The sequence below is a fragment of the Nicotiana tomentosiformis genome, chromosome 1 (assembly GCF_000390325.3).
Source record: "Nicotiana tomentosiformis chromosome 1, ASM39032v3, whole genome shotgun sequence".
Taxonomy (NCBI): domain Eukaryota; kingdom Viridiplantae; phylum Streptophyta; class Magnoliopsida; order Solanales; family Solanaceae; genus Nicotiana; species Nicotiana tomentosiformis.
Window position 1 is genome coordinate 153,084,772 of NC_090812.1, and position 72,089 is coordinate 153,156,860.

The 72,089-nt window shown below is 40.0% G+C and overlaps 1 protein-coding gene across 4 annotated transcripts; it reads left to right on the plus strand.

Moving 5' to 3' along the window:
• The first annotated feature begins 7,420 nt into the window (after positions 1 to 7,420).
• On the plus strand, positions 7,421 to 57,125 carry LOC104105736 (lysine histidine transporter-like 5). 4 transcript variants are annotated; one of them, XM_070192520.1, is made up of 8 exons: positions 7,421 to 7,583; positions 7,665 to 7,849; positions 8,186 to 8,569; positions 9,204 to 9,603; positions 10,337 to 10,442; positions 10,537 to 10,628; positions 10,720 to 10,788; positions 56,878 to 57,125. In XM_070192520.1, the coding sequence occupies exons 1-8, from the start codon at positions 7,560 to 7,562 to the stop codon at positions 56,974 to 56,976; spliced, it is 1,359 nt and encodes a 452-aa protein (XP_070048621.1). In that variant the 5' UTR covers positions 7,421 to 7,559; the 3' UTR covers positions 56,977 to 57,125. The 4 variants fall into 4 exon arrangements, with proteins under 4 accessions (XP_070048621.1, XP_009612421.1, XP_033514456.1 ...); XM_009614126.4 differs by lacking the exon at positions 56,878 to 57,125 and adding an exon at positions 11,040 to 11,288; XM_033658565.2 differs by lacking the exon at positions 56,878 to 57,125 and adding an exon at positions 11,040 to 11,288 and having other exon boundaries at positions 9,321 to 9,603.
• The last annotated feature ends 14,964 nt before the right edge of the window (positions 57,126 to 72,089 follow it).

Genomic DNA, 72,089 nt, shown 5'->3' on the forward strand with positions numbered 1-72,089 from the left:
TACATTTATCGAAATTGTCTGCAGATCGGGTTTCACGCTGCAACGATTGTAATATGGTGGAATAAGGAAGGATTATGACATTGATTCTGATGATACGGTGGGATCGAGTTACGCGCCACAATAGTTGTGTATGTAATACTTGACATTGATAAATGATAATATGGTATAAAAGGGAGAATTATGACATTGATTACGATGATTTGGTGAGATCGGGTATCGCGCCGCAACTGATTGTATACGTGATTCTTGATATTGATAAATGATGATATGATGAAATAAGGGAGGATTGTGTATGTACGGTAGGATCGGGTTGCGCGCGGCAACAAATTGTGTGTTTCGTACTCGATGTTGTTATTGTGTTAGTTTTCAGCATTTTTATATAAGATTATGAGGTCTGATATTCTGGATTCTTTGATTGTGAGGTTGGGTTCATTTTCATAAATTAACTACTTTACTTTCATTCTTATTTTCTTTCCCTGTTATTATTATCATTCTGCATACAGGTTATTGTAAGTGGTCATCTTAGCCTCGTCTCTACTTCGTCGAGGTTAGACTCGATACTTACAGAGTACATGGGGTCGGTTGTACTCATACTACACTCTGCACTTCTTGTGCAGATTTCGGAGTGGGTCCTAGCGGCGTTTAGTTGATTTGCTCGTATCCAGTTCTTTATGGAGACTTGAGGTACAGATGCACAACGTTCGCAGCCTTGAAGTTGCCTTCTACATCACCTTAATTATTTATTTCGATTCATGCGTCTATGCTTTTATTCAGACTATTATTTGTAGTACTCTAAATGCTCGTATATTCGTGACACCAGTTCTGGGATTCTATTTGGATATCACCGTTTATTAGTTCATTTACTCTATCTCAGTTTATTCATCTTGTTGGTTTTCATTTGATTTGAATTGTTAAAAATGATTAATAACTATATCTAACTTTAGCTTGCCTAGCAAGTGAAATGTTAGGTGCCATCATGGTCCCGATGGTAGGAATTTCGGGTCGTGACAAGTTGGTATTAGAGAACTAGGTTGCCTAGGTCTCACGAGTCATGAGTAAGTTTAGTTGAGTCTGGAAGATCGATACATAGACATCTGTACTTATCTTCCAAATGATATGGAGTTTTAGGAAAAAATCCACTTCTTTCTTTCTCTATCGTGCAATTTAATTCTATAATTGATGATTGAACCATTATGTTCTTGTTTTCTGGAAGATGTCAAGAACACGCATAACATCTGCAGCTGGACAGGAGCCAGAGCCCCCTGTGGCAACTACAAACAGGGGCGGAGGCCGAGGTCAAGGTCGAGCCAGTGGCCGAGGTAGAGCTCTGTCTAGAGCTCGAGCAACATGAGGGGTATTTCGAGTGTGGGGGTACTGGTCACATCAAGCGGTACTGCTAATAAATTTTAGCAGCATGCCACATCAGAGTTCTCGTGCCATGGTTCCGGCACCAATTGCTTTACCACCCGCTCAGCCAACTAGAGGTAGGGGTCAGGATACCAGAGATGGATTTCAGGCCGTTAGAGGCGGAGGTCAGGCAATTACAGGTGGAGGCCAGCCAGCTAGAGGCCATCCGAGAGACGGAGGTAAGGGTGGTGGGTCCAGCCCCAATTTTGTGCATTCTCAGCTAGACCCGAGGCCGAGTCATCCGACGCCTTTATCACAGGTATTGTTCCAGTTTTCCATAGAGATACTTCACTTATATTTGATCCGGGCTCTACTTATTCCTATGTGTCATCCTATTTTGTTTCATATCTGGTTATGCCTCGCGATTCTTATGAGTGCTCTTGTATATGTGTCCACGCCGGTGGGAGATTCTATAATTGTAGACCGTTTGTATCACTCATGTGTAATTACTATTGGGATTCTTGAGACTAGTGTAGATCTCCTAATTCTTGATATGGTAGCCTTTGATGTTATTTTGGGCATGGATTGGCTGTCACCTTATCATGCTATATTGGATTGTCACGCAAAGACATTGACCTTAGCCATGCCAGGGTTGCCTCGATTAGAGTGGAGAGGGACTCTTGGCCATTCTACCAGCATGGTTATTTATTATGTCAAGGCTCGACGTATGGTCGAGAAGGGATGTCTAGCTTGTTTGCCCTATATTCGTGATTCTAGTGCGGAGGTTCTTTCAATAGATTCGGTACCTATTGTGCGTGAGTTTCCAGAGGTGTTTCCTGCAGATCTGCTGGGGATGCCTCCCGATGGAGATATTGACTTCTGTATTGATTTGGCTCCGGAAACTCAACCCATTTCTATTCCACCATACCATATGGCCCCGCCTGAGTTGAAGGAACTGAAGGAGCAATTGCAAGATTTACTTGATAAGGGATTCATTAGACCTAGTGTCTTGCCTTGGGTGCACCTGTGTTGTTCATGAAGAATAAAGATGGTTCGATGAGGATATGTAAAGACTATCGGAAGTTTAACAAGGTCACTATCAAGAACAAGTATCTGTTGCCGATGATTGATGACATTTGATCAGCTTCAGGATACCAAGGTGTTTTCGAAGATTGATTTGAGGTCTGCTACCATCAGTTGAAGATTAGGGCATCGGATGTCCCTAAGACAGCTTTTCAGACTCGGTATGGGCATTATGAGTTCCTAGTGATGTCATTTGGGTTGGGTTGACAAATGACCCTGCAACATTTATGAATTTGATGAACTGGGTATTAAAGACCTATTTGGATTCTTTTATGATCGTATTCATTGATGATATCTTGATCTACTCTGGCAGTCGAGAGGAGCATGAGAAACATCTTCGAGTTATGCTTCAGACTCTGAGAGATAGCAATTATATGCCAAATTTTCAAAGTGTGAGTTTTGATTAGACTCAATCGATTTTTTGGGGCATATTGTATTGTTCGAGGGCATAAAAGTGGATCCTTAGAAGATTGAGGCAGTTCAGAACTGGCCTAGACTTACTTCAGCTACGGAGATTCGGAGTTTCCTGGGTTTGGCAGGTTATTATCGCCGGTTTGTGGAGGAGTTTTCATCCAGAGCAGTCCCATTGACTAGATTGACCCAGAAGGGTGCTTCATTCAGGTGGTCAAATGAGTGTGAGTTGAGCTTTGAGAATCTCATGACTGTTTTGACTACAACGCCAGTGTTGGTGTTTCCCACAGGTTCAAGATCCTACACGGTGTATTGTGATACATTACGTATTAGGCTTGGTGCAGTATTGATGCAGGATGACAAGGTGATTGCATACGCGTCACGGTAGTTAAATGTTCATGAGAAGATTTACCTTGTTCATGACCTAAAGTTGGCAGCCATTATTCATGAACTTAAGATTTGGAGGCATTACCTCTACGGCGTGTCATGTGAGGTGTTCACGGATCATCGGAGTCTACAGTATTTGTTCAAGCAAAAGGATATCAACTTAAGACAGCAGAGGTGGTTGGAGCTGTTGAAAGACTATGATATCACCATGTTGTATCATCCCGGGAAGGCCAATGTGGTGAGAGACCTCTAGCATCAGATGTTCAGGCTTTGGCCAGTCAGTTCATGAGGTTAGATTTTCGGAGCCTAGTTGTGTTCTAGCTTGCACGGTCTCTCGATCATTTTTGTATGAGCATATCAGAGAGTATCAGTATGATGACCCCCATTTACTTGTCCTTAAGGACACACTATGACATAATGGTTCCAAGCAGGTTACTATTGGAGACGATGGGGTATTGCGGATGCAATGTCGGATTTGTGTGCCCAATGTGGATGGGCTTAGTGAGTTGATTCTTGAGGAGGCCCACAATTCGTGTATTCCATTCATTCGGGTGCTGCCAAGATGTATCAGGATTTGCGGCAGCATTATTGGTGGAGAAGAATGAAGAAAGATATAGTTATATATATGGCTCGGTGTCTGAATTGTCAGCAAGTAAAGTACGAGCATCAGAGGCCCGAAGGTTTGCTTCAGAAGATTGAGATTCCCAAGTGGCAGTGGGAGCGTATTACCATGGAGTTTGTTGTTGGGCTCCCACGGACATGGAAGAAATTCGATGCGGTATGGGTTATTGTGGACATGTTGACCAAGTCGGCACATTTTATTCCAGTAGCAGTTACCTATTCTTTAGAGTGGTTGGCTGAGATCTTTATCCGCGAGATCATTCGTCTTCACGGTGTTCCCGTGTCCATCATTTCTGATCGAGGTATGCAGTTCACCTCGCACTACTGGAGGGCCCAGTGTGAGTTAAGTACAAGGGTTGAGTTGAGTAAAATATTTCACCCCAGATGTGTGCCACAACGGTTGTGTATGTAATACTTGATATTGATAAATGATAATATGGTGTAATAAGGGAGGATTATGACATTGATTACGATGATATGGTGGGATCGCGATGCGCACCGTAACAGATTGTGTGTTTTGTACTCGTTGTAATTGTGTTAGTTTTCAACATTTTTATATGAGATTACGAGGTCCGATATTCTTGATTCTTTGATTGGGTTCATTTTCATAAATTAATTGCTTTACTTTCATTCATGCCTTTCCCTGTTATTATTATCATTACTGTGTACAAGTTATTGTAAGTGGGTGTCTTAGCCTCATCACTACTTCGTCGAGGTTAGGCTCGGCACTTACACAGTACATGAGGTCGATTGTACTCATACTACACTCTGCACTTCTTGTGCAGATTTCGGAGTGGATCCTAGCGGCGTTCAATATATTTGCTCGAATCGAGTTCTTGACGGAGACTTGAGGTACAACTGCACAACGTTCACTGCCCTAAAGTCCCCTTCTACATCACCATAGCTGTTTATTTAGATTCAAATAGTTGTGCTTTTATTCCGACATTCTAGACGCTCGTGTATTCGTGACACCAATTCTGGATTGTATTTGGATATCGTCGTTTATTAGTTCATTTACTCTATCTTAGTTTATTCAGCTTATTGGTTTTCATTTGATTTGAATTATTAAAAATAGTTAATAACTATATCTAACGTTGGCTTGCCTAGCAAGTGAAATGTTAGGCGCCACCGTGGTCTCGACTGTGGGAATTCCGGATCGTGACATTTTCAAGGGTAAAAAAGGCAAACGGTATTTCGCTAAGGATCTTCGTAATTTTAATATAGTATAAATGGATAGATATTGATAAATATAAATAGATTCAATCCTCTTAAGCATTAATTCACTCTCGTATGATTTTATTTACCCTTCTTATGATAATATATATGTAATTCTATTGGCCAACCAAAACCATAGTATACAAGAAAATTGGACGGTAAGCCATTTTATAAAGTACCATAGATCAAAGTATGGATGGGCATTCAGGCAGTTTGAATATGAAAATTTTGGTTTGGATTTTCAATTTTTGGATTGAAGAAATAGAAATTCAAATCCAATCCAAATAAGCTCGGATTGGATTAGATTTTTTAAATTTGGTTCTGGATTAGTCGGTTTGGATATTTTTAATTTTGAATTTTGAGCTTTATAAGTTGAGATATTTCTTCTTTTTACAAAAATGAATATCCAAATGAAGTACTCATGTTAAATTGCTTGAAAAGTTCCTCATTCTCACTGCAATCATCCAAATATATATTCAAGTAATGAAATTATTATCAAAAAAATGTAATAGAGACATTAATACAGACGATACGAAGTAGCAATAGTAAAATCATGTCCAAATAGAAAGTATTCTAACAATAACTTAGTAATTAATGTTGAATATATGAGATAATATATATTGGGTATGGTATTTGAACTTATTATTGTTGGCATATGTATAATTGACTAAATATAAAGTATAAATTTTCGCATTTTCGAACATCCAAAAATCCGAAGTATCAAATCCAATATCCAATCCGAAATTCAAAAATTGTAAAAACTAAATCCAAAATCCAAACAAATAATTCAAAATTTTCGGATTTTGATTTGGATTTGGATTTTGGGTTTGCCCAAACTATGCCCACTCCCAGCTCAAAGAGTAAAGAGCAAAATAATCATTATAGTGAGAGTAAAATTCACTTTACCCCCTTAACCTTTAAGGGCGAAAACAATACCCCCTTACATTTTAAATGGGAAAGGGAACCCTCCTTATGCAATATTTTTTTGTTGGTGAGAGTCTTTTTTAAAATAAAGATTATTTTTCTCTCTATCCTTTTAAAAGATGAAGCATAATATTTTTCATCCAAACCCGTACTTGAATTTTGTCTTTTTTGCTTGCAAAATTTAAGATATTTTATATTATATTGAGGTTATATTGAGACCATTGTTATAATTTTTGTAATAGAAAAATATTTGCATACGAAATTCAAGAAATATTGAACGCACACACATTCACCACGGATGCTTTAGCATTTCATGAAGGGAAAAAGATACATTGAAATAGTCAATTCTCTTACATTTATTAGATGAAAGAATTATTGCTATGCGTATAAATTTATTTATGTGTTTTTTTTGTATATTAAAATTATTATACTAAAGCAATTATTAAACTTTACTTATGTTGAAAATATCGTCATTGAACAGAAATTACTGTTGATAATGTCATATTTGAAAATTTATTATGGAGGCGTTTTTACGTTACATCATATCTTAAATTATGTCGGAAGAAGGATAACGTGAAACTCCATAAATTATAAAGATCCTAATTGTTTGTCATATGTTGAGCTTTTGACTATAATCAAAGAAATTGGTTATTCTAAAAATTATCTATTCAAGAGGGTTCTCTTTCCCATTCAAAATGTGAGGAGGATATTATTTTTCTAACCCTTAAAAGGTTAAGGGGTAAAGTAGAAGCTTTATCCTTAGAATAATCCAACAATTTCAACCACTCCACTCATTACGCCATTTTATGCGTTGTAGTTAGTTTGGTTCTTTTTTGTTACATATTACTTGGATCCTTTCCATAATTTTTACGCCATTTTACTATAATTGTGGGTAGAACCTTTTTTTATATATATAGAGAACAATAATTATAATTTTCTCCTTTTTTATAATCACTTTTTAAATAGCTATATACTTCCATTAAGTGGCTGGCAAAAACTTTTGGGTAAAGATTATATAGCACTTATGACTTTAAAATTTTAAATTTGTCGCATAAGACTTCATTATTATCATTGTCATTTTTATATGTAGTAAACATATTCATATTCGCATATTTGACGTTATGAAGCGTGTGTAATAGACTTGTAGCTAAACTTATTGTAATATTAAGAAACAAAAAACAAAAAAAGCATTGAACAATTAGTTAGATTGCGTATAGTTCAATTAAAATTCTTCTGACGCCTCTATTCACGGCAATATTAAATTTGACTTGTTTTTGTATTTCTAGTTAATTGGTAAAATAGTCAAATGCACAAAAATAGGAAAATCAATCGTTTATCACATGGCTTAGGTAGTAAGTAAGTGGATAACTTTATCTGGATATCCTTAATTTTCTAAACTGTTTACGATCCATAGTTCCCCTAAATTAGGAAAGTAAGAGATACCCCAAAATAAAAAGCATAAAAACCCTTTTTCCCACACTCAACACTTTACTTACTTATCTATTGAGTAATTGCTAACAAGAGTTTTTAAACTGCTATTTACTCTGACACAAAACCAGTAAACACTGACGATGCATGACAAAGAAGTTTCAAGGGTATGTTCTATCTAAAAATGAATTTGTACCTAGTAGTCTTGATCATATTCTTATTCATGTAAGTTTATTTTTTAATTCAAGGTTGAGAGTGGGAATAATTCCAACGATGCAACGGCAAACGAACAAATCGATGACGATCTGAATAGATGGTTGCCTATAACAGCTTCCCGAAAAGCCAAATGGTGGTATTCAACATTCCATAATGTAACAGCCGTTGTAGGAGCTGGTGTTCTTGGCTTACCATATGCTGTGTCACAACTCGGCTGGTAAATCCTATGATACTCCCTCCCTCCGTTCACATTTACTTGCCGTTTTGCTTTTCGGGAGTCAAACTACATAAATTTTGATCAGCGTTTTAATGTGTTTCCTTTCACCATATTGATATGAAACGAATTATAAATTATAGTACTTTTCGTATAATTTCTGAATATTTAATTTAAAATTTTAAGAAAATATAATCCAATTTCACTTCCAAGATTAGTCAAACTGACTCTCGAAAAGTAAAATATGACGTAAAAGTGAACGGAAGGAGTACATCTCATGTAAGTCATTCATTTGCGAATTCTTACCCTTTTTTTGTTTGGTATTTTTAAATTATGTAGGATTCCAGGAATCGGGATGATAATAATATCATGGTTTGTGACATTATACTCACTTTGGCAATTGGTTAATTTGCACGAACATGTCCCGGGGAAGAGATTTGACCGATATCCTGAGTTAGGAAAACATGTATTTGGCCTAAAGAGAGGTTATTGGATAGTAATGCCTCAACAGATGATTGTTCAAGTTGCCAGTGACATAGTTTATATGGTTACAGGGGGGAAATCTCTAAAAGAAAGTATGCATACGATGTTCCATTGGTCTAGAGGGATTAAGCAAACTTACTTTATTTTATTTTTTGGAGTTCTTCAGTTGATACTATCTCAAGCTCCTAATTTTAATTCCTTGAAAGTGGTCTCTTTTACAGCAGCTGTTATGTCTTTGAGGTACGTAAATGAATACAAAATGCTAAACATAATATTTTTTACCTGTCGTTACATGTTGTATTGTATCATATTGTTTGGATGTTTGTTACCTATTGTATTGTATCGTATTGTTTGGATGATTGTTATATGTTGTATTGTATCGTATTGTTACTTTAAATACAATGTTTATTTTTTGATTATTACTTAAATTTTATTGTATCGTATAGTTAAATCTGTCGTTACGTAACAACGAAAAATGTCATTTTTATGAAACCACCGATTTGGTGTGGTTGCGTTGTTTCTTTATTTATTTTTTTCCTCTCATCTTGTTTTTCCATATTATTAAATAATCATATTTTATCCTTTATCCTATCTTTTTCATATAATAATTCTACCACGTACATTACTTTTTCTTTATAATATTGCAAGTTTATTCTTCATATTGTTGGTACATGACATCATGAAAACGATAAAAAATAATACAATATATCCAAACATTGTATACATTAAAACAATACAACGATACAATACAATACTGTATGAAATGATACTTAACAACCATCCAAACAAGAACACAAAATGCAAAACGCAAGTCTATTATTATGTTATTTTTATGACATATTGAATTCATTTTTGTGTTTATATATACATGCAGTTACTCAACAATTTCGTCAATAGCATCAATTATCAAGGGAGTTGAACATCCACAACCAGTTAATTATGGTCTACGATCTCATACTCCAGTTGGAATAACATTTGATATTTTCAACAGTTTAGGAACAATTGCATTTGCATTTGCTGGACATAGTGTTGCATTAGAAATTCAAGCAACAATACCTTCAACCCCAGAAAAACCATCTAAAGGGCCAATGTGGCGAGGTGTTACCGTAGCTTATGCAATTGTTGCATTTTGCTATTTAGCTGTTGCTGCCTCTGGATTCTGGGCTTTTGGAAATCTTGTGGATGATGATGTCCTTGTTACACTAAAACATCCACATTGGCTAATTGCTCTTGCAAATTTTATGGTATTTTTGCATGTTCTTGGAAGCTATCAGGTGATGGTCTGAAACTATATACTCTCTCCGTTTCAATTTAGATGATGTAGTTTGACTTAACACAAAGTAATTTTTTTTTTCAAGTGAAAATGCTATTTGAAAATTAGAGTTGTGTTTGGACATGAATATAATTTTGGTTGTTTTTGAATTTTTGTGAGTGATCTAAGTGAAAATTTTGAAACAACAACTTTTTGGAGTTTTTTAAATTTTTGAAAAATTCCAAAATTCATCTTCAAGTGAAAATTGGAAATTTTATGGCCAAACACTGATTTCGAAAAAAAGTAAAAATTTTTTGAAAAAAAGTGAAATATGTTTCATGGCCAAACAGAATCTTAGATGATTTAGTTTGACTTGGCACAAAGTTTAAGGAGAAAAAAAAATAATTTTGAAACATGTGGTCCTATAGCTTACGGGACAAAAGTTATGTGAGACCATGGTATTTGTATGGTAATAAAAGCTTATCATTAAAGATATAGCGAATAAAATAAAAAATTTAAAGTTAAATTATTTCTAAATATAAAAATATGTTATTCTTGAGTCACCAAAGGAGCAATAGTTCCAATAAAAAGGATCAAAGGGGAATAAAAAAAAGTGTCATTCTTTTTTAAATAGACTAATAAGAAAAACGTGCTATTTAAATTGAAACAGATAGAATACATTATTATATATCTTGAATATTGGATCAAATGTTGGATCAAATGTTTATTACCATTTGTGTTTTTTTTAATCTCAGGTTTTTGCAATGCCTGTTTTTGACATGATTGAGTGTTACTTGGTTAAAAAGCGTCGTTTCACTCCTGGACGACCTCTTCGCCTTATTGCCCGAAGTATTTACGTTGGTAAATAAAATTAATCTTTCACTACTTGTATGGAATTAATACTAACATAACAAAATGAACTAATTCCTGTTTGTATACCAATTTTGTTAAACAGTTGTGACGATGTTCGTTGGAATGTGCTTTCCCTTTTTCGGAGGGTTGCTGGGCTTTTTTGGAGGATTGGCATTTTCATCCACATCATTTTTTGTACGATCTCTATATATCCTAATCTTTCTTTAGAATTTAGTACTAACCAATATATATGCTTAATTGTGTATATTTATTTATTATATGACAGCTCCCATGCATAATGTGGCTTGTCAGCCAAAAACCTAAAAGATGGAGCTTTCATTGGATCGCTTCTTGGGTAAGTTTGTTGTGATATATAAGGTTTTTTTCACTTTTACGGTCAGAAACTATTTACCGTCAGTAGAAAAAAAACTAATTTTTTAAAATAATTTTAGTATATAACATACAATATATATATATATATATTTCGGTTATTATTTTGAGAGCGACTATGCAATTTACGATATATAATAACCGATCATGTGTAAAGGAAACTTACACCATTTAACTGTATAATACTTACTTTTATTTCTTTGACTTTGTTTTCAGCTTTCAATTATTATTGGTGTGAGCATAACCGTCTTGGCGCCAATTGGAGGAGCACGCACCATTATCATCTCAGCAAAGAATTACAAATTCTTCAATTAGATAGTTTTCTCATTTTCTGTCACTAGCTAGGAATTTCTTTAGAATCATTTATTCTAGTGATTTTGTTTCACATCAAGCTAAGTCAGCTCAATCTCAATGTGTTTCTCATTTTTATCAACATTGATTCTATAGAGAAAGTGATTCCTCTCATTTCTAGCTATTGATTACTCTATAATATTTGACCACTAACCAAACTATCGTTTAACTCTTCGCAAGAAATGTAAATGAATAACCAAACTAAATTTATTCATTTAAAATTATATTTTAGTGTTCTGATGCTATTATATACCATACGCCTGTGTAATGTGATCTATCAACATTCTGCCTATTACATTGAGGGGAAGTAACTGGAGATACACTATATATTACCCCCCAAAGTAAGAAAATGACAATAAACTGTAAGCTATTTTCATTTAATAAATTAAATCTAAAGAGGAAATTAAAATGTGAAACATATTTTAGAAAAGATGTATGGTGCAGCAAACATGAATGGGGATCACAATATAATGCCAAACCTTATTGTATTCCAGCCAACTGTATTCCTCTCGCATGTAACCAACCACTTCTTCACCTTTTAAAGAATGCATCTCCGACTAATTAAAAGCTTCCAAGAGCTTTTTAATATTAAAATAAAATATGCCACGATCTTCACGAATCATGGCATATTTTATTAGACTCAACAACTTGTCCGAAGTTTGTTCAAGTCATACGACGTGATCAGACTGTTGTATATTGGGGAAGACAAGTCAAGAGAATTACTGCTGGACCAGTGAAGATCTTGCTGCAGTGTCACGACCTAGTTTTCCTCCGTAGGATGTCGTGACGGCACCTATTCTCTAAGACTAGGTAAACCTAACACTTACTAGATTAATAGAAAAAATCAACCATCAACGAAGAATATGGGATAAAAATCTTATACACAATTACGATTTCCAAAATCGGTAGTACAAGTTATAAGCTCTAATTTCTAAATACAACTGTTTCAAAATAGAGATAAAATAGTGCAAGCACAATAACAGAAGGTGACTCCGAGGCCTGTGACCGCAGTGGCAGATTTACCTTGAGTCTCCACAGCAAGATCCGTACAGCTAGCTAGCGATTGACTGACTCCGAATTATCTGGATTTGCACAAAAATAAGCAAAAACGTAGTATGAGTACACCACAACGGTACGCAGTAAGTATCAAGACAAACCTCAGTGGAGTAGTGATGAAGGATAATCAAGATACATATTGGACCAAATAATATGGACAAGTATAGGTGAAGAAATAGCAGGGTACGATATCTCTATAAAGCTAGGCATAATAACAACAATAATATGATGCTTGCAACAGGAACTAAAAGCAATAATTAGCAACAATACACAACAAGTAATAGCACTGTAGAGTAGTTGGACACAGTTTAAATCCGGTGGAACCAAATAGGGTGAAACAAGTAGCAACTCAATAAGAATAACTGCTTTCACCTTAAGTTTATCCAATAATCTTCACGAGGTACCAAACCTCCAAACTCACACAATTCACGGGTCCCAATTCATGAACCCTAATCACTTGGCATCTTGTGCCCTCATTACAACTGATAACTTCTTGGACGACGCACGTGCCGATAGAACAATTCTCACATATAAGACAATTAGACGGAGTACGTACAAATGATCAGTAGCATAAGTGTTCATCTTCTTAAACCGATAGGGTGATAAAGTACGTGTATGCTTGTGCAAGTGTTCTATCATAGTTAGGGCTAACGAATAAGAGTAGAGAAAATGAACGACACATAAGAAGCGATCCCCACAATTTGCACCAGGTAAAACTCACACAGGTTAAGCACGCCACTTCACAAATATCAACAACAACAATGCCCCCAGGCCATCCAAGTCAACTCAAATCATTCCCCGACATAGCCCACCTTATCTCGCCACGTGCGCAATAATAAAGTAAATGCCCGCCTTGTCTCACCGCACACGCATAATAATATTCTCACTTTGTCTCGCCACATGCGCAAACCCACATATATAGCCCGCCTTGTCACGCCACATATACAATATCATGTGCCAAAAACACAACATCACAATAGAATGACTTTCACAATATGTGCCCATATTCTACAATATTTCGTCTAAACAATGTCAATACCACAACCCGCACAGCCCTTGGTTCAACAAACTGAGTACAACAGCAACAATAACAACAACAACAACAACAACAACAATAACACGAGAATACGATAAGTAAATCAATTCAAGATCTTTGGATCACAAAGAAGAGGTAGAACGAGCTCACAAAGAACAAACACAATAGGGAATACTAGTCTTACTAAGAATAGCTCAATAAGGGAGAAATAATATGTAACAAATGATTCCACAAAAGTATAATTCATAACAAAGGGAGATAACATGAGTCAATAATTTCAAATAAGGATGAGGCAACTACGATAAAGGATAACTAAACTTTATTTAGAATTGAGCAATTACGAAATAGATACAACAAATTCAATTAAGAATAAGCAACGGAGAAGATAATCATAACCTCAATTAAGGATAGACAATTACAGAAGAGATAATAATAATTTTAATTAAGGATAAGCAATTAGGAAAGGATAGCATGGCAATCGAAGAGGCAATAACTTCAGTTAAGGTACACAAGAGTGAAATAGGCAATAAGAGTAGAACATGAAAGCAATTAATTCCAATTAAGACATGTAAGGGTAAATTTAGTAAATGGGGGATTTAACATAACAAAAAAACTTCACATCTATGGAACATAAGAACATAGGAGCCCTAAATGGTCAAATTTTCACAAATAAGCCCGAGCACATACTCGTCACCTCGCGTACACGGCCTTCACATGACACAATTAGCACCAAAGACTCAAATCCTAGGGGTAGTTTTCCCACACAAAGTTAGGCAAGATACTTACCTCAAAGAAGCTAGACCGTTAGTCTAAATGACCTTCTCGAGTGAATTAATATCCGGTCGGCTCAAATCTAGCCAAAATAATTTTAATTCATAAATAAAAACTCATAGAAATCAAATTCCGGATAATAAAGCTTCAATTTTTAACAAGAACTAAAAGTCAACCCAAAAGTCAAACCCCGAGCCCGCACCTCGGAACCCAATAAAATTTATAAAACCCGAACACCCATTCCGATACAAGTTCAACCATACCGAAATTATGAATTTCCGACATCAATTTGTCCTTCAAATCATCATTTTTCATTTTGAAAGATTTCTTCAAAAATTCTCATTTTCCTCAACTCAAAACACTAATTATAAGATAAAAATAAAGATGGGATACACTTACCCCAATGATTGGCTTGAAAAACCTACGAAAAATCTCTCAAAACCGAAGTCTACAACTCAAAATATGGTGAAAATAGCCAAACCCTCGACTTATATGATTCTACCAAGAACTTCCGCATTTGCGAACAAGGAAGCGCATCTGCGCTCTCGCATTTGCGAGAAAATGTTTGCATATGCGAACTCAACTAGCCAGCCCAGTGGTCGCACCTGCGAAAAAGAAAGCCGCACCTACGACTCCGCAGAAGCACACAAGAAGCCGCAGAAGCGGACATCTTCGCATTTTCGATCTCTGGGCCGGAAAAGCATGGCAAAGGAAAGCGAAACCTTACCTTTTTTTCCAGGCCTGTTCGAACAGCACCTGCGTGCCCAAACTCCGCAGAAGCGAGCTACCCCCAGGTCACATTGATCACAAAAGCGACCATGCTCACATAGAAGCGGAGCCGCACTTGCACTCCAAAATGTCGTAGGCACGAAGCACCATAACTAGACCTGATCACAAGCACGAAAATCATCCGAAAATCGTCTGAAACACACCTGGCCCCCCCGAAACCCCGTCCAAGCATACCAAAAAGTTCCATAACATAACACATACCCTATCGAGGTCTCAAATCACATCAAACAATGTCGAAACTACGAATCGCACCATGAATCGAACTTATGAACTTTCAAATCTTCCAACTTCTAGAACTCATGCCGAAACATATCAAATCAACCCGAAATGGCGTCAAATTTTGCATGCAAGTCCCAAATAACTTAACGGAGCTAATCCAACTCTCAAAATAGAAATCTGACCCCGATATCACCAAAGTCAACTCTCGGTCAAACCTCTCAACCTTCTAAAAACTTTAACTTTTCAATTTTTGCCGAAATGCTTCAAATTACTCTACGGACCTCCAAATCAAAATTCGGACGCACGCCTAAGTCCAAAATCACAATACAAAGCTATTGGAGTCATCAAAACACTATTTCAGAGTCGTCTACACAAAAGTCAAATTCCTGTCAACTCTTACCGCTTAAGCTTCTAAAACACGAATCCTTCTTCCACATCAATCCCGAATCATCTGAAGTTCGAACTCGACTATGTACGCACGTCATAACACATAATACGGAGCTTCTCAAGACCTTAAACCACTGAACGGAGTGCTAATACTCAAAACGACCGGTCGAGTCATTACATCCCCCCTTCTTAAACAAACGTTCGTCCTCGAACGTGTCAGGAACCATTCCGAAGTCATCAAATCCCTAAGTGAACTTACCATACATAAACTCGCAGGTGATCCTACGTCACCCCAATCCACATAAGCCCGACGACACCAACCCAACTAAAATTTATCCCTTCCACCAATTCCAATAAGCCTTAGAATTGAGATTCTCACCATCTGATCATCTCCAAAAAACCTGATTCCTACATCCACACCCGGTATCAGCCTCAATCAGCTCCAACAACTTATGCCTATACCCAATAGGTACAACCACACGACACAACACATCACATATATGCCCATAACCACACCTCTAGCCACAGTAGTTGCCCATAATCATATCCAACACCGGCAATTAGCCTTATACCCGTTAGGACCCTGTTTCAATTTTCATAACACTGACAACTATGCAATAAACATGAAGACCTCGTAACTAATCACTCGAATCAACAAGTCACATATAACTCCACCGGGGCACACACCTCGCAAGCTAGAACTCAATAAGCACAACACGAACATAACTGAATATATAAGGGAACACATGAAGGAACTATCAAACAAGCCTAACAGGCACCATGTAACGACACAATTTGTCATGTTAAGAATTAGCATCTTATTCAGTGACTTAAGGTCTCGAGCAGCTTCATAATATGTATTATGATCCGCGGGTGTGTCGAGTTTGATTTTCGGAAGATTTGAGATTAAATTGAAAGAACAATTCTCATTTTTGAAGCTTAACTGAAAAGAATTGACTAGAGTTGGACTTTTGAGTAAACGACCACGGAATAGAGTTTTGATTATTCCAATAGCTTCGTATGGTGATTTTGGACTTAGGAGTATGTCCGAAAAATTATTTGGAAGCCCGTAGTTAAATTAGGCTTGAAATGGCAAAAATATGAAGTTTAAGTTGGAAGTTTGACCGGGGAGTTGACTTTTTGATATTGGGGTCGGAATCCAGTTCTGAAAATTTTCATAGGTCTGTTATGTAATTTATGACTTGTGTGCAAAATTTGAGGTCAATTGGACTTGATTTGATAGGTTTCGGCGCCGAATGTAGAAGTTGAAATTTCTTAGTTTCATTTAACTTGAATTGGGATGTGATTCATGGTTTTGATGCTGTTTAATGTGATTTGAGGCCTCAAGTAGGTTTGTGTTATGCATTGGGACTGGTTGGTACGATTGGACGGGGTCCCGGGGGCCTCGGGTTTGATGCGGGATGGTTCCTGATCAAGTTTGAGTGTTTTGATGCTGCTGGTGCTGGTTATGGTGTTGTTATTCGCATTTGCGAAGAAGGATTTTGCTGTTGGGACTTTGTTCATCGCGTTCGCGAAGAGGCTCTCGCGTTCGCGAAGAAGTAATTTTTGATGTCCGTCGTCTGACTTTGGAGGCTCATATCTCGCAATCTATAAGAAATTTGGAGATCATCCAAATATGAAAGTTGTAGCCCTTTGTGTATAGGTTTTAGAAAAATAAACCATTTGTCATTTGTGTTTGTGTACAAAAGGTTATAGTGGATAAACTACAGGCTGTCTGGGAAGAGTTTGGAAATCTCTGTTGCACAGGGCTGACTTTGGAAGCTTATATCTCGCAATATATAAATAAATGGGAGATGAGAAACAAATGAAAGTTATAGTCTTGGAGTCTAGTTTTCAGAAAGTTAATCCATTCATCATTTGGAGTTTTGTACAAAACGTTATGACCATTATATTAGTGACTATCTGAGAAGAGTTTAAAAATGGTTGTTGGAGAATTTGTTCATCGCGAACGCAAGGGGAGGGTCGCGAACGCGAAGAACAAACCCCTGGGAAGCAGAATAAAGTACACATTCATCTCATTCTTCCATTTTTGGAACAAGGAAGCTCGGATGAGGCGATGTTTTGAGAGTTTTCCAAGGAAAACATTGGGGTAAGAATTCCTAACTTGATTTTGGTTAAATTACATGAATCTATTGTTGTTTTTATCACTAAATTAGTAAATTGGGTTGAAAATGGTAGAAATCCTCTAGACATTAATTTAAGATTTGAAGAGAGATACGTTATCGAAATTTGATAATTTTTATATGGTTGAACTCATATCGAAACGGGTGTTCGGAGTTCGTGACTTTTTCCAGGATTCGAAACGTGGGTCCCATTGTCGATTTTTAAAATGAATTTTAGATTTTAATCCGGAAAATTAGTAATTTCATATGAAATTAATTCCTATGATTTGTATTGAGTATATTGAAATGTTTGTGACTAGAAGCTTCCGGACACAAATTCACGAGGGAAAGATTTATTGGAATCTTAAAATTGGTAGTGAAGCGAGGTAAGTGTCTTGTCTAACTTTGTGTGGGGGAAACCACCTATGACGACCCGACTTATCGTTTTAAGAATTTAAGCCCCATTTGGCAGCATAAGGCCCTGAGCAACTTCGTATTATGTGTATTGACTTGCATGCGTGGTTGAATTCAGCTATCGGATGATTCAGAGTGATTTGGGACACTTGGTCCCTAACACGGAAGCTTAAATCTTAGGATTTTGACCGTAGTCGGAACTGCATGAAGACGACTATGGAATAGAGTTCCGTCGGTTCCGTTAGCTCCGTTGGGTGATTTATGACTTGGGAGTGTGTCCGGATTGTGAATCTGAGGTCTGTAGCTGATTTAGGTTTGAAATGACGAAAGTCAAATTTTTAGAGATTTGGACCGGAAGTGGACTTTTTGATATTGGGGTCAGAATGCGATTCCGAGAGTTGGAACAACTCCTTTATGTCATTTGGTACTTGCCTGCAAAATTTAACGTCATTCCGGGTTAGTTTGATATGTTTCAGCACGCGGTTTCGAAGTTGAAAGTTTTGGAAGTTCATAAGTTTGATTCATGGTGCGATTCGTAGTTTCGACGTTGTTTGATGTGATTTGAGATCTCGAGCGAGTCCATGGTAGGTTATGGAACTTGTTGGTATGTTTGGACGGGGTCCCGGGGGCCTTAGGTGAATTTCGGATGGGCTACGGGTCATTTCCCTCGTATTCTGAGCTGTTGTTTCTGTCTTTTGGTGTTCTTCTTCGCGAACGCGAACAGTATCTTACGTTCGCGAAGTGTTACTGCTAACCACCCCATATTTCTTCTGCGCGTTTGCGTTCAACCTCTCGCGTTCGCAAAGGTTTGCCTTTTCCTCCATCGTGTCTGCGATTAGCCACTCGCGTTCGCGAAGCTCTTTATGGCAGCCTCATATTTCTTCTTCGCGTTCGCGTTCAATATCTCGCGTTCGCGAAGTTTTGCCTTTTCCTCCATCGCGTTCGCGATTAGCCACTCACGTACGCGAAGTTCTTCATGGAATCCTCATATTTCTTCTTCGCGTTTGTGTTCGCGTTCAACGTCTCTCGTTCGCGTAGGTTCCGTCCCTTGTTCTTCGCGTTCACACTCCTTCCCTCGTGTTCGCGAAGGGTTTTTCGGGACAGCCTTATCTTCCTTGTTTGCGAACGCGAGCCTTTTTCCGCGTTCGCGATGCTTTCAGACCTGGGCAGATTCTAAGTTTTCCAAATCGAGGGTTAGGCCACTTTTATCACATTTTGACTTGTAGAGCTCAGTTTTGAGCGATTCCTTGTGAGTCTTTCAAGCAAATCGATTGGGTAAGTTTCCTTCACCTAGAATCTATTTATTTCCATGATTCTATCTTTATTTTTATCATTTAAATTGTATTTTGAGTTGAGGAAAAGGGTGGTTTTTGAAGAAAAGTTTCAAAATAAAAAATCACGATTGGAGGGACGAAATGGTATCAGAATTTGATAAAATTAGTATGGTTGAACTTGTATCGGAATGGGTGTTCGAATTTCATGAAAATTATATCGGGTTTCGAGAGGCGGGTCCCGCATTGATTTTTGTTGACTTTTTGGAATAAATATTTAAGTCGACGTATTATTATCTCGAATTATTTCCGATGAATTTTAATGAAATTATACAATTGAATTGGATAGATTTGAGCTGTCTGGAGGTTAAATTCAAGCAAGAAGGCGATTTTGGAATATCGACATAACTTCAGTAATGTAAGTGTCTTGCTTAACCTCGAGTGGGGGAATTACCCCTTAGGCATCGAGTCTTATGTGCTATTTATAAAATGTGAAAAGCCGTGTACGCGAGGTGACGAGTACGTACTCAGGCTTATATGTGCAACTTTTATTGGTTAACATTTTAGGCATTCTTATGTATTAAATTAGATAATTGTTGGCAATAGTAAATCCTTGAATTATTATGCCTCGTTCCTCATTTGTCAAGTTTGTATTTTATATAATAATTTGGTGTTATTGTCACTTGGATTTTATGTGAATTTCGTGTGTTTGTTGATTTGATATTTATCATAGAATTATATTCATGATGGAATCCTTAACTGCAATATTTATTAAATAAGCTTAAATTGAGGAGTTAATATAATTATCAAGAATTCTGATTAATGAAGGTGTTGCCCTATATTGAGTTTTTTTCATCTCTGTTGATTGTTTTGAGGTTTATTATACGTTGTGTGGAGCCTTGGGCTATTTGTTGAGAAAATTATTGATTCTGCTACATACTTGGAATTTGGTTGTGGTCAGTGAAAAATTGTGATAGGAATTATTGTATTTTGTTGTGGTTTTAACACTCTCCTTGATGTTATTTATGCTTCTTACCTTGCTTGTTAATGATATACATGTGCTTGGTAAGGAAGAGTGTAAAGCACGAAGGGTGATGCCGTGCCATTTGAGAGTGTAAAGCACGAAGGGTGATGCCGTACCATTTGAGAGTGTAAAGCACGAAGGGTGATGCCGTGCCATTGAGAGTGTAAAGCACGAAGGGTGATGCCGTGCTATTTTATTTATATTATCAGGTGAGGATGAGAGTAAAAGCACGAAGGGTGATGCCGTGCAGCTATTTTTATATTATCATATATTCATGGCACGAAGGGTGTTTCCGTGTAGGCGATGACGAGGGATATACATTATATTGTAATCTCATTTTGTTGTGTATACATTCATGCCTTTATCTTGAGATGTTATTGTGCACCTATGCTTTCTATGTGACTTGTAGTCGTTGTTGCTTTCCATGTGCCTCCACTTTATTTCTTTTATTGTTATTGGCATTTCTCCCACCTAGTTGGTACTGTTATATGTATGCACGGTGAGAAAGATGTAAATGCACGAAGGGTGTTGCCGTGCCAATTGAGTTGATCTACGTGTGCATATATATATATATATATATATATATATATATATATATATATATATAGGTATAGCTATATATATATAGGGTGAGAATGAGACACATGCACGAAGGTAATTCGTGCCATTTGAGGTGATATGTTGAAGATATTTCTCACGCCAGGAAAGCTAAATGAAGTGTCACATGGTGACTTTTATTTGAAAGAATTATATTAGAAGAGTATTTATTTGAAAGAATTATATTAGAAGGATATTTATTTGAAAGAATTATATTAGAAGCATATTTATTTGAAAGAATTATATTAGAAGAATATTTATTTGACATAAATATTATTAGAGAGATATTTACTGGAAGAAGTATATTTGAAAGATATTTACTTGAAAGAAGTATATTTGAAAGATATTTACCTGAAAGAATTATATTCGAAAGATATTTATTTGAATGAATTTTAATGGAAGGATATTTATTTGAAGGAAATATATTCTAAATATATTTATTGAAAAGGATTATATTCTAGAGACTTTTATTGAAAAACTTATAGATAAAAGATGTATATTGAAAGGACTTGGTTAATTGGTTGTACGTGTGTTTATTATTCGTTTGAATAATATTTATAGTGTTCCTGTTGCCTTGATGTTTAAATAACTAGTTGATTGGTGTTGCTATCACTGCTATTTGTTTTCTATCATTTTGTAAATCATATTGCACAGGTTATTAGACCAGTGAGTGTCTTGACTGTACCTCGTCTCTACTCCACTGAGGTTAGTCTTGATACTTATTGGGTACCGACCGTGGTGTACTCATACTACACTTCTGCATATTTTTATGCAGAGACAGGTATTGGAGATATCGGACTCGGACAGAGTTAGAGTGAGATTGCAAGGATTTAAGGTAGAGCTGCTTGGTCATCGCAGTTTCTTTGAGTCTTTCCACTTTATTTTACTGTTATTTATTCAAACATTATTGATTATTCGATCCTTGAGGTCATTCCATGTATTCAGTTAGAGTTCGTGACTCAGTACTACCAGTCTTGGAAGGTTGTTATATTCATATTTGTTCCGCTGTTGGTTTTGATTACCTATTTAATTCATATTTTTTTTAAAAAGGCTTCGAAATGTAATGAAAATTAGCTTACCTAGTCTTGGAGACTAGGTGCCATCACGACGCCTGTGATGGGATTTCGGGTCGTGACACCACCCTTTAGGATTTGAGATGATTGTGTCACTAGTGTTATGTGAAGGTCGTGCACGCGAGGTGACGAGTGGGTACATGACCTATATGTGGTATTTGACCGGTGAGAACCGTTAGGCTCCTTTTATACAATTGTTTATAAATATTGTGTCATGATTATATCTTTTGTTGTTAGAATTGTTTGTACGTGCTTTACTTGAAATTGTTAGCACATGTTCCATCCTTGTTGTTAAGTTCACTCTTATATTCTAATTGTTGATTGTAGTCACTTGTTGAATTACTGCTTGTCTGCTATATGCCTTGATTGTTAATTGATGCTCATAAAATGTGCCTTGATTATGGATTGTTATTACCTTGTTATTTGGCTTCGTGAGCTATCGCGTAGCTTTTTCATTAATTATGACTTCTTTGTGTAGACTCGTTATTCGTTTTGATTTTGTGGTACACCGTAGTTGGTTGTAAATTAGTTGTTTAATTTGTGTTGCTTGAGGAGCGGGTTGCATGCCACAACAGAAATGAAAGTGAATATATTGGAGAAGCGGGTTGCACGCTGTAACAGAATTGATTGAAATGAAAATATTGGAGGAGCGGGTTGCACGCCGCAACATAATTGATTAAAATAATATATTGAGGATCGGGTTGCACGCCGCAACGGAATTGAATATAAATATATTGATGGATCGGGTTGCACACCGCAACTGAACTAAATGAAAATTGATTATATTGGTGGATCGGGTTGCAAGCCGCAACGGAATTAAATAAAAATTGATTATATTGGTGGATCGGGTTGCAGGCCGCAACGGAATTTAAATATGAAATTATTATGATATTAAAGTGAATTCTGATTGTAATTCTCACGATGCATTCCCTGTTGGGATGATTATTGTGGTTTCTTAAATCACTTCATTATATTTTGAACATAATTTATTAACTGCCAATATATTAAAAATGGGATAATATGGACTTCTTGTATGAGTCATGCATCCTATGCGATATGATAAGTTGTTGAAACTTAGCAGATTTAAATGAAAGAATTTTCAAGATGTTCTACTTGTGTGTCTTTCAAAAATAAAACTCATATTTTATTCGGAGATTTACTAATCTAAATGGTGATTATACTTCTACTCTAATTGGTATCTCAAATTTTATCATTATCTTATTGTCGTGTAATTTGCGTAAAAATTATTATTACGTATTACTTTAATAAATCTCATATTTATCTCGTTAAGATTTGATTGAATGTATTATTTGTATAAATATAATATTTTATCGGATATCATATATTTCTAAACTAAATTTAATTGATATTCTATTTGTACAACCTATCCACTATTTTACCTTAATTAAATCCTAAATTGGCTTAATAACTCATTAGACACTTTACTATATTCAAGTTGAAATTGTGTTTAAATGTGTTTAAATTATTCATCATTTCATGGTAAGGACGAGAGTAAAAGTATGATGGGTGATGCCGTGCCATTTTTATATTATAGTTGTACTCTGATTGTGTTGTTGCTTAATTGCTTGATTGTTTGCTCGATGCCATCTGTGATATCATTGTTTTTATTGTTGACTTGAATTGGAAATTCTTCTATTATTGGCCTTATATTGATATTCTTTCTTTGTTAGCTTTATGTAACATATTGTATAGGTTTATATGTCTGGTAGGTGTCTTGACCTGACCTCGTCACTACTCTACCGAGGTTAGGCTTGATACTTACTGGGTACCAATGTGGTATACTCATGCTACGCTTCTGCACATCTTTTTGTGCAGATCCAGGTACCTCAGTGTTGTTGATAATGTTGCTAACTGATTTGGACATTGCTGTGGAGACTTAAGGTATACCTGCTGTAACGTTCGCAGGCCCAGAGTCACCTTCTGATATTTTTCCTGCACTATTGATTCTATTCTGGAACAATTGTATTTAGATTTATTTTTTTAGTAAACTCTGTAGAGCTTGTGACTTGTACTACCGGTTTTAGGATTGTAGAAAAATTTCTATTTCATATTTATTCCAGATATTTGGTTGATTTATTATCATTTCAACTGAATTGTTTAAAATGGCTAATATTATTCTAACGTTGGCTTGCCTAGCAAGTGAAATGTTAGGCGCCATCACGGTTCCGAAGGTGAGAATTTCGGGTCGTGACAAGTTGGTATCAAAGCTCTAGGTTCGTGGGTGCTACAAGTCATAGCAGGTTTAGTAGAGTCTTGCGGATCAGTACAGAGACGTCTGTACTTATCTTCGAGAGGCTACAGAAACTAGTAGGAAATTCCACTTCTTTTATTCCTTATTGTGCGATATTGATTCAACTTGAAGCATATATCTTATATTCATTCACATCCACTCGTGTATGACATTGCGCACTCGGTATCAGATGTGCGTCGACGGTTCGTGATGTCGCGAATATACTACGAGGGAGCCAGGGATGCTCAAACTTCGTCTCAACGTGTGGTCCCGACTGAAGATGCATATGTATTGAAGGATCACTCAGTGATTTACGTGGGGGTGCAACAGATTCTGGCATCTGGTTGATGAATACTAGCTAATAAAGTGACAATGTTAGGACTCACAGTATGTCTACATCCTTAATAATCCTATATTTTAGTATCAAAGGAGTTAGAGGAACAACTCCAAATTTACATAAGGACTATTCAACGTGGACGTCTCGGTTGTGGCAATATGGGGTGCTTCGAAGGAAGTAATGTGGTTGATGAGCTTATGGGCTACATGGTTCGTTCCATGATTTGTCTATACAGAGCTTTACTTTTGGGATCGTTGTGTACAAATAGGGGAAGTATTACCCCAAAGAAAAATCAAGGAATATGTGAATAAATGAGTTAGCTCGGCGGTGATGGGTTAGCATAGCAAGAGAAGAAATTGGCCTTTGGAGAGATAATTCTCTACAGGTGTTTGTGGCAAGTCTATGAAGAGGGCAAACCAGCCAATGCAACACCACCTACTTGGGCTCTATTTTCAGAAATGATTTTGAGGGAGTTTGTTCCCCAGAACCTCCGTAATGCGTGATGCACAGAGTTTGAACGGTTGCGTCAGGACACCATAACGGTGTCAGAATATGCCATCAGGTTCAATAAGTCAGCCTGTCATACTCCTACTTTGGTTCCTACAGCTAGAGAGTGAGTCCACGGTTTCATTAAAGGACTCAATTATGATTGTAAAATTTTGTACGATTCGGGAGCTACAGGCTGATACTTTATTTCGTTTAGTGGTAGAAACTGCCAAGATGTTAGAACGTGTTCGGGATGAGGAAATAAAAAATGAAACTAAGGAGACCAAGAGGTCTCGAGGTTCTGGAAGATTCAGTGAATTCTAATCTACAACTATGGACCATTATGGCAGAGGCTCGGGTAGTCGGCCAACCCAGACCATATTTCAGAATACTCATAGTGCTCCAGTTAATCAGGGCACTCGTGTGGAGCAGTAATCTTTTAATGAACCACTAGCACGGGATTTCTGTAATGGTTATTCCAGTTATCCGATACAAACTCAGTATGATAAGCCGAATTGCATATGGGTTGTTGTGAGTATGGTGATACTAGGCACCTCATGATAAATTGTCCCAGACTTGGGAGAAACCTATTTCATTAGAACACTCAGGTCACAGACTCCATTACAGTTACTACTCTACCTATACTACCATTAAGGGTAGGCGGGTAGAGAGAGCCTAAGAGGTAGAGGCCCGGCCCATTGATATATGTGCTATGGTATGGCTGAGGTCGCTACACCAGATGGTGTCATTACAAGTACGATCTTGAGTTATTATAATGTAACAATTTCCTTAACTTGATTTGGTTCTGAGTATCGAGGCAAGTCCTCCTAATATGCTCCACTCATGAGTGAGCTTCGTAATCCTGAAATCTACTTATGTGAATACTCCTGTTGGGAGATTATATGGAGATAGCTATGTCTATCATTATGTGTTGGTCACTAAAAATAACAGTGAGGCTAAAAGTGACTTTTGTTAATCTTTTTGGTGAGTTTGATGTAATTTTCGGATAATTGATCTCAATTTTGAATTATATGCCCTACCGGTATGAGGGTTCATTATGTGTTGTGATTTTGTTTAACGAAAATTATTTAAAAGAAGGAAATGGAATGTTTTGATTGGCACGATGTGCATATTACTTGTGATTCAGAACTGAGGATGAGATCCTAGTATTTTAATATGATTTGATATGTTTAAACCGGGTTACGAACCACGGTGGAAGTTATATAAGGACGAGATCCTTGTGATGAAAATTTATGTGTTTAATTTCTCCCATGTGAAATTAAATTTGTACTATAGTACTTATAGGGAGTCATGCATGTTAGGCTTATTTGAAAATTCTTGTATGAATTTCTCTATGCATAATTTTCCAAATTCGTGTTATAATTATTGAGTTTTAGCCTATGAGGTGAGTGCTCAGGTGGCGTTAAATATGACTCGTTAATTTGGAAAAATAATTATGAGGCCTTCATGCGTCGTGTCTCGTTGCTAGTAAAGTGGAGGTTTGAAACGAGATTTTGTTAACATGAGGTTAATTGACGATGTTGTAATTTATTATGAACAACTATTAAGACCAGAAATATGGTTATGGGCATATATATGATGTGCTTCATGTCCAGATATCATTATGATAATGCAATGCTTGTAATGCTGAGATTAGTGTTATTGATATATACATTATGGTGATTTGTTGGGTTGTGGATATGTTGTTAGGAGTTGTTTTGGTGTTACTCTGGCAGGTGGATAGGCCTAATTACAGGGCAGACTCTGTCGAAATTTCTGAAAAATTTTGGGAGTTAGTAAAATTTGGGGGATTGAGATGTGCGAAAGAAGAGATAAGTTATGTTATGTGTTTGAGGGCGGACTCTACTTCTCATTCAAGGGCGGATGATCCTAAGTGGGGGAGAATGTAACACCCCGAAAAATTTTGAAGTACTTTAGCACTATTAAGAAAGTTGATGTGTGCGTAGGCACAGGTTGCTATAGCTAGTTAAGACTAATATCGTGTGTTGATGTGAAAATCTGACTTCTTGAAAATGGTTGGAATGTGATAAATTTGGTCTTAAAGTTTAAAAATATGGATAAAAGAAATAATCTCAATTGAGATGGTGTTGTCGGACTTATGTCGAATGCGGTTGTCACGACCCAAAATTCCCACCGTCGAGACCGTGTTTGAGCCTAATATTTCACTTGCTAGGCAAGCCAATATTAGAGAATCATTAAACAATCCTTATTCCATTCAGTAAATAACAGCAAATTTGCTAAGATGAAATATAGTGAGTGCGGAATAATATAAAAAGTGCATTAATTACTACCACCCGGATCTGGAGTCATAATTCACGAGCATTCTAGAGTTCACTACAAGTAATAGTCTGAGAGAAATACAATTGTTTGAATGAAAGAAACAGTAAAACAGAAAAGATAGACGGGGACTTCAAGGTCTGTGAACGCCGACAGATCTACCTTGAGTTTCCGGATAGCGGGTCCAACAGCAAAAATCTCGATCAACCTGAGCCGGTACCAAAATCTGCACAGAAAGTGCAGAGTGCATTATTAGTACAACCAACCCCATGTACTGGTAAGTGTCGAGCCTAACCTCGACGAAGTAGTGACGAGGCTAGGACAAGACACTTATAAATAAACCTGTGCAATATATCAATATATACAACAATAACAACATCTAAAGAAGCAAGGCAAGAAATATTGGGAAGGGGACATGCTGAGGGGGTTACATGACAAGGAATCACAACGAAAGTGAGAACATGATCAATCGATATATCTTTAACAGAAAGAAACAAGTAAATACAGTAAGGAAAAGTGCACGGCATCACCCTTCGTACTTTTACTCTCAACCTCACCATAGGAAACAATAGAAACGGCACGGCATCACCCTTCGTGCATTAACTCTCTCATAACATGGCATGGCATCACCCTTCGTGCATTATCACTCACAGAATATGGCACGACATCACTCTTCGTGCTTTATCACTCACAGAATATGGCATGACATCACCCTTCGTGCATCATCACTCACTCACTAAACATTGTACGACATCACCCTTCATGCTTTAACACTCTCCCTCACCAAGACAATGAACAATAACAACAGGGAGGTAGAAATATCTAGAACAATTCTTACTTCGACATTTAGTCCCACATTACTAACCTCAACTTTGGAGTCTGTAACGACCCGACCGGTCGTTTCGAGAGTTATACCCCCATTTTCCCCATTTCTGCTTCCGTTTGTGCTTTTCAGCTATATTATGATATATCGGGTTAGTTGGTTCGGGTCCAGAGTAGTTTCAGAGTGAATTAAGACACTTAGTCTCTAAAGTAGAAGCTTAAGTTGGAAAAGTCAATCGGACATTGACATATGTGTAAACAATCTCGAATTTAAATTTTTATGGTCCCGTTAGCTCTGTTAGGTGATTTTGGACCTGGGAGCGCGTTCGGAATGTGATTTGGAGGCCCATGGTAGAATTAGGCTTGAATTGGCGAAAGTTAGAATTTTGGCGATTTTGGCCGGTAGTAGAAATTTTGATATCGGGTTCGGATTGGATTTCTGAAAGTTGGAGTAGATTCTTGTTGTCATTTCTGAATTGTGTGCAAAATATGAGGTCATTCGGACGTGGTTTGATAGGTTTCGGCATCATTGGTGGAATTTGGAAGTTTAGAAGTTTTTAGGCTTGAATCCGGTGGTAATTTGGTGTTTTGATATTGTTTTGAGTGATTCGAAGGTTCGACTAAGTTCGTATGATATTATGGGACGTGTTAGTATATTTGGTTGAGGTTCCGAAGGTCTCGGGTGAGTTTCGGGTGGTTAACAGACCAATTATAGCCTTTGAGAGATAGCTGATCTGCTGGTTTTTGCTGTTGATGGTTTCCTCTTATGCGTTCGCGAGGTAGGTCTCGCGTTCACGAAGAGTATCTAGAGATTGAGGAAGAATTTTTCTTCATGTTCGCAAAGTAAGAGACGCATTCGCGAAGGTTTAGGAGTAGAGTTCATCGCGGACGCGAGATGAGTAACGCATTCGCGAAGAAGAGAAGTGGCAGCTGGGGACCCCATTCATTTGGTCTACGCGTTCGCGAGGGTGAGGTCGCGTTCGCGTAGAGAAGGTTCAGTAAAGGTTTGCGTTCGCGAGTGGTAGATCGCGTTCGCGTAGAAGGGATTTCTGGGCAGAGGCAGTTGTGCTTCGCGAACGCGAGGGTACTTCCGCGTTCTTGAAAAAGGAAATCTAAGCTGTAGTGTTAAATTTCAAAATTGAGAGTTTGAACCCATTTTTCATATTATGAGCTCGAGACCACGGATTTAGGCGATGTTTGAAGGGATTTTCAGGGAGTTGATTGGGGTAAGTGTTTCTCACTTAATTGTGGTTAAATTCCATGAATATATCTTGATTTTTATCATCCAAATTGTGATTTGGGGTGAAAATTAGGGGAAAAGTGGAAGAGTTCCTGAGATAGAATATTTAGGTTTTGAAGGGGATTTTATTGTCGGATTTGAGTAAATTTGGTATGGTTAGACTCGTGAGTGAATGGGCTTTCGGGTTTTGTGATTCTTGTCGGATTCCGAGACGTGGGCCCGGGGCCGGGTTTGAGCCAATATCAGGTTTTGAGTCTAATTTAGTAGTTTTCTTGTGGAATTGATTCCTTTAGCATATATTAATGGAATTGTACTGCTTGTGGCTAAATTCGGGATGCTCGGAGGACGATTCGAGAGGCAAGGGCATTGCGGAGTAGAGATTTGCGCGGATTGAGGTAAGTAACAGTTGTAAATCTAGTCCTGAGGGTATGAAACCCCGAATTTTTGTGTCATGTGACTATTCGGAGGTGACACACATGCTAGGTGATGGGCATGTGGGCATGCACCATTGGGGGATTGTGACTTGGTCCGTCCCGTAGCAACTGTAAAGTTGAACAACTTGTTGTAGCTATATGCTTTTTATGCGCTTTAGAAAGATTTACTGTACATCATGCTAGATACCATGTCTAGGCTTTATGCCAGTATTGTTTGGACCCTTAGAGGTCGTTTCCTGTTGTCCTCTCACTGCTTTAGTTGACATCCTGTACTCAGTCATGTTCATGCATTCTTGCATCATAGCTCAGTCTCTGTTATTCTATTTGATGCATCATGTTAATGTTGTTTGGGCTGATGTCTTTGATTTTCGAGAGCCCGAGAGACTGGAGAGGTTTATGACTGAATAAGGCCGAGAGCCTGTTTGTGAGGTATTGTACCTTAGCACGTGAGTTGTCCGTGCGGATTCTGATATGATATTATAGCACATGAGTTGTCCGTGTAGATTATAGCGCTTGGGCTATAGGAGCCCCTCCGGAGTCTGAATACCCCCAGTGAGCGCAGGTACCTACTGAGTGCGAGTGCCGAGTGCCGAGTGTTGAGTGATTGTAAGGCATGAGTGATGGTGAGGCATGAGTGATTGTGTGGTTAGAGTGATTGGGAGGACTAAGTGATGTTAGCCCGATGGGCAGTATATGATTTCATCATCCGTGCTCATAGTTGCTTTGAGTCCTTGTTTGAGAACTGTTGAAAGATATTTCTAATTGATTTACTTGAACTTGATTTAAACAAGCTGATTTGACTTAAACTCTGGTTACGAAGCATGGCGCACTTTACTAAATATTTTGTGATATGAACAGTACTCGCATTTAGCTCGTCACTACTTCTCAACCTTTATTTATTTCTGTTACTTACTGAGTTGGTGTACTCGCGTTACTCCCTGCACCTTGTGTGCAGATCCATGCATTTTTTGTCACGGTAGCGGCTGCTGATATTCCTGTAGCTGATCATTGGAGTTAGCAAAGTAGTTGCCTGGCAATCGCAGCACTGGTTTCTCCTTTTTTATCTCCCCCTTAGTTGTATTTTGGATGTTTCCCAGACTGTGTTAGTCTTATTGTTGTCGGATTTGTTTTTAGTAGTTGCTTATGACTCAGTGACACCCCGATGTTTGGGGCTTTTCATTCCGCATTTCTATTTTTGAGTTCAACCCTTGTTTCTTTTATGAAATTCTACTATACAAGACACCTTTTGGCATATCTGTGAATGAATTATTGTAGTATTGTGGGAGTCGGCTGGCCTAGTACCATCGATAGGCACAATCATGATAGGTTTGAGTTTAGGGTTGTGACAAGTTGGTATCAGAGCCTAGGTTACATAGGTCTCATATGTCATGAGCGGGTTTAGTAGAGTCTTGCGGATCGGTACGGAGATGTCTGTACTTATCTTCGAGAGGCTATAGAACCTTTAGGAAATCTCACAATATTGAATTCTTGTCGTACGAATCTGTTGATTCTGGTAACTAAACACCTGTTGTTTCATTCTCTCACAGATGGTGAGGACTCGTGCTACCGGTCAGGAGGACCAGCCACCAATACCACTAGCCAGGGCCGTGAGAGGCTGAGGCTGCGGTCGAGACCGTGGTAGGGGCAGAGGTGCAGCCCGCACAGCAGCTGGGGCACAGTTGCCCTAGATCAGGATCAGATTCCAGTTGTTGATGCACCAGCTCAGGCATCACCTGTGCCTATTGTGATTCCAGGACTTCAGGAGGCCTTAGCTCAGATTCTGATAGTGTGTACTAGCCTTGCTCAGACGGTCTCTGTTTCGACGGCCGCAATCACTTCTCAGGCCGGGGGAGGCACTCAGACTCCCGCCGCCCGCACACTTGAGAAGGTTGTTCAGGGACTCCAAACATCGGGGGCACCACCAACCCAGCTGGTTGCACTTGCTCAGGATTATATGGTTCCTGCTATGCCTGAGGATGATCAGCGTAGGTTGGAGAGGTTTGGGAGACTCCAGCCTTCACCTTTCAGTGGCACATAGAGAGAGAGAGGATGCCCAGGACTTCTTGGACAGGTGTCAGAGGATACTCTATACAGCTGATATTCTGAAGACTTGTGGGGTCTCCTTCACTACTTTTCAGTTCTCTAGGGCTGCACTCAGATGGTGGGAGACTTACGAGAGGCGTAGGCCTATTGGCGCAACACCCCTTACTTGGCAGCAGTTCTCCGTGGTCTTTTTGGAGAAGTTCGTGCCTCAGTCCCGCAGAGAGGAGCTGTGCAGACAGTTTGAGCAGCTTCACCAAAGTGATATGTCCGTGACGCAGTATGAGATGCGATTCTCAGAGTTGGCCCGTCATGCTATCTGGTCGGTTCCCACAGACAGGAAGAGGATCATGAGGTTTATAGATGGTCTCACTTTTCAGCTGCGGTTGCTTATGACCAGAGAGAGGGTGTCTGGTGCTACTTTTGATGAGGTTGTCTACATTGCTCGGCAGATTGAGATCGTTTGCGGTTAGGAGAGGATTGAGAGGGAGGCCAACATGCCTCGAGGGTAGGGAGGATTTAGTGGTGCTCCTAATGGGGGTCAGTTCCAGCATGGTAGAGGTCGTCCATTCAGGCATGCTCAGCCAGCCCGCCCAGTTCACCGTGGTGCATCATCGGGCCATGGTTCTCACAGTTCTCATCAGGGCCACTCATTACTCAGTGCCCTTCCAGCCCAGAGTTCATCCCGTGCTCCATCAGTTCAGGGCTCCTCTATGATAGGTTCTTCTACCAGTTATCCTAGTGCTCGAGGCTCCCTTCAGTCCTCGCCACCAGCACCAGGGAGTTGTTTTGAGTGTGGGGAGTTTGGGCATATGTGGAGGCAGTGTCCTCGTCTTCATGGAGGTCTATCTCAGCAGAGGAGTCAGCCTTCTACTTCAGCACCAGTTACTTCACCACCTGCTCAGTTAGCTCGGGGTGGAGGTCAGTCAGCTAGGGGCCGCCCTAGAGGGGGAGGCAGATCAAGGGGTGGCCAGGCCCATTTCTATGTCCTCCCTGCTAGACCAGATGCTATTGCTTCAGATGCTGTGATTACAGGTATTGTCTCAGTTTGTCACAGAGATGCCTCTGTATTATTTGACACTGGTTCCACTTACTCATATGTTTCCTCGTATTTTGCTCATTTTCTGGATATGCCCCATGAGTCTCTAGTCTCATCTGTTCATGTATCTACCTCGGTAGGTGATACTATTGTTGTGGACCGCGTGTATCGGTCATGTGTGGTGTCTATTGAGGGATTGGAGACCCGAGTGGACCTTTTGCTGCTCAGTATGGTTGACTTTGATGTGATATTCGGTATGGATTGGTTATCTCCATACCATGTTGTTCTAGATTGTCACGCAAAGTCCGTGACGTTGACGATGTCGGGATTTTCGAGGGTTGAGTGGAGCGGTTCTATAGATTATGTACCTAGTAGGGTGATTTCATATTTGAATGCTCGGCGTATGGTTGAGAAGGGTTGCCTATCTTATTTGGCATTTGTGAGGGATGTTAGTGCAAAGACTCCTACCATTGATTCAGTTCCGATGGTATGTGAGTTTCCGAATGTATTTCCTGCAGACCTTCCGGGCATGCTGCCTGATAGGGATATTCACTTCGGTATTGATTTGGTCCCGTACACTCAGCCCATTTCTATTCCACCGTATCGTATAATACCGACAGAGTTGAAGGAGTTGAAGGAACAACTTCAGGAACTCCTTGATAAGAGGTTTATTCGGCCTAGTGTGTCACCTTGGGGTGCACCAGTTCTATTTATAAAGAAGAAGGATGGTTCCATGAGGATGCGCATTGGTTACAGGTAGTTGAACAAGGTCACAATCAAGAACAAGTATCCTTTGCCTCGTATTGATGATTTATTTGACCAGCTTCAGGGAGAGAGGGTGTTCTCCAAGATTGATTTGAGATCCGAGTATCACCAACTGAAGATTCGAGATTCAGATATTCTTAAGAAAACTTTCAGGACTCGATATGGCCATTATGAGTTCTTAGTGATGTCTTTTGGGCTGACCAATGCCCCAACAACGTTCATGAATTTGATGAACAGTTTATTCCAGTCCTATTTGGACTCATTTGTTATTGTATTCATTGATTACATCCTGGTATACTCTTGTAGCCAGGAGGAGCATGCTCAGCATTTGAGGATTGTATTACAGAGATTGAGGGAAGAGAAGCTTTATGCAAAGTTCTCCAAGTGTGAGTTTTCGCTCGGTTCAGTAGCGTTCTTGGGGCACGTGGTGTCCAGTAAGGGTATTCAGGTGGATCTGAAGAAGATAGAGGCGGTGCAGATTTGGCCTAGACCATCCTCAGCCACGGAGATTAGGAGCTTCCTTGGTTTGGCGAGCTATTACCGTTGCTTTGTGGAGGGATTTTCATCTATTGAATCACTCTTGACCAAATTGACCCAAAAGGGTGCTCCATTCAGGTGGTCGGATGAGTGTGAGGAGAGCTTTCAGAAGCTCAAGACTGCTCTGACCATAGCTCTAGTGTTAGTTTTGCCATCAGCTTCAGGTTCTTACACCGTGTATTGTGATGCCTCGAGGGTAGGTATTGGATGTGTTCTGATATAGGAGGGTAGGGTGATTGTCTATATCTTGCGCCAGTTGAAGACCCATGAGAAGAACTATCTTGTCCACGATCTTGAGTTAGCAGCCATTGTTCACGCCTTGAAGATTTTGCATCATTATTTGTATGGGGTTCATTGTGAGATCTATATTGATCACCGGAGTTTGCAGTATGTGTTTAAGCAGAAGGATCTTAATTTGCGTCAGCGGAGATGGTTAGAGCTACTCAAAGACTATGATATCACTATTTTATACCATCCGGGGAAGGCCAATGTGGTGGTCGATGCCTTGAGTCGCCGGGCGGAGAGTTTAGCATATCTCCCAGCAGCAGAGAGACACTTGGCATTGGATGTTCAGTCCTTAGCGGGCCATCTTGTCAGATTGGAGATTTTGGAGCCGTGTCGGGTATTGGCTTGTGTGGTCTCCAAGACTTCTCTTTATGACCGTGTCAGGGAGCATCAATATGATGACCCCCACTTGCTCGTTCTTCAGTACAGGGTTTAGCGAGGGGATACCAGAGATGTGACTATTGGTGATGATGGCGTGTTTAGGATGCAGGGCTGGATATGTGTGCCCAATGTAGATGGGCTCGGGGAGTTGATTCTTAAGGAGGCCCACAGCTCGCGGTATTTCATCCATCCAGGTGCCGCAAAGATTTACCAGGATTTGAGACAACATTATTGGTGGAGGCGGATGAAGAAAGATATAGTTGGGTTTGTCACTCGGTGTCTCAACTATCAGCAGGTTAAGTATGAACATCAGATACCGGGTGGCTTGCATCAGAGGTTAGAGATCCAAGAGTGGAAGTGGGAGCGGATCACCATGGACTTCGTAGATGGGCTCCCACGGACTTCGAGGAAGTTCGATGCTATTTGGGTTATCGTGGATCGGCTGACCAAGTCCGCACACTTTATTCCAGTTGGTACTACTTACTCTTCGGAGCGGTTGGCGAAGATTTACATCCGAGAGATTTTTCGCTTACATGGTGTCCTAATTTCCATCATTTCAGATAGGGGCACTCAGTTTACATCGCAGTTTTGGAGGGCCGTGCAGCGAGAGTTGGGTACTCAGGTTGGGTTGAGCACAACCTTTCACCCTTAGATGGACGGGCAATCCGAGCGCACTATTAAGATATGGAGGACATGTTACACGCTTGTGTCATTGACATTGGGGGTTCATGGGATCAGTTTCTGTCGCTCGCGGAGTTTGCATATAACAAAAGTTATTAGTCAAGCATTCAGATGGCTCCGGATGAGGCTTTATATGGGAGGAGGTATAGATCTCCAGTAGGATGGTTTGAGCTGGGTGAGTCTAGGATCTTGGGTATAGACTTGGTCCAGGATGTATTAGATAAGGTGAAATTGATTTAGGAGCGGCTTCACATGACGCAGTCTAGGTAGAAGAGCTACGCGGATAGGAAGGTCTGTGATGTGTCTTTTATGGTTGAAGAGAAGGTTTTGCTGAAGGTATCACCCATAAAGGGTGTTATGAGGTTTGGGAAGAGGGGCAAGTTGAGCCCCCGATTTATTGGGACTTTTGAGGTGCTTCAGAGGATAGGGGAGGTGGCTTATAAGCTTGCCTTGCCACCCAGCTTGTCGAGTGTGGATCCAGTGTTTCATGTTTCCATGCTCCGGAAGTATGTTGGCGATCCGTCCCATGTTTTGGACTTCAACAAGGTTCATTTGGAGGATGATATGACTTATGATGTGGAGCCGGTGGCTATTTTGGATCGGCAGGTTCGGAAGTTGAGGTCAAAGGACATAGATTCAGTGAAGGTGCAGTAGAGAGGTCAGCCTGTGGAGGAGGCCACCTGGGAGACAGAGCGGGAGATGCGGAGCATATATCCACACCTATTTGAGACTCCAAGTATGTTTCTAGACCCGTATGAGGACGAACGACTATTTAAGAGGGGGAGGATGTAACGACCCGACCGGTCGTTTCGAGAGTTATATCCCCGTTTTCCCCATTTCTACTTCCTTTTGTGCTTTTCAGCTATATTATGATATATCGGGTTAGTTGGTTTAGGTCTAGGGTGGTTTCGGAGTGAATTGAGACACTTAGTCTCTAAAGTAGAAGCTTAAGTTGGAAAAGTCAACCGAATGTTGACTTGTGTGTAATTGACCTCGGATTTGAATTTTTATGGCCCCGTTAGCTCTTTTAGGTGATTTTAGACTTGGGAGCGCGTTCGGAATGTGATTTGGAGGCCCATGGTAGAATTAGGCTTGAATTGGTGAAAGTTAGAATTTTGGTGATTTTGGCCGGCAGTGGAAAAATTGATATCGGGGTCGGATTGGATTTTCGGAAGTTGGAGTAGGTTTGTGGTGTCATTTCTGACTTGTGTGCAAAATATGAAATCATTCGGACGTGGTTTGATAGGTTTCGGCATCGTTGGTGGAATTCGGAAGTTTAGAAGTTCTTAGGCTTGAATCCGGTGGTAATTTGGTGTTTTGATGTTGTTTTGAGTGATTCGAAGGTTTGACTAAGTTCGTATGATATTATGGGTCGTGTTGGTATATTTGGTTGAGGTCCCGAAAGTCTCGGATGAGTTTCGGGTGGTTAACGGACCAATTATGGCCTTTGAGAGATAGCTGATCTGCTGGTTTTTGCTGTTGCTGGTTTCCTCTTACGCGTTCGCAAGGTAGGTCTCTCGTTCGCGAAGAGTATATAGAGATTGAGGAAGAATTGTTCTTCGTGTTCGCGAAGTAAGAGATGCGTTCGCGAAGGTTTAGGAGTGGAGTTCATCGAGGACACGAGATGAGTAATGCATTCGTGAAGAAGAGAAGTGGCAGCTGGGGACCCCATTCATTTGGTCTACGCGTTAGCGAGGGTGAGGTCGCGTTCGCGAAGAGAAGGTTCAGTAAAGCTTTGGGTTCGCGAGTGGTAGATCGCGTTCGCATAGAAGGGATTTCTGGGCAGACACAGTCGTGCTTCGCGAATGCGAGGGTACTTCCGTTTTCGCAAAGAAGAAAATCTGGGCAGCAATGTTAAATTTCAAAATCGAGGGTTTGAACCCATTTTTCATATTATGAGCTCGAGACCATGGATTTAGGCGATTTTTGAAGGGATTTTCAGGCAGTTGATTGGGGTAAGTGTTTCTCACTTAATTTTGGTTAAATTCCATGAATATATCTTGATTTTTATCATCCAAATTGTGATTTGGGTTGAAAAATTGGGGAAAACGTGGAAGAGTTCTTGAGATGGAATTTTGAGGTTTTGAAGGGGATTTTGTTGTCGGATTTGAGTAAATTTGGTAAGGTTAGACTCGTGAGTGAATTGGCTTTCGGGTTTTGTGACTTTTGTCGGATTCCGTGACGTGGGCCGAGTTTGAGCCAATTTCGGGTTTTGAGTCTAATTTAGTAGTTTTCTTGTGGAATTGATTGCTTTAGCATATATTAATGGTATTGTACTACTTGTGGTTAAATTCGGGACGCTCGGAGGCATATTCGAGAGGCAAGGGCATTGCGGAGTAGAGATTTGCGCGGATTGAGGTAAGTAACAGTTGTAAATCTAGTTCTGAGGGTATGAAACCTCGGATTTTTGTGTCATGTGACTATTCGGAGGTGACACACATGCTAGGTGACGGGCGTGTGGGCGTGCACCATTAGGGGATTGTGACTCGGTCCGTCTCGTAGCAACTGTAAAGTTGAACAACCCGTTGTAGCTATATGCTCTTTATGTGCTTTAGAAAGATTTACTGTAAATCATGCTAGATACAATCTCTAGGATTTATACCAGTATTGTTTGGACCCTTAGAGGTCATTTCTTGCTGTCCTCTCACTGCTTTAGTTGACATCCCGTACTCAGTCATGTTCATGCATTATTACATCATAGCTTAGTCTCTGCTATTCTATTTGATGCATCATGTTAATGTTGTTTGGGCTGATTTCTTTGATTTTCGAGAGCCCGAGAGACTGGAGAGGTTTATGACTGAGTGAGGCCGAGGGACTATTTGTGAGGTATTGTACCTTAGCACGAGAGTTGTCCGTGGCGGATTATGATATGATATTATAGCACGTGAGTTGTCCGTGCAGCACGTGAGTTGTCCGTGCAGCACGTGAGTTATCCGTGCAGATTATAATGCTTGGGCTGTAGGAGCCCATCCGGAGTCTGAACACCCCCAGTGAGCGCAGGTACCTACTGAGTACGAGTGCCGAGTGCTGAGCGATTGTGAGGGATGATTGATGGTGAGGCATGAGTGATTGTGAGGTTGGAGTTATTGGGAGGACTGAGTGATGTTAGCCCGAGGGGCAGTATATGATTTCATCATCCGTGCTTATAGTTGCTTTGAGTCCTTGTTTGAGAACTATTGAAAGATATTTCTAATTGATTGACTTGAACTTGATTTAGACAAGGTGATTTGACTTAAACTCTAGTTACGAAGCATGCCGAACTTTACTAAATTTTTTGTGATATGAACTGTACTTGTATTTAGCTCGTCACTACTTCTCAGCCTTTATTTATTTCTGTTACTTACTGAGTTGTTGTACTCATGTTACTCCCTGCACCTTGTGTGCAGATCCAGGTATTTTTGGTCACGGTAGCGGCTGCTGATATTCTGTTAGCTGATCATTGGAGTTAGCAAGGTAGCTGCCTAGCGATCGCAGCCCTGTTTCTCCTTCTTTATCTCCGCCTTAGTTGTATTTTGGATTTTGCCTGGACTATGTTAGTCTTATTGTTGTCGGACCAATTTTTAGTAGTTGCTCATGACTCAGTGACACCCCGATGTTTGGGGCTTTTCATTCCGCATTTCTATTTTTGAGTTCAACCCTTGTTTCTTTTATGAAATTTTGCTATACAAGACTCCTTTTGGCATATCTGTGAATGAATTGTTGTAGTATTGTGGAAGTCGGTTGGCCTAGTACCATCGATAGGCACCATTATGACAGGTTTGAGTTTAGGGTTGTGACAAGTTGGTATCAGAGCCTAGGTTACATAAGTCTCACATGTCATGAGCGGGTTTAGTAGAGTCTTGCGGATCGGTACAGAGACGTCTGTACTTATCTTCGAGAGGCTACAGAACCTTTAGGAAATCTCACAATATTGAAAGAATACCACAATTACAATAATAAGACTCACTCGCATGTTATGACTCGACAACAATGCATAGGTACTCGTCACCTCACCTATCCATTGTACTCAACATACAAATACGTAGCAAATAGGCGCATAATACATAATCCCTCAAACCAAGGTTAACCACGACACTTACCTCGCTCCGACGGCCACCCAACACTCAATCATAGCTTTTCCTTTCACACAAGCCTCCGGACCAATAGAATCTAGAAAATGACCAACCAAACGATTAAATTTAAGCTTTAGGAACTACTTATGATTACAAAGAATTCAATTTAGGTTATTTTTTGAAAAAGTCAAAAAAGTCAACACCCGGGCCCGCTTGGCCCATACCCTAAATTCGGACCAAAACCTGATTACCCATTCACCCCCGAACCTGTATATACAATTGGTTTCAGAATCCGACCTCAATTTGAGGTCTAAATCCCCAAATTTCGAAATCCCTAGTTTTTACCCAACCCCCCCCCCCCCCCCAATTCCACCATGAAAACCTTAGATTTTAGGTTTAAATCTTGTAAAATGTTGTGAAAGATTGAAAGAAACTAGTTTAGAATCACTTACCTATGATTTGGGGAAGAAATGATCTTTGGAAAATTGCCTCTTGTGTTTTGGGTTTTGAAAATTTGGGAAATGAATCAAAAATCCTGTCCAAAAGTCATTTTGATCAGCTGCAGATGTTGCATTTGCAACCTGGGCTTCGCAAATGCGAAGCCTGCAAATGTGAGAAAAGTATCACAAATGCGAACTCCTCGCATCTCTGCTGCCTTCGCAAATGCGAACCATTTGTTCGCAATTGCGAACATTGAACCATCGCAAATGCGACAGAAATCTCGCAAATGCGAGAATCCCAGTCCCAGCCCATCTTCGCAAATGCGGTCTTTTAAAGTGAGGCAGATATTCCAATATAGCCTTCTTGCTTGAATTCACCCCCGGACAGCTCAAATCTATCCAAATTAATTGTATAGCTACATTAAAATTCATCAAAAATAATTTCGGATAATAAAACACCAACTTAAAATTTTATTCTAAAAAGTCAGCGCGGGGCCCGCCCTTCGGAACCCGACAAAACTTTTACGAAATCCGAACACCCATTCCGATACAAGTTCAACTATACCAAAATTATCAAATTCTGATAACGGATCGGACTTCAAATCTTAAATTAAAGTCTAGAGGATTTCTACCATTTTCAACCCAATTCACTAATATAGTGATAAAAACAACAATAGATTCATGTAATTTAACCAAAATCAAGTTAGGAATTCTTACCCCAATATTTTCCTTGAAAAACCCTCGAAATATCGCCTCACCCGAGCTTTCTTGGTCCAAAATTGGAAGAATGAGACGAATTTGGACTTTATTCTACTGCCCAGGGGTTTGTTCTTCGCGTTCGCGAGGTTCGCGACCCTCCCCTTGCGTTCGCGATGAACAAATTCTCCAACAACCATTTTCAAACTCTTCTCAGACAGCCTCTAGTATAATGGTCATAACGTTTTGTACAAAAATCTAACTGATAAATGGTTTAACTTTCTGAAAACTAGACTCCAAGGGCTATAACTTTTATTTGTTCTCATCTCCCAATTCCTTATATATTGCGAGCTATAAGCTTCCAAAGTCAGCCCTGTGTAACCAAGATTTCCAAACTCTTCCCAGATAGCCTATAGTGTATCCACCATAACGTTTGGTACAAAACTCCAAATGACAACCGGTTAACCTTTCTGAAAATGAGAGACAAAGGACTACAACTTTCATATTTAGATCATCTCCAAATTCCTTATAGATTAAGAGATATGAGCCTCCAAAATCAGATGACGGACAACAAAAATTCCTTCTTCGCGAACATGAGAGCCTCTTCGCGAACACAAAGAACAAAGTTCCAACAACAAAATCCTTCTTTGCGAATGCGAGAGGCTCCTCGCGAACGCGAAGCACAACACTAGAACCAACAACCAGCATCATCAAAACACCCAAACTTGGACTGGAACCACCCCGAATCAAACTAGAGGCCCCCGTGACCCCGTCCAATCGTACCAACCAGTCCCAATACATAACACAAACCTGCTCGAGACTTCCTGCTCGAGACCTCAAATCACATCAAACAACATCCGAACCACGAATCGCACCCCAATTTAAGTTTAATGAAACTATCACATTGAGAGAGGAGCATCGCCGTCAGTTTGAACGTCTCCAGCAGGGAAGTATGACTGTTACTCAGTATGAGACCCGTTTTGTGGATTTGGCTCGTCATGCTATTCTTCTGCTTCCCACCGAGAGAGAGGGTGAGGAGGTTTATTGACAGACTTGCTCAGCCTATCAGATTGCAGATGGCTAAGGAGAATGGGAGTGAGATTTCTTTTCAGGTGGCTGCTAATGTCGCCAGACGAGTCGAGATGGTTCTTGCCCAGGGAGGTCAAGGGCCTGACAAGAGACCTCGTCATTCCGGTGAGTTCAGCGATGCCTCATCTAGAGGCAGGGGTACTTTTGGTAGAGGTCATCCTCCCAGACCATTTCATTTAGCACTCCAGGCATCCCACGGTGCCTCATGTAGTCGTGGTCCACATATGCCTTATTCCAACTAGCTAGCCTACAGTGCACCACCAGCTCCTATTAGTGCACCTCCACTCCAGAGTTATCAGGGTGGTTACTCAGGTCGACAAGGTCAGTTTCAGGGGCAGCAGTCAGGCAGCCAGAGGTAGAGGCCAGACTGTTAGAGGTGGAGGTCAGGCCATTAGAGGTGGAGACCAGCCAGTTAGAGGCCGTCCCAGGGACGTAGTTAAGAGTGGTGGGGCCCAACCCCAGTGTAATGCTTTCCCAGACAGGCCTGAGGCTGGGTCATCTGACGCTGTTATCACAGGTACTATTTCAGTTTGCAGTAGAGATGCTTCAGTTCTATTTGATCTGGGATCTACTTACTCCTATGTGTGATCCTATTTTGCTTCATATTTGGTTGTGCCTCGTGATTCTTTGAGTGCTCTTTTGTGTGTGTCCACATCAGTGGGTGATGCTATTGTTGTAGATCGTGTTTATTGTTCGTGTGTGGTCATCATTGGGAGTTTTGAGAATCGTGTAAATCTTTTACTTCTCGATATGGTTGATTTTGATGTCATTTTAGGTATGGATTGGCTGTCACCTTATCATGCTATATTAGATTGTCACACCAAGATAGTGACCTTAGTCTTGCCGTGGTTGCCTCGATTAAAGTAGAGAGGGACTCTTGGCCATTTTATCAGCAGGGTTATCTCTTATGTGAAGGCTCGGCATGTGGTCGAGAAGGGGTGTCTAGCTTATTTGGCTTATGTCTGTGATTCTAGTGCGGAGGTTCCTTCCATGGATTCAATGCCGGTTGTTCATGAGTTTCCAGAGGTGTTTCCTGCAGACTTACCAGGAATGCCACCCGACATGGATATTGATTTCTGCATTGATTTGGCTCCGGGCACTCAACCCATTTCCATTCTGCCATACCGCATGGCCCCTCCAGAGTTGAAAGAATTGAAGGGACAGTTGCAAGATTTGTTTAATAAGGGCTTCATTAGTCCTAGTGTCTCGCCCTGGGGTGCACCTGTGTTGTTTGTAAAAAAGAAAGATGGATCGATGAGGATGTGTATAGATTATTGGCAGTTGAACAAAGTCACCATCAAGAACAAGTATCCATTGCCGAGGATTGCTGATTTATTTGATCAGCTTCAGGGTGCCAAGGTGTTTTCGAAGATTGATTTGAGATCTGGCTACCATCAGTTGAGGATTAGGGCATTCGATGTCCCTAAGATAGCTTTTCAGACTTGGTATCGGCATTATGAGTTTCTAGTGATGTCATTTGATTTGACAAATGCCCAGCAACATTCATGGATTTGATGAACCAGGTGTTCAAGCCCGACTTGGATTCCTTCGTGATTGTGTTTATTGATGATATCTTGATCTACTCCCACAGCCGAGAGGAGCATGAGCAGCACCTTCGGATCGTTCTTCAGGCTCTGAGAGACAGCCAGTTATATGCTAAGTTCTCAAAATGCGAGTTTTGGTTGAGTTCAGTTGCTTTCTTGGGTCACGTTGTATCAGCAGAGGGTATTCAGGTGGATCTTAAGAAGATTGAGGCAGTTCATAACTGGCCTAGACCCACATCAGCTACAGAGATCCGTAGTTTCTTGGGTTTGGCAGGCTACTACCGTCGATTCATAGAGAGGTTTTCATCTATAGCAGCCCCGTTGACCAGGTTGACCCAGAAGGGTACCCCGTTCAGATGGTCAGACGAGGGTGAAAAGAGCTTCCAGAAGCTCAAGACAACTTTGACTACGACATCGGTATTGGTGTTACCCTCAGGTTCAGGATCTTATACAGGATATTGTGATGCATCTCGTATTGGTTTGGGTGCGGTATTGATGCACGGTGGCAAGGTTATTACATATGCTTCATGGTAGCTAAAGGTTCACGAGAAGAATTACCATGTTCATGATCTAGAGCTAGCAGCCATTGTTCACACACTGAAGATTTGGAGGCACTATCTTTACGGCGTGCCATGTGAGGTATTCATAGATCATCGAAGCTTGCAGTATTTGTTCAAGCAGAAGGAGCTCAATTTGAGGTAGAGGAGGTGGTTGGATCTATTGAAAGACTATGATATCATCATATTGTATCATCCTGGGAAGGCCAATGTGGTGGCCGATGCTTTGAGTAGAAAGTCAGCTAGTATGGGTAGCCTTGCATATATTCTAATTGGTGAGAAACCGCTTGCATTGGATGTTCAAGCCCTGGCCAACCAGTTCATGAGGTTGGATGTTTCTGAGCCCAGCCGTGTTCTAGCTTGTATAGTTGCTCGGACTTCTTTGTTTGAGCGCATCAGAGATCGGCAGGATGACGACCCTCATTTACTTATCCTTAGAGACACAGTGTGTCACGGTGGTGCCAAGCAGGTTACTGTTGGAGATGATGGAGTTTTGAGGATACAGGGTCGTATTTGTGTGCCTAATGTGGATGGACTTCGTGAGTTGTTCTTGAGGAAGCCCACAGTTCCCGGTATTCTGTTCATCCGGGCGCTACCAAGATGTATCAGGACTTGCGGCAACATTATTGGTGGAGGCGAATGAAGAAAGATATAGTTGCGTATGTAGCTCGGTGTCTAAATTGCCAGCAGGTAAAGTGTGAGCATCAAAGACCTGGTGGTTTACTTCAGAAGTTTGAGATCCTTGAGTGGAAATGGGAGCGTATCACTATGGATTTCATTGTTGGACTCCCATGGACCCAGAGGAAGTTCGATGCCATTTGGGTCATTGTGGACAGGCTGACTATGTCAGCACATTTTATTCCTGTGGTAGTTACCTATTCCTCAGAGCGGTTGGCAGAGATTTACATCCGTGAGATCGTCCGTCTTCACGGTGTGCCCATGTCTATCATTTCTGATCGAGGTACACAGTTCACCTCGCACTTCTAGAGGGAAGTACATCATGAGTTGGGCACGCGGGTTGAGTTGAGCATAATGTTTCATCCTCAGATGGACAGACAGTCCGAGCGCACTATTCAGAAATTGGAGGATATGCTCCGCGCATGTGTCATAGACTTCGGAGGATTGTGGGATCAGTTCTTGCCCCTTGCAGATTTTGCCTACAATAACAGCTACCAGTCGAGCATTCAGATGGCTCCCTATGAGGCATTATATGGTAGGTAGTGCCGGTCGCCAGTTGGGTGGTTCGAGCCGGGTAGGCTCGGTTGTTGGGCACAGACTTAGTACAGGATGCCTTGGATAAGGTTAAGATTATTCAGGATCGACTTCACACAGCTCAGTCCAGGCAGAAGAGTTATACCGACTGCAGGGTTTGTGATGTTGCATTCATGGTCGGGGAGAGAGTGTTGCTTCGGGTATCACCCATGAAGGGTGTAAGGACGTTTGAAAAGAAGGGCAAGTTGAGCCCTAGGTATATCGGACCTTTTGAGATTCTGGAGAGAGTGGGAGAGGTGGCTTACAGGCTTGCGTTACCACTAGGGTTATCATCAGTTCATCCGGTATTCCATGTGTCCATGCTCTGGAAGTATCACAGCGATCCGTCCCATATGTTAGACTTCAGCTCTGTCTAGTTGGACAAGGATTTGACTTACGAGGAGGAGCTGGTGGCTATTCTAGCCCAGCAGGTTCGCCAGTTGAGATCAAAGAGTTACCCTTCAGTTCGAGTGCAGTGGAGAGGTCAGCCCGTCGAGACAGCTACTTGGGAGTCTGAGTCGGACATGCGGAGTAGATATCCACATCGTTTCACCAGCCCACGTACTTTTCTATGTTTGTTCGAGGACGAACAATTGTTTTAGAGGTGGAGAATGTGATGACCTGATAGGTCATCTAGTATTTTTAAACCTAATTTTGTGATTCAAAGCCTTAAAAAATCATTATTTAACCTTCCTCGATTTACGTGCGTAGTCCGGGCGTCCTTCCGGAAGGCTTTTATGTTAAAAACTGATAAGAATAAGAATTTTTGCCTAAAAACTTCACTTGAGTTGACTTCGGTCAATATTTTTGGTAAACGGGCCCGGATCCAATTTTTTACAGTCCTGGTGGGTCCGCATCAAAATATGGGATCTGAGCGTGTGTCCGGAATCGAATTCGGAGGTCCCTAGCTCGAGTTATGAATCTTTGATGAAAATTAAAAGTCTGAAAATCTAATGTCTTTAAGAATTGATTGATGTTTGGCATTGCTAGTACCGGGCCCATATTTTTTGTTTCGGAGCCCGGTACAGGTTCATTATTAAGACTTGTCAGTGAAATTTGGTGAGAAATAGAGTTTGTTTGACGTGATTCGGACGTCCAGTTGAGGAAATAGAAATTTTAAAGTGTTCTTGAGAATTTCATTTGATTTGGTGCTAAATCTGTAGTTCTAGGTATTATTTTGGCAATTTGATTGCGCGAGCAAGTTCATATGATGTTTTTAGACTTGTGTGCACTTTTGGTTTAGAGCCCCGAGGGCTCGGGTGAGTTTCAGATAGACTATGAAGTGAATTGAAAATAGAAATCATAGCTGGTGTGCTTCAGGTCTGTAAACTTCGCAATTGCGAGGGGATTTGTTCCGCGTAACTCTTCTGTCTGGACTGGGCTGTACGAAGTCTATCCTGGATCACCTTAAACTTCTCCAAGGCATCCAGAACCAAGTTCGTACCCAATAATCTGGCCTCGCCCGGCTCGAACCAACCCGCTGGGGACCGACACCGCCTACCATACAGAGCCTCATACGGTGCCATCTGAATTCTGGACTAATAACTTTTGTTGTAAGCAAACTCCGCAAATGGAAACGATTGGTCCCAGGTACCCCCAAAATCTATCACACAAGTGCGAAGCATATCCTCCAATATCTGAATAGTGCGCTTGGACTGTCCGTCCGTCTGAGGGTGAAATATTGTGCTCAGCTCCACTCTAGTACCCAACTCCTGCTGTACGGCTCTCCAAAATCGTGATGTAAACTGCGTACCCCGATAAGAGATAATAGATACCGGTATGCCATGAAGCCTGACGATCTCACGGATGTAGATTCGAGCTAGCTGCTCGGAAGAATAGGTAGTCATCACATGAATGAAATGAGCCGACTTGGTCAGCCTATCCATAATCACCCAAACTGCATCAAACCTCCGCTGAGTCCGTGGGAGTCCAACAACGAAATTCATAGTGATCCGTTCCTATTTCCACTCCGGAATCTCCAACCTCTGAAGCAACCCACCTGGCCGCTGATGCTCATACTTCACCTGCTGGCAATTTAGACATCGGGCCACATACTCTACTCTATCCTTCTTCATCCTCCTCCACCAGTAATGCTGTCTCAAGTCCTGATACATATTTGCGGCACCCGGATGAACATAGTACCGTGAATTGTGAGCCTCCTAGAGAATCAACTCACGCAAACCATCTACATTGGGCACATATAGCCTGCCCTGCATATTCAATGCACTATCATCTCCAATAGTGACCTCCTTAGCATCACTGTGCTGGACCGTGTCCTTAAGGACAAGAAGATGAGGGTCATCATACTGACGCTCCCTGATACGATCATAAATAGAAGACTGAGAGACCACATAAGCCAATACTCGACTCGGCTCAGAAATATCCAATCTCACAAATTGGCTAGCTAAGGCCTAAACATCCAACGCCATGGGCCTCTGCTGCTGGTAGATATGCTAAGCTCCCCAAACTCTCTGCCCGGTGACTCAAAGCATCGGCCACCACATTGGCCTTCCTAGGGTGGTACAATATGGTGATATGATAATCCTTAAGTAGCTCCAACCACCTCCTCTGATGCAAATTAAGATCCTTCTGCTTGAACAGATGCTGCAAACTCCAGTGATCGGTGTAAATCTCACAAGGAACATCGTACAAATAATGCCGTCAAATCTTCAAGACATGAACAATAGCTGCTAACTCAAGGTCATGGACAGGATAGTTCCTTTCGTGCACCTTCCATGATGCATCACAATATACAGTATAAGACCCCGAACCTATAAGCAATACCAATACTGGGGCTGTAGTCAAAATTGTCTTGAGCTTCTAAAAGCTCTCCTCACATTCCTCTGTCCACCTGAACGGAGCACCCTTCTGTGTCCGCCTGGTCATAGGTGCTGCAAAAGATGAGAAACCTTCTATAAATTGACGGTAATACCCAGCTAAACCAAGAAAACTCCGGATCTCTGTAGCTGAGGTCGGTCTGGGCCAACTCTGCACTGCTTCAATCTTCTTCGGATCCACGTGGAACCCATCACTCGTTACTATATGACCCAAGAATGCCACTGAGTCTAGCCAAAACTCACACTTTAAATTTTTTGCATATAACTTATTTTCTCTCAAGGTCAGAAGCACAGTCCTCAGGTGCTGCTCATGATCCTCCCGAGTCTGGGAGTACACCAGAATGTCATCAATAAACACAATGACGAACGAGTTAAGATAAGGCCGGAACACACTGTGCATCAAGTGCATAAAAGCTGTTGGGGCATTGGTCAGCCCAAAAGACATAACAAGAAACTCATAGTGACCATTTCTGGTCCTAAAAGCAGTCTTCGGGATATCTGGCTCCCGAATCTTCAACTGATGATAACCTGAACGCAAGTCAATCTTGGAAAACACTCTGGCACCCAGTAACTGATCAAATAGGTCATCAATACGAGGCAATGGATACTTGTTCTTCACTGTGACTTTGTTCAACTGGCAGTAATCAATACATATCCGCATAGAACCATCCTTCTTCTTCACAAATAAGACAGGAGCAGCCCAAGGTGACACACCGAGCCGAATGAAACCCTTATCAAGCAACACCTGTAACTGCTCCTTCAACTCCTTCAATTCAGGATGATCCATATGATATGGAGGAATAGAGATGGGCTCAGTGCCCGACAATAAATTAATGCCAAAATCCATATCTCTATCGGGCGGCAAGCCCAGAAGATCAGCTGGAAACACATCTGGAAAGTCCCTCACTATTGGAACTTACTCAACTGTAGGGGTATCAATACTGACATCTCTCACATAAGCTAGATACGCGTCACACCGCTTCCCAACCATTCGTTGAGCTTTAAGGAATGAAATAACTCTGCTGAGAGAGTATTCTAAGGTACCTCTCCACTCTAATCGCGGTAAACCTGGCATAGTCAGCGTCACGGTCTTAGCGTGACAATCAAGAATAGCATAATGGGGTTTCAACCAGTAGATGCCCAAAATAATATCAAAGTCCACCATGCTGAGCAATAATAAATCGGCTCTGGTCTCAAAACCACTAAGAGCAATCAACCACGACTAATACACGCGGTCCACAACAAGAGAATCTCCCACAGGAGTAGACACATAAACAGGGGAACTCAAAGAATCCCGAGATACGCCCAAATACGGGGCAAAATAAGAGGACACATAGGAATATGTAGAGCCTGGGTCAAATAATACCGACACATCTCTATGACTGACCGGGACAATACCTGTAATGATAGAATCAGAAGCGACTTCCTCTATACGAGCAGGAAGGGTATAATATCTGGCCTGGCCTCCCCCTCTAAGGGGACCTCAACCTCCCCGACCTCCACCTCAGGCTGGCTGAGCAGGTAGGGTGGCAGCTGGTGCTGGAATCATAGCCTGAGGACCTGGTGGAGCACGCTGTGGCTGAGAAGTCTATGGAGGTGCACCCCTCCTAAATCTGGGGCAATCCCTCACCATATGGCGAGTCTCGCCATACTAAAAATAAGCACTGGGAGGGCGTGGCTGTTGTGGTTGTCTCGGGCCATATCTGCTGGACTGGCCACTAGGAACACCCCGTGCAGGAGGCATACTAGATACTGCCGGTGCATAATAAGGCTCCTGGGCCTAGAAGGAGCTGGAACATTGCTGGCGGCTGGAAGAGCTGAATGAATGGGGTGACTTACATAACCCTTACCATGGCGAGCTGCTGGGGAACGAGCACCAGAATAATAATCAGTCTCTCGAGACTTCTTGGACTCTCTCTTCTCTCTGTCTTGGGCAAGCATGCCCTCCAATCTCCTGGCTATACTCACAACCTGCTGATAAGAAATATCCATCTCCAACTCTCTGGCCATACTAATCCGGATGTTGGGGTGGAGTCCCTCAATAAACCATCGAACCCTATCTCAAACTGTGGCAACCATGGCCAGTGCATGTTGGGCCAAATCACTTAAACAGACTGCATACTCTGACATGGACATAGATCCCTGGCGCAGCTGCTCAAACTTCGTGCACCATGAGTCCCTGAGGCTCTGAGGGACATACTCTCTCAAAAACATGTCCGGGAACTGAGTATATGTGAGTGAAGTTGCCTCATTCGGACTACTCAGCTCATAAGCACGCCACCACTGATAGGCTGCTACTCTAAGCTGGAATGTAGTTAAAGAAACCCCACTCGTCTCCGCTACGCCCATAGTACAAAGAATATGATGACACTCCTTCAGAAAACCCTGAGCATCATTTGTAGCCAATCCGCTGAAGGTAGGTGGGTGGTACTTCTTGAACCTCTCAAGTCTGAGCTGCTCCACCTCAGAAGCTGCTTCCCTAACCTCAGGCTGAGCTGGAGCTACCAGCTGCGTTGGTATAATCTCTGGAACCTAGTCGACTTGAACCAGCTGCTCTGGAGTATCAGCTCTGGGAGTCTGTGCTCCTCCTCCGGCCTAAGATGTGACAGGAGCAAGTGGAATCAATACAGCCTGAGCTAAGGTTCTGAACATACTCAGAAACTGGGCTAGAGTCTCCTAGAGGGCTGGTGCAGAAACAGGAACCTCAGGTGTCTACCCTCCAGATGGAGCTACTAGGGGCTCCTCTGTAGCAGCTTGTGCGGGTGCTCTGGCTGCACCACGTGGACGTCTTAGGCCTCAACCCCGACCTCAGCCTCTCGCGGCCCTAGCAGGGGGCGCGGGTGCCTGGTCATCTGATCCACATGTACGTGTCCTCACCATCTGTGAGAGAATAAAATACAGAAGTTTAGAATTTTTGAAGTCAACAATTTTCGCACGACAAGGAATCAAAGTAGTAAATTTTCCTAACAGTTCCATAGCCTCCCAAAGATAAGTACAGACGTCTCCGTACTGATCTGCGAGACTCTAATAAACCGGCTTGTGACTCACGACACCTATGAACCTAGAGCTCTGATACCAACTTGTCACGACCCAATTTTCCCTCCGTATGACGTCATGACGGCACCTAGTCTCTATGACTAGGTAAGCCTAACATTTGCAGAATAATGAAATGAAAACATAAATTTAACAACTAACTATAGCAATAACACCATAACTGAGCACCATGCCGCTTGGCATATACAATAACCGACTACTCCATATACTACACAACATTCTCAAAACCCGGAACATCGTGAATCACAAACTACAGAAGGAAGAATCTAGTGTCTCTATACATCAGAGTCTATAAAAAACAAATACAGAAGATAATGGACATGGGGAAGAGTAGAAGGGGACTCCGAGGTCTGCGGACACGGCAGATATACCTTGAAGTCTCCAAAGCTGTCCCGGCTCACTGATAGTGCGGTTGATAAGGAGCACCTGGATCTGCACAGGAAAAACATGTGCAGAAGAGTAGCATGAGTACACCACAATCGGTACCTAGTAAGTGCCAAGCCTAACATCGGTCGAGTAGTGATGAGGTCAGGTCAGGACCATACTAGTATAAATAATAATAAAGCAAGGCAAGAATGAAATATCACAGTAAAATAAAGATTGAAATTTAACAAGAAAGAATTCATAGAAGATAACAGCTCAGTACACAGAGATAACAGTAGGGGATCTCCCGAGATACAGTATCGTAGTCCCAAACATAAATGTGCAGGGGGAGCTTTCGGAATACCGTTCCGTAGTCCCAAAGTAAATATGCAGAACAAAGGGATCTCTTAGAATACCATTCCGTAGTCCCAAAGTAAATATGCAGTACATGGGGATCTCCCGAAATACCATTCCGTAGTTTCAAAGTAAATATGTAGTATATGGGGATCTCCCGGAATACCGTTCCGCAGTCCCAAAGTAAATATACAGCTCAACCAACGAAAATAATAGTTACCGCAAGAAAACTTACAATCGAGACTAAGTTCAAGTCAAGGAAAAAAAATAGGAATTTCACTAAACATGCTGTACAGAGTTCAGATAGGCAGTTAAGACACGTAGGCATGCTATTCTAAACTAAACAGGATAGTTACATATGCTAGTGTTGCTCAAATAAGGAGAAAATAGGTTATTACTCAGTGAAGAACGGAGTTTTACAACAAATAGCCCGTGTACGTACTCGTCACCTCACGTACACGGTGCTCACATATCAAAACAGTACCAAATCCTAAGGGGAGTTTCTCCTACATAAGGTTAGGCAAGTCACTTACCTCGAACCAAACTCAATCAATCGGTAACAATGCCTTTTCCACGAATATCCGACTCCGAATGGCCCAAATCTAGCCAAAAATAATTACATATCATAAATACAACTATAATAGACTAATCTAATTAATGAAATCAATATTTTAATAAAAATTCTGAAATACGTCCTAAAAAGTCGACCCGGGCTCACGTCTCGGAATTGGGTAAAGTCACAAAATACGAACACCCATTCACTCACAAGACTAACCATATAAAAATTACTCAAATACGACCACAAATCCCCTTTCAAAATTCGAAATCTTTGTTGAAGAAGTTCTTCCAAAGTTTTTCCAATTTCAACCCCAAAATCCGAAATTAAAGAGGAAATTAATGATAGATTAGTGGGATATAACCAAAATAGAGTTAAGAATCGTTACCCATTCGATATCTTTGAAAATCCCTCAAAACCTCGTCCAAATTCGAGCTCCCAACTCAATTTTTTGATAAAATGGCAAACCCCCCGTTTTGGAAACGATATAAGTCTGCCCAGTGATTCCTTAATCGTGATTGCAGAAATAGCCTCGCGATCGCGAAGAACAACTTTGCTGCCCCATAAATTAACTCTACGCGAACACATAAAACACCACGCGAACCCGCTGCTCTGGCTCTCAGACTCACGCGTTCGCGATGAGCAAAGCTCGTGGCCCAGCTTTAGCCTCCTTAACTCTACGCGAACGCGACCTTGGCTCTGCGTTCGCGAAGCACCACCTCACATCACTACACGTTTGCATGACCATGTCCGCGAACGCGAATAACAATTCCATTCTCTGCCCAACTAAGCCTACACGATCGCGGATCACCCCACGCGATCGCGTATAAGGAAACTAGAACTCAGACATCAGAAAACTTCAACAACCTCCTAAGTCCAAAAATCGCTCCGTTGGGCATCCGAAACTCACCCGAGTCCCCCCGGACCTCAATCAAAAATACCAACCAATCCTAAAACGCCATACGAACTTAGTCGAGCCCTCAAACCACATCAAACAACGCTAAAAATCAAGAACCACCCTCCAATTCAAACTTAAAGAACTTGAAACTTTAAATTACCACAACCAATGGCGAAACTTATCAAATCACGTCCGATTGACCTCAAATTTTTCACACAAGTCTCATTCAACATTACAGACATACTCCATCTTCTGAAATCGAAATTCGACCCCGATATCAAAATTTCTACTACCGGTCCAAATCTCCTTAAATTTGACTTTCGCCATTTCAAGCCTAAATGAGCTACAGACCTCCAAAACATAATCCGGGCACGCACCTAAGTCCAAAATACCTAACGGAGCTAACAGAACCGACAGAACTCCATTCGGGAGTCGTATTCACATAGCTCCGACTATGGTCCAAATCCTAAGGCTTAAACCTCCATTTAGGGAGTAAGTGTCCCAAAACACTCCAAACACCAAAATGAAACCTTCCAGCAAGTCACAATAGCAGAAATAGATATGAGAGAAGCAATAAATAGGGGAACGAGGCTATTACTCTCAAAACAATCGGCTGCGTCGTTACACACTCCTCTAGAAAACCATTGCACCCTCTGAAGCTAAACCACTGAAAGTAGGAGGGTCATGCTTCTTGAACCTTGCAAGTCTAAGATGTTCTTCCTCAGATGCTGCGACCCTAACCTTGGGCTGAACTAGGACCACAGACCGAGTCTCCATGACACCTGAAACCTGACCAATGTGGACTCGCTGCTCTGGAGTACGGGCGATGGGAGTCTGAGTCCCTTCCCCGATTTGTAAAGTAGGTGGCGTAACCGGAATCAACCCCACCTAGGCCAATGTACCATACATGCTCAATAACTGTGCTAAAGTCTCCTGAAGTGCGGGGGTAACAGCAGGTGCCTCCGGTACCTGTCCCCCAACCGGAGCTATTGGCGGCTCCTCGACTGCTGCTCTGGTAGGTGCCCTAGCTGCGGCACGAGCTCCTCTTTGGCCTCTACCTTTGCCTCTGCCTCGGCCCCTAGCGACACCTGCTCTGGGGTAGCGTCATTAGTAAATGCAGCTCGTGTCCTCACCATCTGTGAGAGAATAGAATGTTAAAAGCTCAAACTCCGAGATCAATAAACTCGCATGATAGGAACGAAAGTTTGAACTTGGTAAGTGTTCTTTATCCTAAATCGATTATATTTTATGATTCCATACTTATTTACATCATGAATCCGTGAATTTAATTGAAGAAAATGAGGTTTTTATAAAAATCTTCAAAAAATGCAAAACACGATTTCTTTTTTCTATTGTATTGTATCGTATTGTTTGGATGGTTGTTACCTATTGTATTATATCGTATTGTTACTTTGAATACAATTTTTTTATTGTTACTTAAATTTTATTGTATCATATCATTAAATCTATCGTTATGTAATGACAAAAAGTATCATTTATGAAATGACCAATTTGGTTGTGGTCGCGTTGTTTCCTTTTCTTTCTTTTTTTCTCTCATCTTGCTTTTCCATATTATTAAATAATCATATTTTATCCTTAATCATATCTATTTCATATAATAATTCTACCCCGTACATTACTTTTTCTTTATAATATTGCAAGTTTATTCTTCATATTATTGGTGCATGACATCATGAAAACGGTGAAAAATAATACAATCTACCAAGCATTGTATACATTAAAACGATACAGTACAATATTGTATGAAACGATACTTAACAACCATCCAAACAAGAACACAAAATGCAAAATACTAGTCTATTATTATGTTATTTTTATGACATATTGAATTCATTTTTGTGTTTATATATACATGCAGTTACTTAACAATTTCGTCAATAGCATAAATTATCAAGGGAGTTGAACATCCACAACCAGTTAATTATGGTCTTCGATCTCATACTCCAGCTGGAATAACATTTGATGTTTTCAACAGTTTAGGAACGATTGCATTTGCATTTGCTGGACATAGTGTTGCATTAGAAATTCAAGCAACCATACCTTCAACCCCAGAAAAACCATCTAAAGGGCCAATGTGGCGAGGTGTTACTGTTGCTTATGCAATTGTTGCATTTTGCTATTTAGCTGTTGCTGCATCTGAATTCTGGGCTTTTGGCAATCTAATTGGCTAATTGCTCTTGCAAATTTTATGGTATTTTTGCATGTTCTTGGAAGCTATCATGTGATGGTCTGAAACTGTATACTGTCTCCGTTTTAATTTAGATGATGTAGTTTGACCTGACACGTGAAAACGGTATTTGAAAATTAGAGTTGTGTTTGGACATGAATATAATTTTGGGTTGTTTATGAATTTTTGTGAGTAATCTGAGTGAAAATTTTGAAATACAGTTTTTTGGAGTTTTGTCAATTTTTCGAAAAATTCCAAAATTCATCTTCAAGTGAAAATTTTAAATTTTATGGCCAAACACTGATTTCGAAAAAAGTTAAAAAAAAATAATTCAAGAAAAAGTAAAATATTTTTAATGGCCAAACAGTCTCTTAGATGATTTAGTTTGACCTGGCACAAAGTTTAAGGAGAAAAAAAAAGGTCTAACTTTTGAAACATGTAGTCCTAATAGCTTATGGGACAAAAGCTTTGTGGGGCCATGATATTTGTGTGACTATAAAAGATTCTCATTAAGGGTAAAGTTGGTAAAATAAGAAAATAAAGTTCAATTATTTCTAAATATAAAAATGTGTCATTCTCGAGTCATCAAAGGAGCAATAGTTCCAACAAAGGGGATCAAAGGGGCATAAAAAAAAACAGTGTCATTCTTTTTAAAATAGACTAATAAGGAAAGCATGTTATTTAAATTGAAAAGTATATTATTATATATCTTGAATATTGGATCAAATGTTCATTACCATTTGTTTTTTTTAAATCTCAGGTTTTTGCAATGCCTGTTTTTGACATGATTGAGTGTTACTTGGTTAAAAAGCGTCATTTCACTCGTGGACGACCTCTTCCCCTTATTGTCCGAATTATTTACGTTGGTAAATAAAATTAATCTTTCAATACTTGTATGGAATTAATACTAACATAATAAAATGAACTAATTCTTGTTTGTATACCAATTGTTAAACAGTCGTGACGATGTTCGTTGGAATGTGCTTTCCTTTTTTGGGAGGCTGTTAGGCTTTTTTGGAGAATTGGCATTTTCATCCACATCATTTTTTGTACAATCTTTGTATATTCTATCTTTCTTTAGAATTTCGTATTAACCAATATATATATATATATATATATATATATATATATATATATATATATATATATGTGTGTGTATATTTGCAGCCAAAAACCTAAAAGGTGGAGCTTTCATTGGATCGCTTCTTGGGTAAGTTTGCTGAGATATATAAGGGTTGTTTTATATTTTATTCCGTGTCAGAAACTATTTATATTCGGTAATCGAAAAAGTATATAAAATTTATATAATTTTTGTATATAACATACAAAATGTGTATATATATACAAAACAATATATATTTTTTCGGTTATTATTTTGAGAACGCACTATATAATACACTATTATGTAAAGGAAACTTACACCATTTAACTGTATAATACTTACTTTTATTTCTTTGACTGTTTTCAGCTTGCAATTATTATTGGTGTGAGCATAACCGTCTTGGCGCCAATTGGAGGAGCACGCACCATTATCATCTCAGCAAAGAATTACATATTTTTCAATTAGATAGTTTTCTCATTTTCTGTCGCTAGCTAGGAATTTCTTTAGAATCATTTATTCTAGTGATTTTGTTTCACATCAAGCTAAGTCAGTTCAATCTCAATGTGTTTCTCATTTGTATCAGCATTAATTCTATACAGAAAGGGATTCCTCTCCTTTTTAGCTATTGATTACTCTATATTATTTGACCACTCACCAAACTATCGTCTAACTCTTCGCAAGAAAGGAAAAGTAGAAAGAAAAATGTTGATGTTCGTTATGTACATGGTGGCTCTAGGGTAAGGTCACTAAAGCTTCTGCTTTAGGCCCCTAGAGTCAAAAGCTCTCCCTAAACTTTTTCTATTAGTTATACTTATTTATATTAGTAAAATTTTTAAGTTAACAAAACATTAACATTTTGCATCAATACACTACATTGGTTTTAGTTATCAAAAATTTTATTAGTAGATATGAATATTTAAATAATTTAACTTGTAGTTTTAAAATATTGAACAATGTTATAGTGTGGAATACTTAAAAGAGAACTTAAAACCTAAAAGAAAATTTGTTAAGACCATACAATTTTTTTTTGATTATCTAAATTAATCGTGTCTATTTGTACAACCGTTGTCACATTACTAATGCTATTTCCTCACATCTTCTTAAGTTATGGTTTTAGGCCTCTGATTCCATTGAGCCGCCCTGTATATATAGTTATGTGATGACCCAAAATATCATCTTTAAATTTAATAATTAATTTTGTATTCTAAGACCTCGAAAAGTATAATTTATCATTCCTCGACTTGCGTGCGCAATCCTTATAATTTTTCGGAAAGTCTTTATGTCAAAAGTGGATTAAAATGTGAAATAGAGCTTTAAAACTCAACTGAGTTGACTTTTGTCAACATTTTGAGCAACCGAACTCAAATCAGTGTTTTGACAGTTCTGGTAGGTCCATATCGTAATTTGGGATATGGGCGTATACCCGGAATCAAATTTCGAGGTCCCTAACCCGAGTTATGGAATTTTGATGAAAAATTAAAAGTTTGAAAGCTTAAGGAGTTTTAAGAATTTACTAATGTTGGATTTATTGACATCAGGTCCGTATTTTAGTTTTGGAGCCCGGTATAGGTCCACTATAATATTTATGACTTGTCTGCCGAATTTGGAGATAAACGAAGTTGATTTGACGTGATTTGGACGTCCGTTTGTGAAAATATAAGTTTTAAATTTTTTTTGAAACTTTCCTTTGATTTGGTGTCCGATTCGTAGTTCTAGATGTTATTTTGACGATCTGATCGTGCGAGCAAGTTCGTATGATATTTTAGGACTTGTGTGCATATATGGTTTTGAACCCCGAGGGCTCGGGTATAATTCGGATCAGGATCGGCACATTTTGGAACCATGAAACTGATGAACCTGTTGCTAATGGTTTCCTTCTATGCGATCGCGTGACTGTGTCCGCGATCGCGAAGGCTTAATGGTCACAGATGAAATTTGTACTCTGCGATCGCATAGTGAGGTCCGCGATCGCACAGTGACAGCAGGCAAAGCACCGCGAACGCGAGGGACAAGCCGCATTCGCGTAGAAGGAATGAGGCAGAAGCTGAAGAACAAAAGATGTACTACGTGATCACACAATGATGTTCGCGATCGCAGAAGGCTATGAAATTGTGCTTCACGTTCACGAGAGCACTGCCGCGTTCACGTAGAAGTAAAATTCTGGGCAGTCATAAATGTGCTTCGTGATCGTGAAGCATTGTACGCGATAGCATAAGGTAAAATCTGGGCAAACAAAACTTAACTTCTAGAAATGGGATTTCGTCCCATCTTCAACCATTTTCCATTTTTGAGCACGGGTAAGGCAATTCTTGGGCAGTTTTCACGAAAAAATATTGGGATAAGTGTTCCTTATCCTGTATTGATTATATTTCATGATTCCATACTTATTTATATCATGAATCCGTGAGAGTTTGGGAGAAAAATGAGTTTTTTATAAAATCTTCCAAAAATAAAAATTTAAGTTTTGAAGGTGCATTCGACATCGGAATTTGATAATTTTTGTATGGTTGGACTCGTCTCGGAATGGGTGTTCGGATTTCTTAAGTTTTTCTGATATTTGAGACGTGGGGCTCACTATCAAATTTTAAAGTGAATTTCGAATTTTTATCCGGAACATTAGTAAATTCATATGGAATTAATTCCTATGATTCGTATTGAGTATATCGAATTGTTTGTGAATAGATTTGACGCATTTGGAGACAAATTCAAAAGGAAAAGTTGTGGTCGAGTAATTTATTGATATTTGCAAAGCGAGGTAAGTGTCGTGGTTAACCTTGACTTGAGAGAATAGAACCCTTAAATTATTTGTTATGTAAAATGCATGTGAACGACGTATAGGTGAGGTGACAAGTGTCTATACGTCGTTAAATTAATTATTTGCATAATTATTTGATAATCCTAAATTTATTTTAATACATGAATTAGTTGTTATAATAATTATTTCTCTCATATTCATTGTCAAATATTAATTCTTGAATTTCTGCAATAATTGCTACATGCTTATTTGATTTATGTGAATTAATTGCTACTTGACATTTAGCATATTAAATATTAAACTGCCTATTTTCTCCCTGATTTCCATAATAAATTGCTAATTGTCATTATTTATTTCATAATTAAATCATAACTATTGAATTCTTGTTGTTTTAAAATTCTATATTAATTGTTGCATTTATTGGGTCAATTTCTTCTATATGAATTGGTAAATGAATATATTGGAGGAGCGGATTGCACGCCGCAATAGAGTTGATTGAAATGAATATATTGGGAGATCGGGTTGCACGCCGCAACAGGCTTGTTTAAAAGTTCATATTGGAGGATCAGGTTGCATGCCGCAACAGACTTATTTAAAAGTCCATATTGGAGGATCGGGTTGCACGCTGCAACAAACTTGTTTAAAAGTCCATATTGGGTAATCGGGTTACACGCCGCAACAGACTTGTTTAAATGTCCATATTGGGGGATCGAGTTGCACGCCGCAACTAACTTATTTAAAAGTCTATATATACTTGATTAAAATAAATATATGGGAGGATTGAAAATGAATATGTTGTGGGAGCGGGTTGCACGGTGCAACGGAAATTGATTGAAATAATAATTGGTTATGACTACTGAGTTGGTTTTAACTGTTAAAATGAATCACCTGAATTATTTCTATTATTTTTATTATTATTATTATTGCATACAGGTTAATGTAATTGACCTGCCTTAGCCTCGTCACTACTTCGTCGAGGTTAGGCTCAGCACTTACCAGTACATGGGGTCGGTTGTACTGATACTACACTCTACACTTCTTCTGCAAATTTCGGAGTTAGTCCCAACAGCGTACCATAGACTTGTTCAGATTTCAACTACCAGAGGAGACTTGAGGTATAACTGCACGACGTCCGCAGTTCTGAAGTCCCCATCTATTTTACTTTAGTTGTGTATTTGTTTCCGGACAACTTTAGTTTATTCAAACCTTTATTTGTATTATTCTAGAAGCTCGTGCACTTGTGACACCAATTTTGGGATGGTATTTAGACACTGTTATTTTTATAGATTATTTATTACATTTCAAACTTTACTTCCGCATTTGTTTCTTTGTTATTAATAAATTTAAAAATTATTTTAAAATGGATAATATTATTCTAACGTTGGCTTGCCTAGCAAGTGAAATATTAGGCACCATCACGGTCTCGACGGTGGGAATTCCGGATCGTGACAGTTGGTGTCAGAGCGCTAGGTTACATAGGTCTCACGAGTCACGAGCAAGCTTAGTAGAATCTGAAGGATCGGTACGGAAACGTCTGTACTTATCTCTTAGAGGCTATGAAGTTTATGAACAATATCACTTCTTTATATCATCGATGATTGAACCATTCTACTCTTATTCTCCCGCAGATGGTGAGAACACATAATACATCTACCGATGAACAGGGACCAGAGCCCCCGGTGGCAACTATGGCCAGGGGTAGAGGTCGAGGCCGAGGTCGTGCTAGAGGCAGAGAGCTCAGTCTAGAGCTCGAGCGGCTGCACCTGTTGTAGAATCTCAAGTGGATCTTCAGGAGGAGGTTCCAGTTCAGAATGTACCAATTGGACCAGTTAAGGTCCCGAAAGGATTTATAGCTACTCCAGTACTTCAGGATGCTCTAGTCCGTCTGGTGAGTCTTATGGAGGGCGTGGCTCAGAATGGTACTTTTACAGTGGCACCAGCCATCTCACAGTCTGGGGGAGGAGCACAGACTCCCACTACTCCCTCTCCGAAACAGATGGCTCCCCAGAATCAGGCTCCAGCAGCCCCGCCAGTTGGGGTAGTTTAGCCAGTTATTGCGGCACAGACCGATGATAGGCCTGCCATGTCTTTTGAAGCCTTATTGAGACTGGATAAGTTTACTAAGCTCTTCCCAGTTCACTCCAATGGTACACCTTTCGAGGACCCATAGGATTATCTTGACCGCTGCCATGAGGCGCTGCGGAACATGGTTATAGTTGAGACCAATGTGGTTGATTTTTCTGTATTTCGGATGACGGGTTCTACCAAGAGGCGGTGGAGAGATTATACATTGACCAGACCAGTCGGATCGCCTGCACTTACCTGAGAACAGTTCTCTCAGCTATTCCTGGAGAAGTTCCTTCCTATCACACTGAGAGAGGATTACCGCAAGCAATTTGAGCGTCTATAGCAGGGCAGTATGACTATTACTCAGTATGAATCCCGCTTTGTGGATTTGGCCCGTCATGCTCTCCTTTTACTACCTACTGAGGGAGAGAGAGTGAGGAGGTTTATTGATGGACTTGCTCATCCTATCAGATTGCAGATGGCTAAGGATACTGGGAGTGAGATTTCTTTCTAGGCGGCTGCTAATGTCACCAGACGAGTCGAGATGGTTCTTGCACAGGAGAGAGGGCAGAGATCTGATAAGAGGCCTCGTCAGTTCGGTGGATTTAGTGGTGCCTCGCCTGGAGGCAGGGATAATTTTGGTAGGGGTCATCCTCCCAGACCGTTTCATTCAACACTTCATGCATCTCCCGGTGCTTCAAGGAGTCACGGTCTTATTATGCCTTACTCTGGGTAGCCAGCATTTAGTGCACATTCAGCGCCTATCAGTGCACCACCACTCCAGAGTTACTACAACGGTTATCCGGTCCATTCGGTTCAGCTTCAGCTTCAGCAGCCACGGCATCAGGATGGGTGTTATAAGTGTGGGAACATTGGTCACATCAGGAGGTATTGCCCTAGGTTGTCGAGTAACAGATATCGGCAGGATTCTCGTGCTATCATATCGGCACCGGTTGCTTCACCGCCTGTTCAGCCAGCTAGAGGTAGGGGTCAGACAGCTAGAGGTGGAGGTCGGACCATTAGAGGTGGAGATCAGACTGTTAGAGGTGGAGGCCAGCCAGTTAGAGGCCGTCCCAGGAACGCAGTTCAGAGTGGTGGGGGCCAGCCCCGATTTTATGCTTTTCTAGCTAAGCCTGAGAACAAGTCATCTGATGCTGTGATCACAGGTATTATTCCAGTTTGCCATAGAGATGCTTCAATTCTATTTGATCCAAGATCTACTTATTCATGTGTGTCCTCCTATTTTGCTTCATATTTGGTTCTGCCTTGTGATCCTCTGAGTGCTTCTGTGTGTGTATCTATACCGGTGGGAGACTCTGTTGTAGTAGACCATGTCTATCATTTATGTGTGGTTACTATCGGTAGTCTTGAGACTAGTATGGATCTTCTACCTCTTGATATGGTTGATTTTGATGTCATCTTGGGTATGGATTGGCTGCCACCTTATCATGATATATTGGATTGTCATGCCAAGACAGTGACCCTAGCCATGTGGGGGTTACCTCGGTTAGAATGGAAAGGAACATCTCGTCATTCTGCCAGCAGGGTTATTTCTTATATGAAAGCTCAGCGTATGGTAGAGAAATGGTGTCTAGCCTATTTGGCTTATATTCGCGATCCTAGTGCAGATGTTCCATCTATGGACTCAGTACCAGTTGTTCGTGAATTTCTAGAAATATTTCCTGTAGATTTGCTGAGAATGCCGCTCGACAGAGATATTGACTTTTGTATTGATTTGGCTCCGGGCACTCAGTCCATTTCTATTCCACCATATCGTATGGCCCCGCCGGAGTTGAAAGAATTAAAGGAGCAGTTACAAGATTTGCTTGATCAGGGATTCATTAGACCAAGTATCTCGCCCTGGGGTGCACCGGTACTATTCTTAAATAAGAAAGATGGCTCTATGCGGATGTGTATAGACTATCAACAGTTGAACAAGGCCACTATCAAAAACAAATATCCGCTGCCAAGAATTGATCACTTATTTGATCAGCTTCAGGGTGCCAAGGTATTTTCGAAGATCGATTTGAGGTCTGGTTACCATCAGTTGAAGATTAGGGCATCTGATGTACCTAAGACAACTTTTCAGACTCGGTATGGGCATTAGGAATTCCTAGTGATGTCATTTGGGCTGACAAATGCCCCAGCAACATTTATGGATTTGATGAATTGAGTGTTCAAGCCCTATTTGGATTCTTTTGTGGTTGTATTCATTGATGATATCTTGATTTATTCCAGCAGTCGAGAGGAGCATGAGCAGCATCTTCGGAGTGTGCTTCAGACTTTGAAGAATAATCAGTTATATGCCAAATTCTCATAATGTAAATTTTGGTTAGACTCAATTGCCTTTTGGGGCATGTTGTATCTGTAGAAGGCATAAAGGTGTATCCTAAGAAGATTGAGGCTGTTCAGAATTGGCCTATACCTACTTCAGTTACGGAGATTCGGAGTTTCCTAGGTTTGGCAGGTTATTATCGTCTGTTCGTGGAAGGGTTTTCATTTATAGCAAGCCCATTGACCAGACTGACCCAAAAGGGTGTCCCATTCAGATGGTCAGACGAGTGTGAATTAAGCTTTCAGAAGCTTAAGACTGCTTTGACAGGTTCATGATCGTATACGGTATATTGTGATGCATCTCACATTGGGCTTGGTACAGTATTAATACAAGATGGCTAGGTGATTGCATATGCATTGCGGCAGTTGACAGTTCACGAAAAGTATTATCCTGTTCATAACTAAGAATTGGCAGCTATTGTTTATGCACTGAAGATTTGGAGGCATTACCTCTACGGTGTCTCGTGTGAGGTATTTACTGATCATCGTAGCCTTCAGTATCTGTTCAAACAAAAAGATCTTAATTTGAGGCAGAGAAAATGGTTGGAATTGTTAAAAGGCTATGATATCACCATTTTGTATCACCCCGGAAAGGCCAATGTGGTGGCCGATACTTTGAGTAGAAAGCTTGTGAGTATGGGCAGTTTTGCGTATATTCCAGTTGGTGAGAGGCCATTAGATGCAGATGTTCAGAGTTTGGCTAATCAGTTTGTGAGGTTAGATGTTTCAGAACCCAGTCGGGTTCTAGCTTGCACAGTCGCTTGGTCTTCTTTATATGAGTACATCAGAGAGCGGCAGTATGATGATCCTCATTTACTTGTCCTTCAGGACATGGTGTGGCACAGTGATGCCAAACGGGTTGATGTAGGTAAATATGGAGTTCTGCGAATGCAGGGTCGTATTAGTGTGTCTAATGTTGACGGGTCAATTAATTCTTGAAGAGGCACACAGTTCCAGGTATTCTATTCATCCAGGTACCGCCAAAATATATCAAGATTTGCGGCAACATTATTGGTGGAGGAGAATGAAAAAGAATATAGTTTCATATGTAGCCCGGTGTTTGAATTGTCAGCAAGTTAAGTACGAGCATCAGAGACCTGGTGGTTTGCTTTAGAAGTTAGAAATTCCTGAGTGGAAATGGGAGCGCATCACTATGGATTTTGTTGTTGGACTCCCACAGACTCAGAGAAAATTCGACGTAGTTTTGGTCATTGTGGACAGGTTAACCAAGTCAGCACATTTCATGAGAGAGGCTAGTTGAAATTTACATTCGTGAGATTGTCCGCCTTCACGGTGTGTCCGTGTCTATTATTTCAGATCGAGGTACGCAGTTTACCTCACACTTCTGGAGGGATGTACAGCTTGAGTTAGGCACGCGGGTTGAGTTGAGTACAACATTTCATCCATAGACAGACGGACAGTCAGAGCGCACCATTCAGATATTGGAAGATATGCTCCGCGCTTATGTAATAGACTTTGGAGGTACTTGGGATCAGTTCTTGCCACTTGCGGAGTTTGCCTATAATAATAGCTACCTGTCGAGCATTCAGATGGCTCCATATGAGGCATTATACGGAAGGCAATGTCGTTCGCCAATTGGCTGGTTTGAACCAGGAGAGGCTCGGTTGTTGGGTACCGATTTGGTACATCATGCCACCTATTTGGGAGAAGTAGCCTACAGGCTTGCATTACCACCTAGTTTATCAGTGGTTCATTCGGTATTCCATGTGTCTATGCTACGGAAATATCATGGTGATCCGTCCCATGTGTTATATTTCAGCTCAGTCCAATTGGACAAAGATTTGACTTACGAGGAGGAGCTGATGGCTATTCTAGCCCGGCAGGTCCGACAATTGAGGTCTAAGAGTTATCCTTCAGTTCGGGTGCAATGGAGAGATCAACCGGTAGAGGCAGCTACCTGGGAGTACGAGTCGGACATGCGGAGTAAATATCCACACTTATTTACCAGCTCAGGTATTTTTCTAACTCCGTTCAAAGACGAACATTTGTTTTAGAGGTTGAGAATGTGATGATCCAAAATGTCATATTTAAATTTAATAATTAATTATGTATTCTAAGACCTCAAAAAGTACTATTTATCAATCCTCGACTTGCGTGCACAGTCCGTATGATTTTTCGGAAAGTCTTTATGTAAAAAATAGATTAAAATGTGAAATAGAGCTTTAAAACTCAATTGAGTTGACTTTGGTCAACATTTTGAGCAAACGGACTCGGATCAGTATTTTGACAGTTCCGGTAGGTCCATACCATGATTTGGGACTTAAGCGTATACCCCGAATACAATTTCGAGGTCCCGAGCCTGAGTTATGGAATTTTGATAAAAAATTAAAAGCTTGAAAGCTTAAGGAGTTTTAAGAATTTACTGATGTTGGATTTATTGACACCGAATCCGTATTTTAGTTCCAGAATCCGGTATAGGTCCACTATAATATTTATGACTTGTCTGTCAAATTTGGTGAGAAACGGGGTTGATTTGACATGATTTGGATGTTCGTTTGTGAAAATATAAGTTTTAAAGTTTTTTTTGAAAATTTCCTTTGATTTGGTGTCCGATTCGTAGTTCTAGGTATTATTTTGGCAATCTGATCGTGCGAGCAAGTTCGTATGATATTTTAGGACTTGTGTGCATATATGGTTTAGAACCCCGAGGGCTCGGGTGTAATTCATATCAGGATCGGCGCATTTTAGAACCATGAAACTACTGAACCTGCTGCTAATAGTTTCCTTCTATGCGATCGCGTGACTGTGTCCGCGATCACGAAGGCTTAATGGTCACAGATGAAATTTGTACTATGCGATCACATAGTGAGGTCCGCGACCGCACAGTGACAGTAGGCAAAGCACCGCGAATGCGAGGGCCAAGCCGCGTTTGCGTAGAAGGAATGAAGAAGAACCTGAAGCACAAAAAATGTACTACGCGATCGTACAATGATGTTCGCGATCGCGGAAGGCTATGAAATTGTGTTGCGCGTTCGCGTAGAAGCAAAAGTCTGGGAATCCAAAAATGTGCTTCGCGATCGTGAAGCGTTGTACACGATCGCATAAAGTAAAATCTGGGCAAACAGAACTTAACTTCTAGAAATGAGATTTCGTCCAATTTTCAACCATTTTTTAGCTCAGGTAAGGCAATTCTTGGGCGATTTTCACAGGAAAATATTGGGGTAAGTGTTCCTTATCCTATATTGATTATATTTCATGATTCCATACTCATTTATATCATGAATCCGTGGGAGTTTGGGAGAAAAATCAGATTTTTATAAAATCTTCCAAAAATAAAAATTTAAGATTTGAAGGTCCATTTGACATCGAAATTTGATAATTTTTGTATGGTTGGACTCGTCTCGCAATGAGTATTCGGATTTTATAAGTTTTTTCGATATTTGATACGTGGGCCCACTGTCAAGTTTTAAAGTGAATTTCAAATTTTTATCTAGAACATTTGTAAATTCATATGGAATTAATTCATATGATTCGTATTGAGTATATCGAATTATTTGTGAATAGATTTGACGCATTTGGAGACATATTCAAAAGGAAAAGTTGTGGTCGAGTAATTTATTGATATTTGCAAAGCGAGGTAAGTGTCGTGGTTAACCTTGACTTGAGAGAATAGAATCCTTAAATTATTTGTTATGTGAAATACATGTGAACGACGTATAGGTGAGGTGACGAGTGTCTATACGTTGTCAATTAATTGTTTGCATAATTATTTGAAAATTTTAAATTTGTTTTAATACACGAATTAGTTGTTATAATAATTGTTTCTCTCATATTCATTGTCAAATATTAATTCTTGAATTCCTGCAATAATTGATACATGCTTATTTGATTTATGTGAATTAATTGCTACTTGACATTTAGCATATTAAATATTAAACTGCATATTTTCTCCCTGATTTCCATAATAAATTGCTAATTATCATTATTTGTTTTATAATTAAATCATAACTATTGAATGCTTGTTAATGTTTAATTTTATATTAATTATTGTATTTATTGGGTCAATTTCTTCTTTAAGAATTGGTAAGCGAATATATTGGAGGAGCGGATTGCACGCCGCAATAGAGTTGATTGAAATGAATATATTGGGGGATCGGGTTGCACGCCGCAACAAACTTGTTTAAAAATCCATATTGGAGGATCGGGTTGCACGCCGCAACAGACTTATTTAAAAGTCCATATTGGAGGATCTGGTTGCACGCCGCAACAAACTTGTTTAAAAATTTATATTGGGCGATCGGGTTACATGCCGCAACAGACTTGTTTAAAAGTCCATATTGAGGGATCGGGTTGCACCCACAACAAACTTATTTAAAAGTCTATATATACTTGATTAAAATAAATATATGGGAGGATTGAAAATGAATATGTTGTGGGAGCTGGTTTCACGCTGCATGGGAACTTGATTGAAATAATAATTGGTTATGACTGTTGAGTTGGTTTCAACTGTTAAAATGAATCACCTGATTTATTCTATTATTGTTGTTATTATTATTATTGCGTACATGTTAAGGTAAGTGACCTGCCTTAGTCCCGTCACTACTTCGTCGAGGTTAGGCTCAGCACTTACCAGTACATGGGGTCGATTATATTGATACTACACTCTGCACTTCTTGTGCAGATTTCGAAGTTGGTCCCAGCGGCGTACCATAGACTTGCTCGGATTTCAGCTACCAGAGGAGACTTGAGATATAACTGCATGGCGTCCGTAGTTCTGAAGTCCACGTGTACTTTACTTTAGTTGTGTGTTTGTTTCCAGACAACTTTATTTTTTTCAGACCTTTATTTGTATTATTCTACAAGTTCGTGCACTTGTGATACCAATTCTGGGATGGTATTTAGACACCGTTATTTTTATGGATTATTCACTATATTTCAGACTTTACTTTCGCATTTGTTTCTTTGTTATTAATAAATTTAAAAATTATTTTAAAATGGATAATATTATTCTAACGTTGGCTTGCCTATCAAATGAAATGTTAGGCGTCATCACGATCCCGACGATGAAAATTCCGGGTCGTGACAAGTTCACGTCAAAAAGATCCATCTTTCCTTTATTCAGCGTCCACTCTCCTAAATGCCCTTTTGAGAACTGAGAAATGTTCAAATTTATTTATTCAAGATTATATTTTAGTGTTCTGATGCTATTATATACCCCGTGTAACGTGATCTATCAACATTCTGCCTAACTTTATATTTAACCCTTTGTTAGAATATTAGCATTTTAATATTAAAATAAAATATGTCATGATCTCTTCTTGATTATCCATGATCTTGAAAATGACCATAACTCCCTACTACTTCATGACATAGAAAATGGCTATAACTCTTTTGTATCTATTCTCCCATGTTCAACCACTAATTACACACTAATTCATCAATTATCTCATGTTTTTCATGATTTTATAACTTATTACCCTACTTTCTTCCAATTTAATCCAATGAAGAATTCCTACACCTATTAAAAGGAATCTTTCTCATAATATGGTGTGTTCGAAAATTGTGAGTAATTTTTATCGGTGGTCATTCAACTTTGTGTTCATTATGCAAAAGTCATATTTTTTCTTTTTGTTACATTCAACTTTGTGTTCATTACTCAAAAGTCAATTTTTTTCTTTTGTTACACAAAAATCAATTTACTTTGCTCTATTTATCATAAAAATCACATTGACGAGATTTTATAATACTTTTACTTGAAAAGTCTTATGCCCTTGACATTATAAATCCTCTCATTTATGTAACACATTCTATATATTATATACTATATACTATATTTTTACCTAGGTATTTTACTTATAATTAAAATAACTTTATATTATTTTATTTATTATTTTTATAATATATTCATACATATAACCGAATTTTCAACTACACACTTTATCTTTGTGGGGATTCTATTACTACTCTGAACTATTTTTAAATGATATTAGTATCACCCTGAAATGCCATTACCACATCTATGTTTGGTGATGAAATACACACCTGACACATGTATTTCCAACTAAAATCATTTTTTTTCCAGCTACTTCATTTCCAACTCACTTTTTTGTATTTTTTAAAACTCTTTTTCCCTTTTCACACATCCCACCTTCTTCCATCCCTCAATCCACAAGTGAAGCAGTGTACGTTTTTTGTTGAAGAAGCAAATCGAAAAATGGTGAGCTCCTAGAAAATTTTCTGGTAATCAAGAATCAACAACCAAATTCTTCTTCCTTGTTCTCTCTTTTATGTAAATTTAATTAATTAAATAAAATAGGACCTCCCTCCCCCCCCACCCACCTCACTACCTAAAGCAGTGAAAGGTCGAAGTCCCCAATCGGGAAACGGCGAGCAGGGCGAGAATAGTTTTTGCAACTAACAATCAAACCCCTTCTTTTTGTTCAGTCTTTTGTAAACTTCTTATGGTTTAATCGAAAATCGATCTTGGGAAGAGATTTTTTCATTCCTTTATGTGAGAATAAATTGCAATTGAAAGTTTAAAAGTGGTGATTCTAGAGATTAGAAATAGCAGTAATCCTCAGAAGAGTGTCTGCCCGAGCTATCTTAAACTAAAGCTTTCTAGGTTAGCTATAGATAAAGTGTAAAGTGTAGTGAAATATGGAGAGAAAAGAATAAAATCTTCAACGCGATCTCACCGGAAAATATGGAGAATGCCGAAGCTAATTTCCAGCCGATATATATGTAACAAAGCTGGAGGGAAAAAAGGGAGAAAAAGAAAAACAAGAGAAAAGAAAAAATAGAAAATAGTATATTTCATAAAAATGTTATATAAATAAAATTTCAGCATTCTCTCTCTTTCTCACTCTCCCAATGAGGGTTGGCATACACTCCCTTCTACCGCATCAGCATGAAGTATATACTAATTCCATTTAAAAATAGTTCAGGGGAGTAATAAGACCCCCCTCCCCCCCTCAAAGATAAAGTATGTAATTGAGAATCCGGCTATACGTGATCGGGGGGGCACTGTGTAACGACACGATCGGTCTGCGTCGTTCGGTGGTTTAAGGCCATGAGTAGGTTCACTTCAGGTATTATGACTTGCACGTTTGGTCGGTGTTGAATTTCGGGAAGTTCAGGGCTAACTTAGATGGAAAATACTCATTTCAGAAGCTTAAAGTTGGAAAAATTGACTAAGGTTTGACTTTCGAGTAAACGACCTCGAAATCAGGATTTGAAGGTCTCCAGAACATTTCGACGCCAGTGGATTTGAAGGTGGACTTGGGATTATATCCGGATCGGATTTTGGATGACCCCGGAATGTTTCGACGCATGTTGTGGAAAGTTGGCATTTGGGAAGAATTTCATAAATTTGGATTGAAGTGTATTTTAATGTTATCGATGTTCGTTTGGAATTTAGAGCCTTCAAATAGATCCGTATGTCGATTCTGATCTTAGGAGCATGTCTGAATGTGGATTTGGAGGTCCGTAGGTCATTTCGGGGCCGTTTGGCGAAAGTTGGAAATTTAAAGGGTTTTGGAAAGTTTGACCGGGAGTGGACATTTTGATATCGGGGTCGGATTCCGATTCCGGAAGTTAGAATAGGTCCGTAATGTCATTTATGACTTGTGTGCAAAATTTGAAGTCATTCCAGATTGATTCGGTACGTTTCGACCCAAGTTATAGAATTTGGAAATTTGTAAGCTTGATTTGAGGCTTGATTCATGATTTCGATGTTGTTTGACATGATTTGAGGTTTCGAATAGGTTAGTATTTTATTTTGGAACGTGTTGGTATAACTGGTTGAGGTCCCGAGGGCCTCGGTGGATTCCAGATGGTAAACGGATCGAGTTTGGTCTTGGAGGAATGCTGGAGCTGTTGTCATCTGGTTTAACCGTACCTGCGATGTTTTGGCTTTAGATGCGGAGCCACAAAAGCAGCCAGGAGGGTCGCAGAAGTGATTCTGGGCGAGCTGGGCAGTGCCGCGAGGTGCGAGACTTTTTTCGCATCTGCGATGGAGCAGATGCGGCCTCTTGGAGCGCAGAAGCGGAGTGGAGCACAGGAGCGAGGTGGATTTGTGCACCTGCGATATCGCAGGAGCGGGACGTTATCCTCAGGTGCGAACGGGCGGCCTCCAGTGTTTTCCGCAGAAGCGGTCTTGGTGCCGCAGAAGCGGCCTTTTGCTTCACATGTGCGAAGGTTGCCTGGTGTCACGACCCGAAATTCCTATCTTCGGTACCGTGATGATGCCTAACATTTCACTTGCTACGCAAGCCAATGTTAGAATATAATTAGCCATTTTAACAAAATTTTAAATTTACTAATAACAAGAAAATAAATACAGAAATAAAGTGTGAAATAAAGCGAATAATTCATAATAATCGCGATATCTAAATACCATCCCAGAACTGGAGTCACAAGTGCACGAGCTTCTAGAATAATACAAACAAAAGTCTGAATAAAA

Bases quoted from the DNA above. Each gene is read 5' to 3' on its own strand.
- LOC104105736 (XM_070192520.1), top strand. From the start codon at position 7,560: ATGCATGACAAAGAAGTTTCAAGG. The intron at 8,570-9,203 runs GTACGTAAATGA...ATATACATGCAG, and splicing joins GCAGCTGTTATGTCTTTGAG to TTACTCAACAATTTCGTCAA. The intron at 9,604-10,336 runs GTGATGGTCTGA...TTTTAATCTCAG, and splicing joins ATGTTCTTGGAAGCTATCAG to GTTTTTGCAATGCCTGTTTT.